At 44.9% G+C, this 52480-nt stretch overlaps 1 protein-coding gene across 1 annotated transcript; it reads left to right on the top strand.

The window, feature by feature from the left end:
• The first annotated feature begins 568 nt into the window (after positions 1-568).
• On the top strand, positions 569-50250 carry LOC103530805 (lethal(3)malignant brain tumor-like protein 3). The gene is given in 21 exon segments (XM_030464509.1): positions 569-640; positions 16642-16750; positions 17228-17253; positions 17256-17390; positions 18834-18891; positions 19942-20030; positions 21287-21391; positions 21983-22118; positions 22603-22694; positions 24503-24654; positions 26214-26290; positions 27736-27821; positions 31871-31981; positions 33126-33240; positions 33340-33439; positions 34222-34401; positions 35756-35887; positions 36294-36355; positions 38664-38830; positions 43165-43227; positions 46467-50250. Coding segments are annotated over 20 exon segments (2061 nt in total). The 5' UTR covers positions 569-640; positions 16642-16704; the 3' UTR covers positions 46596-50250.
• Positions 50251-52480: the final 2230 nt, after the last annotated feature.

Genomic DNA, 52480 nt, shown 5'->3' with positions numbered 1-52480 from the left:
CATCCCTGTCCCGCTCCACACCTGTCCCAGTGCCATCCCTGTCCCCATTCCCGTCCCTGTCCCGTTCCATCCCTGTCCCGCTCCATCCCCGTCCCTGTCCCCATCCCCATCCCGCTGCATCCCTGTCCCTGTCCCCGTCCCTGTCCCGTTCCATCCCTGTCCCGCTCCATCCCCGTCCCTGTCCCCATCCCCATCCCGCTCCATCCCTGTCCCAGTGCCATCCCTGTCCCCATCCCCATCCCGCTCCATCCCTGTCCCAGTGCCATGCCTGTCCCCATCCCCATCCCTGTCCCGCTCCATCCCCGTCCCTGTCCCCATCCCCATCCCGTTCCATCCCTGTCCCTGTCCCCGTCCCTGTCCCGCTGCATCCCTGTCCCTGTCCCGCTCCATCCCCGTCCCTGTCCCCATCCCCATCCCGCTCCATCCCTGTCCCCGTCCCTGTCCCCATCCCCTCCGCAGCTCCGCTCCCGCCCTGCCCCCAGCACCGCCTCAAGCCCGGTCCGGGGCCGGGACCGGCGGGGAGCGGGATCGCCGCGCATGCGCTCCGCCGTCCCGCGGGACACCGGGACACAAATTGTTACCGGAGTTAAAGAGAAAAAGACCCCGGGAGGCGGGAGAGGCCCCGGGCGGCCGGGCCGGGGTGAGTGGGGGCTGCGGGGGGAACAGCGGGAGCGCGGGAAGCCGCCGGCCGCCATCTTGTGGCGGGGGGCGGCGGGGCCGGGCCGGGCCGGGCTGCTCGGCTGTGGCGGAGCCGGAACCGGCCCGGTCGGGCCCGGGGTCTGTGAGGGGAAATGGCGCCTTTGGGGTGAGGGGAAGCTCCAGGTCCCCTCACAGCCCGACCCTGAGCCAGGACGGGCCGGGCTCCGGGGGTCTCCTCCCCGCTGGGGGCTGAGGAGAAGCCCTCGGGCTTTCCTTCGGTTTAAAGCTCCCTGTTGGGTGGGGAAAGTGTTTTAAGGCACTGTAAAGGGGAAAGTCCGCTTTAAAGCTCAGCTTAGGACTCGTGCAGAAGAAACTGGAAGTTGTTCACAGGCTACGAAGCGAAATTATTAAGTATTTAGGGGTTTTGGGGTGGGTTTTTTTGCCCTTTTCTAATGGATCCAGGAGTTGAGAAAATCAGTGTTATCGAGCACAGGTCCCACCTCCAGATGAGGCTTCCTGGGGGTGTGAAAACTCCAGAATGTGTAAAAATATATAAATACAGACCACTAAATATTGGAGATTTAGCCGTGACCAGAAAGATTTAAGTTTTGAAAATAGAAACTTTTACATAAGGGAAATAAACGTCATCAAAGTTTCTGACAGCAAGTTCAAAGCTTAGAAGTGATGCTAACATGACTGTGAGCAGAGGGAAGAGCAGTGCCAGATAAATAGAGTGATAAACACAATACTTTATAAGTATTGATCAGTGCTTTGAGTAAGGATGGGCATGGGACAATATTAATAATGTTTGGTGCTCAGAAGAAAGGATTATGGCAACTTTATTGATGCTTGGTACCACAAGGAGTTGGATTAGATTTTTAATATGAAAACACTCATTTTGATTTTTTCAAATACTGCCCAGATAAGCTTATAAAAGAAATAAAATCATACACATGTTGGTCTGTTGTTGGGATTAAGGGATAAAGACCTCTGATCTTGTATGCCAAATTGCATAAGACCTCTCTAGTTTGTGCCTTATTAGATAATAAAACAGAAGCAAAAGAAGAGGGAATGGGCTGCAAACTCTTCTGACCTCACAGCAGTTAACAACAGTCTGACATTTGTGTCAGTGTTTTGCTTCCCCACTCTTCCTTGTCCCATATATTTCGATTACTTATATATTTTTGAGGCTGGAAATGGTCTTTCTCTCAGTATTTATACTTGGCGGTGCAAGATATGTAATAATAAGCAGTAAGAGTCCCCAGGGTAATTTGCTGGATTGTAGTCTTATAAAGTAATTACAGATACAATTAAAACAGAAGACATTTTTGGCCTCTGTGCTCTAGTTTTGGTCTGAAATTGATTGTACCTTGCATTACAAATAATCCTATTAAGGCTGAATGCCCGTGAAACAAATTGTAATTCATCCTGAGCACAGGGGTGGAAATGGAGCCTGAATTTGAGCTGCTGACTACAAGTGGGTACAGCTACTGGGCAGATTGTGCAGGGCCAGTTCCATTTTTCTTGGCCAGAGTTAATTTATCTTGCCATTGTGGTTTTTATTGCCATAATAAGTAAGTTGCAGTAGGGTGAGTGGTTACAAGCAGATGTGCTCTGCAGAGGACTCCTGACCGACTGACTTCTCGGGGCCCAAGGTTGTGTTTTCTTTTCCTCAGCCATTCTGTCTATTCATTTTACCACCAGTTCTTTATTTACAGGAATTTTAAGTCAGTAGCAGGAGCTCGGGTCTGCACTGGTCATTAAAAGTAGCATCTCAGATTCATTTAAAACAGCATCTGCAATTTTACTTCATGTTGGTTGGCTTAAAAGTTTTATCAGCAGGAAGTCTGGCTGCCTTGTCTCACTTGTCTTGCTTCTGTCTGCGTACAAAACTTCTAGTCCAAACACCTGTAGGTCTGGTGATGTATGCCATTGGCAGGGGAGATGTGAATTTGAGGGTAAAGCCTCAGTATAACCTCCTTGTCCTTTTCTGTGTCAAGGCTGCAGGTTTTTTAGAGGTGAGAAGAGCAGCAGTGGAGGAGATCAGATCCTCCCAGGGTGGAGGTGGTGATGGATGGAGGTGTGGATGTCATCTGTTCAGCCCTCTTGTGCCAGCCCCTGCCTCACCTCTGTTCAGGAAAGGGTTTTGGAGGCTTAAGTCCCATTATCAGAATTTCACGATTTGAATATTGGGGAAATGCTGTTAAACTGGGTCGGAACCAGACTGAACCACAGCAGTGGTTACTCTGGACTTGGCCCTCTTTCTAAGGAATAACAAGGTGGTTCCTGAGTTGTAGTGTCAGTTCTTCTTTCCCAGACACCATTCCCTCTCTCCCATAGTTTATAATTCTGAATCTAATCCAGCCTTTTTTCCAAACCCTCTAGCTGTTGCCTTGAGGTGCAGAGGAGGGAGGCAGGTAGCACAGTGGGGACAAAATTGAGATCAGAGAGTGGGGGTGAAGTGACCAAATATTTGGTTGTTCATGAGGGCTGACAGCTCTGACACTTGGAATTAATTAGCAGTGGAGGCAAACATTCATCCCACCAAACCCTGTCCTTCCTAATTAGCAGCCCTGGCTGGGCTCTGCAGGGGGGGTTGGGTGCATTTGGGCTTTTCTAAATTTGGCAGTTCACTTTCCAGAGAGATGGTTCAACTTAACTGCAAAATACTCCATCTCCAAGCAATGGGTGGTTTATTACTAGGTTTAGCATCTTTTGGCTCATCTCTTGTTTGTTGGGATGATTTTTTGTTTGTTTGTTTTTTTGGTTTGGTTTGGCTTTGGTTTTTCTAATTTCTGACTGAATCCATCTAACTGATGGGATAAAAGCATGGCAGCTCTAAGCAAACAGAGGTAGATGCTCTATTCATGAACCACAGGGGATTTGTTTTGGTAAGCCTATTTATGCTGTAGCTTTTAAACCAAACAAAACCTGATTTAAGCAAGAAACCTGAAGGTCAGCAGCAGCAGCAGAGTTCACTCTTGGCTGCTGGGGGGCAGATCAGAGCTTCCTCCTGTGCTGCTGGTGGCATTGCAGGGCAGGGCTGGGGTTCCCTTGGCACATCAGATGATCCCAGGCATGGGAATAGTCACAGCCCTGGGAAGTCGTGTGGCTCATCTGTCTTTTTGGTGTGGGGTTGGTGGAGAGAGAAGTTTTGGAAGGCTTGCTGGGGTGTGCTGTGTTTTCCAACCTGCATCAGAATGGGTTTTCAGATGTTACAGGGCAGCTCTTGTAGCATTCCTGCTGCTCCCTCTCTTTGTGCTCTTTGTCTTTCTGTACTTGCTAAAACTTCTGATGGGAAAGGGGGGATTGAAGCTGGGCTTTTTTTCATACTGCCTGAAAAAATACTTTTCTGGGTTTTGTTTAATTAGTTCCTTGACTAAACCTTTCACTTTTCAGATGATTTTCAAGATAATTTTTGACCTAACCCTTTGTGCAGCAGTATTTTTGCAGTTTCTCATTGTATTTAACATCAAGAAGGCACGTGATGCTTAACTGAAAGAAGTTTGGATGTTTTTACATGGCCATCTGTGCCAGATTTTACTTTAATTCCTTCATTCTGTAGTAATGCTAAATCTGCAAATAACAATCTGCCAAGCTCTTTAGACAACAAATGCCAGAAGAAAAATCTGGTTTGCAGTTTTTGTGGCATGATTATGTACCCAGAGTATGGGCACTCGAGCTGGTTCTGCCTCTTGACTTCAACATCAGCTTCATCTCAAAGACAAGCCTCCACTTACTTGTATGCTTGAAGTTTGCTTCATCAATTCTGTGCTCTTTTTTACTTTCAAAATACTTGCCTTGCATTATTCAAGGTGAAACTCTTGCTGTTGGTGTCAGCATGACACATGAGAAACTTGGGAAGTACACACAGGTAGTTCTGGAGTTTAAAATCAGTCCTGTTAACACCAGCCATTTGGAGTTTAAGTAACCAGTCCTAATTATTCCCCAGGAAAGCAGGAGTATTCAGGAAAGAACAGTGTAGTAAAGTGGCTTCAGAACAGAAGTGAATAAAATAACTAGTGCAGAGATTTGACATCCCTTTAAAATGCCTTTCAGGGAGCCCACACCCAGCATGCAGCTGCTGTAGAAGTCAGAAATGTGGGAGGACAGCAAAACCTGGTGGGTAATGGCATGCTCCTCTCAATTGCTTTTGCTGACTACTTCCACTTTAAGAGAATGTTTGATTGCAGAATTAATTCATTGTGTCTTAGTTAAACATGTGACTGCTGTGACTGAACTTTTAGTTCTCTATTAGAAGAATATTTTTCCCCCCCAGCATTGTGTTTTTAATGTCACAAAATAGACTTTATCTTGAATGACAAATCTTACAGCTTCCTTACAGGCCATTAAGTTTTGAGTGAAAATAGTTCTGATTATGACTGATGGGAAGTATTTATATCTTGGATCTGTTGTTGTAGAAGATGGATCAGATGTAGAATGGCAGAAGTTCCAGTGTCTGGCCAGGGTCCCTCCTGCAGAGCTGCTTCTGAATGTGGCAGATCTTGTGATGTATGATTTCTGTGTGGCACCAGGTGAAGTTCACCAGTGTGTGCAAGTGCTGGAGTAGCTCCCAGTGGTTCCCAGAGCCTGGGATCAGCAGTGTCACCATTTTGGGCCTTGAAGGAGATATCCTGAGCCTGTGGAGTGCCAGGTTTGCAAAGGGCTTTGTCAGGTGCCTTCCCCAGAGCCACTGTTCTTCATGAGCAGGTGAGGAGCTGGGGACAAGCAGCTCAACACCAAATGCTCTTAATGCAAGCTCTGAAGATGGAGGTCAGATGTATTTCTGTTCCTCACTTTCAGTAAATCATCAGAAAGCACTGGACTCTGGACATGGAAGTGGGTTTTGCACTTCCTCTTGTGTTCCTCCCTGTCTGTTGGGTGTAGGTCAAGATGCTCTCCAGCTCAGCCCTGCATGCTTTGTTCAGCTCCTGCAGCAGAAAGGACAGGAGAAAAGCTGCTTCCTTGCTGGCTTCAGGATGTCACACAAGGGTAACCTTGGAAGGGCTGTGTTGGACAAATGAATATGGGAAACTCCAGAAAACCAAAGCAGTTTGATTTTTACAGTCCTGTGACAGAGCTAAGGTAAAAAGTGTTTGTTTCTCCTCCATTCCAGCCCATGCTGCAAGCCCAAGGCATCCCTCTTAATTTCGTCAACCATTTTCCTCTTTCAACCAATATTTTCTTTATTTTGTAGTTAAAGTTTTCCCTGTCTTTTCTTTTTTTCTTTTTTTTTTTCCCCATCACTGACATAGTGAAAGCACTTAAGTCTTCTTCACTGTTAAACACTTGCCAGTGGCTACTAACACCTCTCTTGAGGCATTGGTATGGTTCCATTGCAGGCTCTGAAAGTTCATTTCATCCCTGACTGATGAGGTTCCTGGAGGTGAGGCTGTTTTCTTTTTCTAATGGCATTAGTTCAACCCTGCAAAATATTACTTGCCCGAGGTGGGTAATCACTTTTGATGGGTTAGAAAAGTAGCATCAGTCATCATCATAGCAAAGGACAGGCAAATGATTTTTGTGTCTGAACTGGTAAGTGTTCAGAGCAGTTCCTGAGATCAGATTGGTTGTGCCCTGCTAGAAGTCATGGATTATTTTTTTTTGGTTCTGTATAGATTGCAGTTCAGTTCTCTGCTAACACTGTAAGAGTAACTGGCAGATCTAACACCTTGGGTGTCAGACACTGCTGCCAAATCTCACCAGAAACTGGGGATGCTCAGAGCTCTGCATGCCAGCTCTCTGACTGAACTCACCAGCTTTGCTAGGTTTCCCATTCTGTTTTGGGGAAGAAAGGTGATTTGTAAGTCAGTTATTCCCAGAACAGCACAATATCAGATGGTTTTCTTCATGGCAGCTGCTTCTCAAATGTAATTTTGCCTCCTGGTACATGGAGCCTTAGCCAGAAGGGCTGTGAACTTCACTGTTGTTCCTTGATTTACAAGCTTTGGGTTTATTGCACCATTGCCTTTCTCACATTCACCCTTGTATAAAGAAACTGAAATCCTCATGCTGTTGGATGTCAGCCTCCCAGCATCTGAAGTGGGGTTTCTGTTTTAATGCTTCTCTTCCCATTAGGTCTGATGGTGTATAAGGTAACACAGTGAATCCCCATCCACCCATTTAGCCTTCCCACTTTTATTTGTTTCTAAGAACTTGCACCTTTTTTTTCTTTCATTTAATTATTTGTTTTTTGCCAACTGAGGCAAGGTGGATGTTAAAAACCAAAGCCTAGTTTTCTGCACTACTGAGGAAGCAGTTTCCCAAGGCTGCACTGTGGTTCAGTGGCAAAAGTGAGGTAAAACCTGAGTATTTCTGACCTCCTCTGTCTGTGGATTCCCTGTGTAAAGATAAAGCACAGAGGTCTGGGTTGTAGCTTATTAATTATGAAGCAGAACCTCTGCCAGCCTGGTAGTCATTTATCATTTCATAAATCTGAATCTGCAACTTGGGACTGAGCTGAGTTTTGCTACATCTTCTTTTGCATGGATGTTTCTGGGTCTTAAAATGTTAAAGCTGAGAAGCCATCACAAATATGGACAAATGGGGAACATTCCTGCCTGACTATGGCTCTTCAGAATGTTTCAAGTTAGTTTCTGCTGTCTTTTTAATGGGGCAGTTTGCTTGCTTTTATTGGGCTATCGTGGTTTTATTATAGATTTTACTGATAGGGAGCATTATAAGAAACGTAATTTCTTTATTATATTTTTCTAGGGGTTTTACTAGATTTATAAAATGGAGAGATGAAAAAGGCTCATTATTGTAACAGGTCTTCTCTGGGTACTACCAGATTATTTTCTCCATTGTGATTTTTGACAGTTTTCCTGACCCAGTTTTAAATAAATTCTACAACTTAATCACTTTTGTCTCAGTACCTTCAAACCCCCTTGTCCCAGAGGGAGCTCTGTAAATAGTCCTACTGTTCCAGCTTCTTTATTTTTAAAGCCTGAATGCAAGAACAACATCTAAAAAGTGATGGGTTTGCCCTTGCTGAAACTGGTATCAGCGTGTTGCCTAAACCCACGTTTTTATGGATATAAAGGGGACATCAAATATTAATGTATGCTGAACCATCAGCTAGGGTCAGTATCACTGCACATGAGACTTCTTTAGTGGGATTCAGAGGATGGTGGAAGCCCTGGTTCTGTGGTTCCATGCAGTGCTGGTGCTGTTCTGTGTCCGTCACCAGGGACACCAGCTCCAGATGTTTGGGTCTGTTAAAACCAGGGGAAGCTGTGGAGGCTTCTGCAGCTCCACTTGGCTCCCCTTTTCACCCTCCTGACTTGCTCTGCCTGGCCTGTATGCCTCTGATCTTCACAATTTATACAGGATTGTGAGTAGCTGGAATTTTAACTTTTTTGGGGGGAAAAAAACCCAAAAGAGCTCCTCCTGCCAGGGTTGGGTCGCGATACCTAAAGATGTTTGGTATTGCAAGGTGCAAACATCTGTCCCACTTTTGACCCAGTGAGGGTAATTGTAAAGAGCTGTGATGCTGGGATGAGAGCTTTAGGGCTTCTCAGACATCATATATTATCCTGTATCAGACCTGTGGGTTTGCCTTGGGCTGAATTAAACTGAACACTCCAGCTCTAGGTAGGTCTGGCATGGGGAAGGCGTAGACTTGTTGAGTTGTGCCCTAAGTGCTCAGCAGTTCATAACCTGCCCTGGATCTTAAGGCACTTTTCAGTGCTGAAAGAGAGAAACAGATCAAGCACATAGTCCTGAGGTGGTACTCTCTTACTCTGGAGTTTAGAGCTAGAGGTGACCTTGTTGAACTCCAGCATTCAGGTGTCCCTGGGCAGCCCCCCACAGTCTTCACCCCCAGGAATGCCGTTAGACCTGTCCGTTGGGCTGTGCTTCTTCCAACTTATTACCAGTGGGTTTGTTCAGCTGGGAGAAAATTAGTAGAGCTAACAGTTCAAGGGAAGGTTGTGAAGCTTTTAATTTTTTTTTTTTCCTTTTTTTTTTTTTTTTTTTTTTCTCCTTAAGTGAGCAGTTCTGTTCCCAGATTGAAAATATTCAGGTTACCTTTGAAGGACAGGAACATGCAATTAATTTATGGCCAGTGTTTGATTAATTTCCTTCCCAAAAAGTGTTGAATATGAGGAGCACATATAGCAGTGTGGCTTTTAGTCGAGCCTTCTAATGGAGCCCATTAGTTTATTTGCTGGGATGTGAAATGCTTAAACTTGTTAAGATCTTTATGGCATTGCTAGCTTGTAGCCTTGATGTGCCAGCAGTGGAAAGGGACCTGGCAACAGCCATTAGATGCTGCTGCTCCCCCCCAAGGCTCTGCAGACATGTCACTTGTAGATAGTACATGAGTTTGTGTATATATATATATATATAATAGGTATATACATAGATACTTGTGGTTCTGTAATTTTAAATCTTGGTATTCCTAACACCTGGACCAAAGCTCCAACTGAATTCAGAGTCCCAAAGGCCTTGCCAGGGAATTATAATTAGCAAAAAAGATCAAATCAATGTTAAAACTTACTTGGTTTATCTTTTTGCTCTCAAACTGCACCTATGCTTGATGCTCTTAACTTTCCATTCATGGTTACATAAGTATCATGGGCAAAAAGCAAGTCTGGTGTTGTTTCCTGTCTTTTAAAAACAGTTTACTGTTCAGAAAAGCCTTTGTGAAGTGTGAGCAACAGGCCTGATTCTTCTGTGCCTCTTCTTTTTTTTTTTTGTTTTGTTTTGTTTTGTTTTGTTCTGTTTTCGTACCATAGTTTTCTTTATTAACATTAAATAAAGAGCCCAAAGACTAAGCAGAAAGATGGAACAGGATGTCTTGGAGACAGATGGCATCAGCATCCCGACAGCAGACAGCGAGATAGTGAATGCCTTAGACTGGAAAGCCGGCATTGGTACCTTGCCTGGTAGCAACATCCAAGTAAGAACCCAAGGAACACAATCCCTGAGCAGCCCCCAGGTGTTTGGCACTGCAGAGTATTTGCAATCTATTCTGGAGTTGGCAAATTAAAAGAGAAAGCACTTGCTTTTAAACAACTGGGTTGGCATCACCAAGGAAGTGGTGAAGTTTTAGTCGTGTTTCTGAACGCCTGGGTGACTCCCCTTCCCTCTCCCCTTCTCATTTCTTGCTCAATTGATTTCTAAAGGCAGGAAGTATTTTAAGTAATTGTTTTCTGCTAATAGAAGTTATGGGCCTGATCTTCCTAATTCTCATCGTGGCCATACAGCATACTGAGGCAAGAAATCCCATTAATTTTAGCCCAGCACGAGAAACAAAATCTGCCTTTCACAGAAAATGTCTCAGTTTGTGGGGTTGAGTCTTTAGGTTCTTTGCACATCAGTGATTCTTTTTTGCAGCTTTTTACAGCAGTGTTTGTCTCATGTATTTACAGTAGTGACAAATACAGCTCTTGTGGAAATCAGAAGGAAGATGTGCTGGTCACAGGCGTGGTGTTACTATGTCAGAGGAGGGAGGACAGTGAGTGTCTGTTTCCAAAATTACCTTCAGCTGCTGTTTCAGTTCGATTGCAGTTCTGATGGCTGAAAAGGAATACACAAAATTGCCCTCAAGCCTGCAAGTTCTGAATTGCTGTGAGGGGGAAAAAAATCAATTCCAAGTGAAATAAATTGGAGCAGAAGGGACTTGAGAGCTTTGAAAAATCAGATTGTTGGGATCACATCAGAGATTCAGAATCAGGACCCCCACTTTGTGAGTGTTGAGTCTTCCCCTTCCTCCCCTCCTCTTCCCTTTGTGCAGAAATGACTCTGACCCCACGCAGGCTCCCAGGAAGATGCTTCTGCCACAAATGGTGGATGAACTTGAATGCTTGGAATGTTTTGAGATCAGTGGTTTACACCCCTGTAAAACTGCCATGGAAATGGGTCCACTGGCTTTCTAGGAGATCCTTTGGATGATTGTTTTGCAGTGGCCTAACTTTTACCTTGTATTTAACCAAAGGCATTGTACTTCTGTTTAGAAGAGCTCAGCAATGTGTTGCCACAGGTTTTCTCCTAACCACCAGGAAAGTCCCTTTGCAGGAACAGCTTCACTTGTGTTGATTCCTCATAATTGTAGAGAATGGAGAAAGCACCATGTTATTTATTAGACTGAAAGGCAACAAATAATTTTGTATTTTGTATTAGATGGTCAAGTGTAGGGGCACTGAGTAGCAGGGTTAGTGAGTGTGGCAGAAATGTCTGGCTGGGACATGACAACTTTCTCCACAGGAAGCCACTTCATTCTTAAGATGCCAGACACTTTTTTTTTTCCAACAGAAATGCCAAACACTTCTCTTGTTTTGCTTTTGCTGTTTATTCTTTCCCCCTCTCTTTGCATGCAAGATGTTTCCTTAGCTTCCTTAAAAATTTCTCAGGAAGGATGGTGGAGGGTTTGTGTTGGCAGACACGCAGCATGGAGCCCCTTTGTGTAAAGGAAGCTGCAGTCCTGGTAGCAGCCCAGTTAGGCATTTCCAGAATTCAGGAGTCAGGGATATTGCCTTGAAGAGTTTCAGGTTGAAACTGGAGGTGTCCTCCATGGATCAGCCAGCATCAGATCAGACTGGTGTTAAAGGTGCTCATTGTTTTTCTAACACAAACTGAGTTTTTACAGGGCCTGAGCAGAGCTTCCCCAGTTCAGTGGCTGCAGGTGCACCATGAGATGGTGAAAGGAGGGCAGAGCTCTGTGCTGGCTGCACTGGGTTGGATTGAATAGGGACTGAATTAGTATGCAGGAGTGGCTCAACCCCAGAGACTATCTGCTCATACAAATGACTTTATCACCTTTCCCCACCTCCAGCTGCAAGTCTGCTTTGCACTCACTGTGGCACTGAGAGCTCTGGAGATGCTCCTTCCACTGACCTGCTGCTGCTGCTGCTGAGCTGTCCTTAGGGACCCTTGGGATCTGCACCACTGTGCTGCTTCTCTTCTGGCACTTGAGGAAAGGGAAGGGCTTCTGCTCTGAACTAGATGGTCTGCAGAAACTTGGACCACTTAGAATTATCATTTCTTTGAAATGGTTTTGTTTCCTTTCGTGATGAAATAAAAATGATGCTTTGTCTCTTCAGGGCTACAGAGGAAGCAGTGAGCTTTTTAGAAGCAAGTCCAGCATCTTTGAAGCTTTAAGAAATACAGGCTTCAGATAAAAGGAAGGGAAAAGAGGGCAGAACAGTTGGAACAAGGCTTTGATAGGGTGCTGGAGGCAGGATCCTGAGCCCAGGAAGCATGCAGTGGAGGAGGAACAGTGCTTCTCAATGCAGTGAGCAGCCCTGCTTCAGAGGTGAAGCAAATGCTTTAAGAGTGGGTGTAGCAGGTTTGAGTGAAAAGCAGATGGCTGAGAAAAGGTCTCGAACTAATGAAGTGCTGTGAATAAAAGCTTTGGAGCAGAGCTTGCAAATGCACCTCACCTTTGACTTGTCTCTTTCTTTCTGGAGCTCAGTAGCTCTGGATTGCAGACAGTAACCAAGATAAAGGAGTGAGGAATCTTCAGAGCTATTTGCTCATCGAAAGGGGAGTTTAAATTTATGTATTATTAATTAATTTATTTTACTCAGTTGCCTTTGCAGATTGGGACTAATACAAGGTGCACATTGCCACTATTTGGCACATTTTAATAACTTTCTCTGGCCCAATGAAAGGTACCTTCATAGCCTAAGAAACTTTTTTTAAGCTTCAAGGATGAGAGTCTCTGAAATCTGCCACATAGCATTCCTTTTCCATAGCTCCACCATGGTGTGAGCACTTTGCTGTGTGTCTTTTCTTGTTCTGCAAGAGCTGAATTTGCTCCTGGCCTGCAGCAGGACAGGCAGTGTGTGTCTGTGTGTGTGTGTGTCTGTCTGTGTCTCTGTGTGTCTGTGTCTGTCTGTGTCTGTGTGTGTGTGCAGGGAGCAGGGGATGGGGGAGAGTCACCTACCCCAGCAGCTGATGTCTTGAAGGTCAAAACTCAGGCAAGGTGGGACTGGGAGCTATGACATGGTGTCTCCTGGCTGTACTGGTCCCTGTCACCTCCCTTCTTGCTCTGCCTGTTGCTTGGTGGGTGTATTTCCAGGTTTTTCAGAAGCAGTTGGTTTGGACTTGAGGCTCTCCCCTCTTGCCTTGGATCAGGGCCCCACCGAGGCTTTCACAGCTGAGTGGTCCTGTGCAAGGAGGAGCTTGTCAAAGGAAGGAAAGGTTTGGTATTTCTCAGTTCCTGCTCTTCCTCAGCAGCATTGCCTTTGCCTATCCCCACATTCCTCTGCTCCTTTGGGAAGTTCTTTTCCCACCAGCCCATCAGGTGTCATTGCAGAAGGGTTGAGAACCTCTGGGCTCTTGCAGCTCCAGATGCTCCCTGTGTTCATGCAGCCCTGGGGGTCTCAGGGCTCTGAGGTCTTTCAAGCCCCTCCAGCACCAGCTGGAGAACATTTGGGACAAATTCTCCTGTGGAACGTGACCTTTCTGTCAACAGCTGGGTGATTCCTGCTTGCACTCAGATTTTAGGGAAGTTGTTGTGTGTGGTAACTGCAGTAAATGGGATGGTGCTTTGTTGGATGAATTTTAATCATCAGAGCAGAGTTTGGGTTAAACTGCTTTTCTGAGGGTATTTTTTCTGATGTGTTTGTCTGAGGTCCATGTTTTGTAAGAGGAGCCCATCCAGAGCAGGTAGAATTAATGTTGCTTTCCTTCCTTGTCAGCAAAATGTATCATTGGGGTTTTTGGGGGGTCTGTTGGTGGCATTTTGAGAAAGAATTATGTTGAGTATTTCTCACATTTACTGTTACTTATTTCTAGTGCTTTTTAAAGTACCTTCTGCCATTTCTTTTTCATCCCTTACCTAGTTGCTCCTCAGGGAATCCTATTGCTGCCTGTCCCCTTTCCTGGCCCTTTTACTCCTGGTTATTCTCTTGCTTTCTTCTCTTACCTGCAGTTCTGTTTAAATGAGTTTGGACTGCTAGAAATCATTACTGAAGCAGAAGCAGAAGCCATAAAAACTCTTTCAGCCTCTGCAGTAAATGCCAGCCCAGCCAGTTTTGCTCCTGCTGCTATCAACTCTTCTGCAGCCTCTAGCACTGGTTTGGAAGGTGAGCTTATTGCTGGGAAGGGAATAGACAGTTTTTTGAAAAAAATCCTCTAGAAACAGGTCTAACAGAAGTGTGTGTTTGAGTGCTGCCTGGCACAGTGTGTGCTGTGAGTCACTGTCTCATTTCAGATATTTTCAGGGAGTATTTAGAATGAATGTAGTTCCTGCATAGCCAGAACAGTACCTGGCACAGGCATTGTGCTCACCTCTGTGGAAGGTAAGTGGGGTTACAGAAACCATCTGGGCTGATTTATGGATGTGGTCAAACATCCCTCTCATGCTGAGTTACAACTTTTGTCCTGGGAACGTTTTAAGTGGTGATTCTGGGAAGTTGGAGCCTTTTCTTTCTTGGGCAGTGGATCAGCAATAACATCAGTGTTTCTCCCCAGCACTGTCACGACAGCAATTAAGTCTGCATCTCTATTAACCAAAACTGCCTGTTCTGGAGCTCTGGGACCACAATGGTCTGGTTGTTTGGACTTTATTAAACACTCTCAGCTTCCAAACCAGAGTGGTTACACCCACTGGGAAGTGTCAAGAGCTCTGTGCTAACTCCTGAAGGATTCTTGGGAACTGCTTGTGATGCTGTAGCCCAGGAGTGCCCTGGGGCTGTACTGAAGGTGCATGAGGCTGAGCTGCAGGACTCTTTGGTTTACTGGCACAGCTGGGCCTTAGCTGATCACTTCTGGGAGCAATGGGAGCCCCCAGAGTGATTCCTTTCTCTGGTTGGGTGTGTGGAGGCAAACAGGATGGCACAGTGCTGTGCTAACCTGGTGTTCCTGGCTCAGGATGAATCCCCAGTAGTGTAAATTATCTTGACAACACCTTTAAGAGTCTCCTCTAACCAGGCTAACAAGAGTTATACTATTGGCCATCAGGGTTATGGGGGCTCCAAGGCAAAACATAAAGGAAAAACAGTTTTGACAGGATAATACAAGGATGTTACTGACATGCATATCAGTGTAATGGGCATGAAATAGGAGTTCTTTGCAGACCTGCTTGCTCTGCTTATCCAGAAATCAATTGCTCAAACCAGGACATTTATATGATAACCTCTGAGCTCTTTTAACTCCACTGGGTTGGTTCAGCTTCTCTATGATAAATCTCTAGTTTCCTTTGGTGAAATTAATCCCTGATTCAGTAGATCTCCCTCAGAAATGTGCATGAGTGTGTTCACACGGTACTGATGGAGACCAGTGCTGGGGAGTGAGTGCAGTGAAGAGCTCTGATCCCAAGAGTACCATGAAGCACCACCTGAGGTCACACCATAAAGATGCTCTTTAACTGTGACGGCACAGGGATCCCTTGCTAGGGTTGCCTGGTGCCTTGTGCTAAGCCAGATCTTCCAAGGTGGTGGCAGGAGACTTGAGAATTAGTTTGGGACACACAAGATACCACGGGAGGGCAGCTGGAGAGTGTTCAGGGGCTTCAACATCACCAGTGTGTCCTGGTGCAGTAACTGGAGGGAACTTGGGTAAGGTTTCCTGCAGCAGTACAGGAAGGGCTACACTGCTGCCTTCATACATCCCTGTGGAGAGAACTTTGAATTCCTCTCCTCATGTTGCCAGCCTGGACAAGTGTCTGCCAGTTGGCTTTCCCCAGAGTTTTGATGGAACTATTTCTGTTTTCGGGTAGGAAGGCTTTGTACCTGTCTTCCCTGCTGCCTTTTTTCATCTCAGATTTCATTGTAAGCCCTTACAGACATTCTCTTGCACTCCTGCTGGTTTTGGGTTCTTCTCCTTGGCTGTGTGAGCTGAGGAGCTGGTAATCCATCAGGTGAAGAGCACCAAGCACTAAGAATCTTTCACCCCCCCTGTGAGCCCTGTGTGTTCTGTAGATCAGTGTGACTTCTAATCCAGCAGAGCTCTTCAGGCACTCTGGGTTTTTGCAGATTTTCCCTGTTTTGTCTTTTCTCTGGTCCCTGATGGCACAAGGAGAGACTTCTGGTTGTGATAGAAGGAGGTGTGAGTGCCCTCTGTGTGTAGGCAGCCCTTCTGCTTTCATCCAGGACCATCTGACATCCATGTCAGGGACTACAGGGAATAAGCAAATAAAAAGGGAAAATATCAGTGTCTTCAGATGGGTACAAGAAGACAAGGGAAATGGCTTTAAACAAAAAGCAAAGTGATTCATCTCAGTGCTTTGGATTGGTGTTGTGTGGTGTGGTTTGGGTTTTTTTTTTTTTCTTTTAAAGTGTTTAGTGGTGCATTCACAAATGGATTGATCAGAGCAGTGCACGCAAACAGTGCCACTAAATGCAGAACCCCCCCTGCACCACTGGCGTGTCAGGTTACTTGAGCAAAGGATGCATGGGGATCAGTGTAGATGCCTGGTCATGAAGACCCCTGCAGTTGTGCTTTGTTGAAATATTAAGCATAAATTAATTTGCACCAGGAAGAGCTCTATCATAGGAGAAAGTAAACATTAATGATATATTGGAGTTATTCCTAACATTTTCACGCTTCCATTCAGATGAAAGATTGATATATATCCCTTGCTAGATATAGAAATAATTGTTTCTATTCTCCCATCAATAATGTGCTATTTTTAGAGGCAACCTATGAAGGTTTTTCATACATACAAAGTATGTATCAAGCTGGGAAATTTTAAACTCAACCAAATGTATTAAAAGTATCCAAACAAGATGGACTTGTTTGGCATTGGTCTTTCAAGTTTGAGGGTTACTAGGAATACAGAAATATAAAAAGTTTTGTGATTATGTGCTTGAAATTATATCCTCCTTTATCACTTTTACAAGGCTTCTCCAAAGTTATAATATTGCCAATAAAGAGTTTTTTTCTTTAATAAGGTGGAACATTCTCTCCATTTGCCAGCACACAGATAATAATTACTTCCCTCAGAGTGGGCTACTGAGGATCACTTAATGGAAGTTTGTAAAAGACTTTGACAGAACTAATTGCATGAAAGGTGCTTTAATATTTTAATTGAAGAGTTGTCTTTTTCTGCAGTGCTCAGAGAAGACGAGCCCCGTGCTGATTTCCAAACCTGTGAACAAATGGATTGCTTTGAGAATGGAAAGTTCAGTTCTCAAACGGGCTCCCAGCAGCACAGGGACAGGTAAAGAAACTCCACATTCCTCCTATTCTGTTACAGATGTTTAAAGAGCACACTGTGTTAGAGAAGATCCTCAGTGCAGGTGTTCCCATGGCCTGGCTGAGGCTCCCATCCCTGGCAGAGGAAAGCTCCTCTCAGGAGCTGTCTCCTCATTTCTCTGCCCAGCAGGGAAATGCTGGTTGTGTGCTTGATGCCTCAGTTTCCCATCTTGCTACAAATAAGGATGATATCTTAAATTTCGGTGGAGTTGTAAAAAGGGAAGTTTACCAAGTAGCTGCTTCAGTGGTGAGAGCTGTGCCAGTCCTCTGGAGTGCTGTGGAAAGAGGTGGATCTGGCAAATCCTGCAAAGAGGATTCACTTCTTCAGGTGCTCAGCTCCGGGCATCCTAAAGAGGTGCAGAGACATATGGGAATACTGCAGGAGTATTGTTGCAATTTTAATTTGATTTTGTTCTCAATTTTGGATGTTTGGTGATACCAGAGACATTCCAGATGATTGCAGAAACAGGGGGAGTAGTAGAAATCTTAATACCAGCAGTGGCTGTCAGATGAACGAGGCTGGCAGACCTGTCAAACGTGTCCGAAAGAAGAGAAGACTGCTGCTGGAGTCTGAGGATGAGGAGGAAAATGCAGATGAGGATGAGGTAAATGAGGCTGCATGTATTTTCTTTAAAGAGAGCTGTGAAGAGCAGGGACCATTCTGTGTCTCACATTTCACTGAGTGATGCAAACTGAGCTGAGGGAGGTGAGACTGGTCTGGGTCTGATCCTGATTTACATCAGAAATGAGAATATCTGTTCCCAAGTAATGAGAATATCTGTTCCCAAATCAGATGGATAAGGAGCTCATGTCAAGTCCAAGTCAGGATTTCAGACTGGAACTTTATAGGTGTAGTTACAGCCTTGTGCACTGTATTTCACAGTAATAAAACCACATACCTCCAAAAATCCTTTATCTGACTACAGTCAAGTACTGTTACGTGATACTGAAGATGAGTGTCAGACCTCAGAGTCTGATTGCTTTTTATTATGTACTTGCATGTGCACTCATTGCAGGGCTGAAAACCCTGTATTAATGGTGGATGAAGAGAACCTCAGGCCTGACCTCATCTTTTCTTAATGATTATTAAGCATCTTACTGCCTTCAGGGGGCTCACGTTGTGCCAGTCCACACGCTGCTGCTGTGTGTGTATAGCATCTCAGGCCTCAACCATTTTATTTATATTCATGTGTCACACGTGTTTGTGTAGTGCAGAGACTGTGGGTTTGTAATGCAAGCTAAAACTTCTGATGTCATGATCAGTATAACTCCTCTCATGGCTCAGCATTTCCCTGGGGTGTGTATGTTTTCACAGCACTTATGTTTTCAGAAGCACTTGTGTTCTGTCTTTTCCCCCTTCCCCTCCTCCTCATTTGCAACTGCCCCTCTGTCTCTTCTGGGACGTGTTTGGCAAGGAACTTTGCATCTCAGATTTGGCCCTTTTTTGCCTTTTTTGGTGTGCTGGGGGGAATGGCAGCCCTGGGTGCACTAAACATGAGTTTGAAAATGCCACTGAAGAAATGTGACTGGCTTGGAACATGACACGGGGAGGCAACGTTTTTCTGGGATGTTCAGCTATGACTTCAGTTCCTTGAAGCTTCTGCTCTCTTCAGGGCTTCATGAATGATTCTTTTTCTGTGTCAGTTCCCTGGCACAGGGGGACATTAAAAGCCTCTGAAAGGAAAAGGCAAGAGGAGTGTTACAGCAAGGTTCCTCATGTGAGCAGTGAATCCTGCATTGCAGGAAGCAAATCCTGTGTGTTGTAATGGAGATTTTGGGCCCACGCTGCTCTTCAGTAGCCATATTTAAATGAACATCAGTAGCATATATTAAATAATTTGTAAAGCACTTTGGAATGCTGCAGGATCAGAGTTATCTATGTACCATACCCTCCTAATGTTCTTGCGGGGTTATTCAAAAGAAAATAATCCCAGCTAATAGTCCTGTTAGTTACATGTTACACCCTGACTGTACCTGCATTATGAGATGATCAAAGAGAGAGGAAAAAACAATATTGCTAAACTTCTTTTTAACATATCTGTGTCTAGGAGAAGAATAAATCAAATAATATGAAAAGCCGCAGAAACACTAAACCAATAAAACAAGGTGAGCTAAGCTCATAGTCTCTTTTCTTTAATGTTTATAGATAATTCTTTTTTTACTAGATATTATAAAGTGAATAATAGTAAACAGAAGAGGAAAGGACAGTAGAGCTCATTTCACATTCAGAATAGCTTATTAGGTACATAACCCTCTTAGCACATTCAGGCTGCTGCAGCATATTAGCAGGAATAAACTCAATTTCCCTGCATGATGGGCACAGTGTGGAGCATCCAGGGCACAGCCTGGTCCAAAGCTCACTGGAGACAATAAGAATCTTTTTTTTCCATTGACTTTGGAGAGCTGCATAGCCACAGACTAGAAATAGAAAATAAGTTGTAAACAACGTGATTGATGATAGACTTTGGCTTAAATGTATGAGTTAGCATACCTAAAGTGGGGGCAGGTTTTAATATGCATTTAAACCAAGATTTTCCATGTGTATGACCATGGTCCTCCTAGAATGAATCCAAGCACCTGCCCAAGTTGTTTTCCTCATCTGTGTGCTGGTAGCTGCTTCTCTAGTAGATGCATTGTGTATTAGAAGGTTATAGATATATATGCATGTGTATATATATATATATATATACTGAACAAATACTCATTTGGGTTTTCATTTGTTTTGTTTTAGGTTAATTTCAGCTGCAGTTACATGCCTCTGTGTTGTCTTTTAGTTTATATCTAACCACTGAATTCCTCTGTGAAATATCAGGAGGAGGAATTATTTTCCACAATTTAAAGTTATTATATCTTGTCCAAACATTACAGTGGCAGCTTCCCTTGGGCAGCTTGTCAGCAATTTTAAGTGCCACAATTCATTCGACCTGTGACATAATACTTTGTGTGACATATTTTCTTTTAATGAGAAATGAGCATGGTTTTTCCCTACTGCTGGAATTCAATACCTTTCCTCAAAAGTTGGGTCACACTGCCTCCCTTGGGGTACAGCAGCAAAACAGCCTTGACATGTACGTGGGAGAAAGAGGAGAGAGGGCAGAGCAGGAAGCACTGGAGAGAAACGTTCATTTTTCTCTTTTTTTTTTTCTGATTGCTTAGCTGTTCCTGGAAAGAAGAAGGTATGGAACTGGGTTTCCTACTTAGAAGAGGAACGGATGCCAGCTGCTCCCCTAAAGCTGTTCAGAGAGGTTGGCAGTTTTTTCAGCTCTCTTGCTATGTTTTTCTCAGGCAACTTCACAGAATTCACAGGGAGGTGGGTTTGGAGGCTGCCCTCAGCTCAGCAGTTGGATGGATGAGTTGTTTGGGTTCAGGCAGGCAGTAAAACCCCCACGTTTGTTTTCAGCCCTGAAGCACTGTGGAAACAAGCATCTGCACTGTGAGTCCTGCCCAAAACTGGGGTGTAAAAAATGCTGGTTGAATCTCACTCAGAAATAAATGACAGTTATGGGCTGTTTGGGGTAGTTCTGAATAAATGGGCTGTTGGCAATCTGCAAGTGATGTTGGAGAGGGACTGCTTAATGCCTTTCTTATGTCCTGTGCTTCATCCAGCACCCCTTCCAGCCTTCCTCTGAAGAACACTGCAAGCCAGTTAGCTCTGTGAATGCTGCAGGTTGTCTCAGTGGGACTCTGGATGTCTCTGGTGACTGTTAGGAGGGTGGGTGGAATTTGTGATCAGTCGTCTGATGCTTTGAAGGTGGGAGAGGATGATTTTAGCCTTGGTGAAGCTGCTTCTGCTCTCCAGTGCATCAGCCCACCTGAAAAGTTCAGCTCCCAGTCAGCTCTTCAAAGCCAAGGGCTGTTGGCACCTTCCAGAGTGAGATGAGAAGGGAAGCCAGGTGCCTGCACTGGATGCAATAAACCATTTGCAGTTCCACTTCAGATTTCTTTTAAGCCTTCTCTACAAATGTTTAATTTGGATTAAGATTGCAAATAAATGAAAACCACAAATGCTTTCTGGAGTGGCTGTGTAAATGGGCTCCAGACCAAATATGCCTTGTTCCTTTTACCTTTTGAAGATGAAAAGTTACCTTTTGGGAGAGTGTGGGCTCCTGACCTCCTGCTGACACAGGCAGAATGATTTTAGAGCTTTCCTGGCTCTTTGTTTTTGTCTCCATTGGGCTGTGAAGGGGATTCTTTTGTGTTTGAATAGAGCTGGTTTCTGCATCTGCTGAAAGATTTGTTCATAGCTCATTGCAGCAGCCTCGTGGTTCAGTGTTTTTGAGAGATTAATTAGAATAACAAGTAAATCTGAAATGTGGTGATCGTGCCATTATTGATTTCTGGAGCTGTGCCTGCCTGTTAAAGCAGCAATCATTTAGTGATGGAGTGTTTTTCTCTGAGTTGAAAACTTGAAGCCTTAAGTGTATCTAATGACTGCTCTGCAATAGATTTTTGCCTTTAAGAATTAAAAACAAATGTTTCCTTCTTCCCTCCTGCCTCACAGTATCAATCATTCCCACAAGGCCGAAATGGATTTAAAGCTGGAATGAAATTAGAAGGGCTGGATCCTGAGCACCCCTCTCAATTTTGTGTTCTCACAGTGGCTGAGGTAGTTGCTCTTCCTATCTTTGGTTCCCAAAGTCCCTTGGACATTTGGATTTTCCTCAATTAGAAGTATTGAGATAAGATAATAATAATAGAACTTTAAACTCCTCCTAACCATTAATTAATTAAAGTGGCAAGGAAGGAGCAGTGTTAGGTGGTTAAGCACCTGACATCTGAAATCCCACTTCATCTGAAATCCCAATGTCAGCTTTTTGCAATTGTCTCACAGTAGTGACCCTGGTAATTGCATGCAGTGAATAAATATGAAAAAACCAGTGCAGTCAGGCCCTAAGACTTAGTAAATATAAGCAAGCTGAAATGCATTTATGCTGCTTCAGTTCTGTGAAATCTGTGTTGATCTGGGATGGGCATAAATGTTCTCCTGATTCATTTCTGCTCCAGATTTTGCCAGACAGGAATATGTGCATGAGTGTTGAATAGGGGGCCAGTGAAGTTACACTGACCAGCTGTATTTTCAGCATGGAAACCATGAGATATAAACGAGGAAAAAGAAATATCCAAATACAGAATGAGTGTTTGATTGGTGTTTTTTCTTTATAACCCTTTATGGTAATCAGAGCTCCCCTCATTCTAGGTACAAGGGTACAGAATGAGATTGCACTTTGATGGTTACCCAGAGTGCTATGACTTCTGGGTTAATGCTGACTCCTCAGACATCCATCCTGTTGGCTGGTGTGAAAAAACAAGTCATAAACTGCTCCCTCCTAAAGGTATGAAAAAAATAGAATGGTGTGCAAGAATCCATAAATTCAGCTAAGAACTGGGTGTCCTGGCTCTGCTGGTTTCATTTTTAGTGTGATTTCATTTGAGTGGGTTAAAGGGAAGAGGTGTAACCAAGACAGTGAATCACAGAAGAACAAACCAGCTTCCTTTTGCTATTCCCAGAGGTTGATGTTAGTCAAATTAGAAACTCCTTATTGGATGTGCAGCTAAAGCAAGGAGGCTCAGGTAGATGAGAGCTTGCTTTGTTCCTGCATTCCATTTCCTAGAAACATTTGAAGGTTGAGATTAATGATTGGACATTATACTGAAAAAGGAAGAGATGTTTTAGCTGAATTGCAGAGCCCCTGAAGAGTATAGAAGGGCAGTTACCATGCAAAGTTCATGTTCTTCCCAGGTAATATCCATTTCTGAAAAAGACTGATCTGAATGCAATAGGGCTGTGTTAAACTTTCCTTTTATCTCTCTTTCTAGGTTTCAAGGAGGGAGAATTTAATTGGACTTCCTATTTGAAGAATTGCAAAGCTCAAGCAGCTCCAAAAAGCCTTTTTAAGACCCTCAGCACTGTAAGTGGTGATCTTGAGTACAAGATGTTTCAAATAGGACCAATGCTGAGTGAATTTTGGCCAGGTTATTTAGGTGTTTTTAATATGCTTATGTCAGAGGTACAACCATGGTACAGTCAGATGGAAGCTATTTCCTGCTGTGATTTATTTTTAAGATGGGGAACTAGTACAATTCTTCTTCCTTTCCCCAGTCACTGGCTATCCAGAGAGAGAGAATTTGTATTTCCCTTCCTCCCTAATACTGGAGGAAAAGATTTACTCCACCATTTATGAAATATATTACAGCAGTCTGTTTTGCTGTGTCCCTGCAGTCAAGGTATTTGTGTCACTTTCCTCTAATTTAATAATTTCCAAAATAATTTCTGGTTTCCAGCAACATACTCATGTGCACCATGGGATTCATTATGAGGCAATGGATCTTGAGTATTTTCCATCCTTCACCCACTGCTGTTTGCTTTGGTTGTTAGCCTCCCTCCCTGTACCACTCACTGCCATGATGTGTCACTCAGCTGACACAAAGTCCCCACTGGTGGATTTGAGGCTGTGCATGGACTGACCAGTAGGATCAGGGCTGAACTGTGGAGCTCTGCTCAGCTTCCCAGAGTCACCTCTTTTCCTTGAAGGACTTTCTAACTCTTCCATGAATAAGCATGAGCATTGCAGGTCCAGTCTTACCCTCTGACTGAGCCTCTGTGTCTCTGTTGTTGTGTACCTGGAGACTCAAGCTCCAGCAGCTCTTTTCTAAGAAATAGTAACAATCCTTGCCAGAACACAGGGAAATTTTTCTTCCTTTTTCTTCGCCATGAGAGGAGTAGGATCATGGAAAAGGTTGTGTTTGGGAGGTTGTTGATGCCCCATCCCTGAAAGCATTGAAGGCCAGGTTGGATGGAGCCTGGTGCAACCTGATCTAGTGGGAGGTGTCCCTGCCCATGCAGGGAGGTTGGAACTGGATGAGCTTTAAGGTCCCTTCCAACCCAAACCATTCTGTGATTCTGTGAAATCTTGTCTGTAGTCCTTTTGCTGGTAAACTATGGTTTGGTTTGAGCTTTTGGGGTTAGAACCAGCATCAAATGGGTCCATAAGGAGAATTTAAATCATGGAATCCTAGAATGGGCTGGGTTGGAAGGGACCTCAGAGATCCTCAGGTCCAACCCTTGATCCACTCCTGCTGCAGTTCCCAGCCCATGGCACTCAGTGCCACATCCAGGCTCTTTGGAAAGATCTCCAGACATGGAGAATCCACTACTTCCCTGGGCAGCCCATTCCAATGCCTGATCACCCTCTCCAGAAAGAAATTCTTTCTCATCTCCAACCTAAACCTCCCCTGGCACAACTTGAGACCCTGCCCTCTTGTCTTGCTGAGAGTTGCCTGGGAAAAGAGCCCAATCCCCCCCTGGCTCCAACCTCCTTTCAGGGAGTTGGAGAGAGTGATGAGGTCTCCCCTGAGCCTCCTCTTCTCCAGCCTCAACACCCCCATCTCCCTCAGCCCTTCCTCACAGGAATTCTGCTGGATCCCTTCACAGCCTCCTTGCTCTTCTCTGGACCTGCTCCAGCACCTCAATCTCCTTCCTGAGCTGAGGGGCCCAGAACTGGACACAGGACTCAAGCTGTGGCCTCACCAGGGCTGAGTACAGGGGCAGAATCCCTTCCCTGGACCTGCTGGCCACGCTGTTCCTGAGCCAGCCAGGATGCCATTGGCCTTCTTGGCTACCTGGGCACACTGCTGGCTCCTGTTCAGCTTCCTGGCAATCCAAATAGCCTGACCTAGAATGTGGCTGATTCCCTTTTCCTGATGTTCTGTTCCTCAGCCTCTCACACCCTCTGGCTTTCGACTGGGGATGAAACTAGAGGCAGTGGACAAGAAGAATCCCTCACTGATGTGTGTTGCAACCATCACAGACATGGTGGACAACCGCCTGCTGATCCATTTTGATAACTGGGATGAGAGTTATGACTACTGGTAAGGAGATTCTCTTCCTACTATACATCTGCAAGTACACTGTGGTTTCTTTTGCTCTTCCACTAAGGGTGATTAGTGAGTATTTTAAATGTCATCACTGACTTTGGGATCTCAACTCAGTTTTCAAGTATGTGAGTAAAGACTTTGGGTTTCTACAACATGCTGATTGTCCAGGAGTTTCTCCTGTTGTTAATTTCTCCTCAGTGGCTCAGTGTGAAAAAGTTGAGGGTGGCTTGAACAGCCTGTGGGACATCTGAGGTCAGAAGGGATTGAGGTAATGCAGCTGACTGAGCTGGGTCAGCTCAGGAAATGCTCAGGTTATCTGTTCCTCTGCAGAGCTAAAGAGTTACTCCACCTGGAGTAAGTAATATCCTCTCCTCCAGGGTTACTAGTGGCTGTTGGCATCTCTCTGAAACCTTACTTTTGGAAGCAGGCAGGACTGAAAGCAGTACAAATCTTTTCCATTTGCAGGGTTTGGCTAGAGCCCTTTAAGAATAAAAATTGTTGCCAACATTTCAGCTCTAAAGTCCTGACCTGCACTGCAGTTGTTCTGCATCCTGAGAATCTTCAGCCCCTGCCCTCATGCTGGGGTCAGGTGGAGTAATAGTCAGGGAAACGTTTTCCCTCTTGTGTTTTCCAACCTACACGATGGAGTAACTTTCTTTGAATTTGTCTGTGGAAGCAACACAAGGCACAGGCTCAACACTGATTTTGTGTGTTCTCTCCCCCCAGCTCCTTTTGTTTGTGTTTGGGTTTTTTTTCAGAATAGACACTGTTTGATGGCAGGTTGGTCTTTTCTTTTTCTTTGCCATAAATACCTCGTGCACCAGTGTTTCCATTTGCAAGACCTTAGATCTTGTTCCTTTACCATTTTAGCCTGGGATGCTTTGTTTTCCTGCCACGTTTTGTTTGGAATTTGAAATGTTTCATGGGCAACACAAGCAGATGAAGCTTCAAAGTAGAGCTGCAAACACAAAGGGTTTTTCCTAGATCTAAAAGACTGCTTTGGTCCCTTCCTCAGAGCAGATGTGACAAAAGGGACTGTCTCAAATTGGCTCATTGCCTTCTGCAGGGACTCAGGAGATGTAAATGTGCAATAAAAGTGGGAACCAGGCAAACACCCCCTAGGTTTCAGCTGGAATTAATGGAGAATGTGCAGTTCTTGGCAAAGACCTTAAAAGTAATGTTCCCTTCCTCCACAGCAGTGGTGTTTCAGTTGGGCATGAGGGGTTGTTTTTTATTTCTTTGCTTCCTTTGCATTTTAGCTTGAATGCTCTGTGTCCAGGCTGAACTGTGGTTGGTGTGGACCACGTGGAAGGGTGTTTTTTGTCATTTTATTGAAGCACCAGACATTCTCCTTTATATTTCCCTATATTTGTGGGCAGCTTGAATGCCTCAAAAACTTGAGGTTAGAAATCCCAACGCTTGTCTTTTACACCATGATCACACCCACTGAAAGCATCTGCTAACCCAGCACAGGCCTGTGAGGCAGCATTTGAAATCCTGCTTTTCTTTTTGCTTTCAAACTGACTGGAGCCAATTTTCCCTCTTTGATTCAGGTGTGAAGCAAGCAGCCCATATATTCGTCCTGTTGGCTACTGCCAAGAAACTGGAACCCCACTGACAACACCACCTGGTATGTCAAAAGTGAGACATTTCCTGACTCAGTCAAAAAAACTGTGAGCTCTCTTTTCCTCAGAACAACATATTTGCAAGTTCCAGGTTCCATTCAGTACTCTTTTCTCTACTGACTGACCAACATCCAGACTTTCTGCAGTTATGTTTTGTTTCATGGTCCTTTTAAAAAAAGGGGATGGGGTTTGGTAATTTGTAATTAAATTGGTTTTCAGAGGGAAACAACTTCGAAGTATTTGCAGCATTTCCTTTAAGTTTAGCTAGAAGAAAGAGGAATTAAGTAGTGCTGGGTTAATGGTTAGACTTGATTTTTAAGGTCTTTTCCAACCAGAATGATTCTGTGAATCAGTGTCATGATTTCATAGATGATGAAGTGGGATTTCTGGAAATGAAGGAATAACTGAGGCCACATCTCTTCCTGCTGCACTGGAATTCAGTAAATGAAGAGAATGTTGGCAGATGAAAAAGGACAGAACTCACAGGAAGATCGATGTTGTTTTCAGGCCCTGGAAGGCCTCATTCACCTTAAAAACAACAAAAAATAAAAAAATCATGTCTGCTCTTTGCTGGATCGACAGCCCTGGAGCAAGAATTTCTGTAATTACTGTGTGTCAAGCTCAGTGGAGTGGGTGACACTACCAGATCCCTCTGCATGGAGGAATGAGCCTCTGTGCCTCTGCTGCAGATGCAAAAGGGGTTGTAAATTCTGTGCAGCAACACCACATCTGTTCCTGCTTCTGGACTGTGCAGCTCCCCTCCTCACACCATCCCTGCTTGTGCCCCCAGCAGAATCTCCAGACAGTTCTGATTTCTCTGCTGGGAGATTTATGTGCAGCAATTTGCAGACTTGCCCCCTGCCCAAAGGAAACAATGCTGAGGCTAAAATGTACTGTAATAGGAAAGGGGAAAAAGGTGGAGTAGTTTCTTAAATGTAGCAGTTTCTTAAACAGGAGAGACATCTGGTTGTTGATAGAGCAGCACAGCCAGGTGGGCAATGAAGCCTTTATCTCCAGCCTGAGAGATTTCACAGCTAGGAGTAGCAGGAGACAAGAAGTTTTTACAACCTTGCAGGCACTCACACATAGAATAGTTAATAAAACAGAAAATTAATATAGCAGTGCCATTGCACATCACAGAATCCTCTTATTAGCTCTTAATTGGCAGGTTTTTTTCTGGAGAAGCAGTGTTGATTAAGCTGTACAGAAATGAACTCTTTGGGGGTTTCAGGTCAGGGTTAAAGCCCTGTGTGGAAGCTTAGGGAAACATTTTGTGCTGCTGCCTTTGCTCTGAGTGCTGTGTATGAATTAACAGACCACTTCCCAGCACCAGCACTTGTGAAGTGCTAAATTAACATAATAGCCATGTGTTACAAAGCTATTTTTCTGTTGTTTGTAGCAATAAATGTGGGTTTTTCTTTCTTTAATCTTAATTGTGTGTTTTTTTCAGGATACAAGGATTCCAAAGCCTTCTCATGGGGGAAATACTTGGAAGAAACTAATTCCCAGGCAGCACCAGCAAGAGCTTTCAAACTGGTTGGTGAATCCCTTTGATTGTCCTAAATCAGGAGGGTAGGGGACACTGCTGACATTTGCCTGGTGCTTTTTTTAATGGTGGTTCACCATGTCAGTGCCAGGAGGGTAAAACTGGTTTTTGGTTGTTATTTTTTTTTGCTTTAAGACAATCTCTCGTTGCTGCTAAAGCCAAACACACAGCAAACTACAAGATTTATTGGGTTTTTTACTGCCATGAAAAACTATCTTAGGCAAGGATTTTTAACTAGACACCTTCAGCTGCTCCATTAGCAATTTAAGGGAAGAGCCTTCAGGCCACACAGATAATTGGAGCTGTCAGAGGAATGTGTGAAGGGCCTCAAGAAAGGGCATGTTGAGGAGAAAGAGCTGATTTGCTCCTCAAGATGTGTGGGCATGTGTTTGGGGGGATAAGAAGTGTACAGTTCCTCCCTCAGGTGTCTCCTCTGCATGAAGTTTTAAAAACTCTGAAATATTTTTACCTTGCAGTTGTGCAAATCCTTCATCCCCTGGTTGGTGAGGCTGGAACTGAAGTGGAATGAGAAGTTCCTGTCAATGTTCTAATATAGATCCTGGGGCTTCTAGGGAGGAGCCAGCTGTGCCCTCCACAGAAACAAGTGTACTGAGAGATGATGGAGCATCTCTGCCAGACTCCTAGATGGAGTAAGATCATCCTGCAGACTAAATCTGCAGATGGTTCCCTCAACCTTGGGAGCACAAGCTTTTGATTCTTACATTGGAGTTCAGAACATTTATCTGGAAGCTGACTGAGCAGAAACAAGCCAAAAGCCTTTAAAACAGCTACATAAAAACTGCCTCACACTTGAAAGTTGATTTTTTTTCCTCCATTTTCCTCCTTCTTCTGCACTGCTGCCTCACCTTGCTAAACTTTGCAGTGTGTTCAAAATCTTTTCTACACCACTGTGACTGTTGTCTTGGTTCCTTTTGATGAAGTTAGCCTTGCAGGCAAATACCTGCTGCCCTCCTGTATAATTTGTTGGTAAGCTCTTTGGGAAAAGCAATCAGGGAGGCCTCAGATAAGGGAGGTAGAAATCCAACCAGACACATTGGATAACTGCTGGATTTCAGCAGGGATCCATCCAAGTGTTGTAGGTCACAAGGTGGATGACAGGGAATGGGAAGAGGCTGATTTGGCCTCTTCAGAGAACTGGAAGGTCACAACCAGAATTATAGAATCAGAATCATAGAATTGGCTGGGTTGGAAAGGACCTCAGAGATCATCAAGTCCAACCCTTGATCCACTCCTGCTGCAGTTCCCAGCCCATGGCACTCAGTGCCACATCCAGGCTCTTTGGAAAGATCTCCAGACACGGAGAATCCACTACTTCCCTGGGCAGCCCATTCCAATGCCTGATCACCCTCTCCAGAAAGAAATTCTTTCTCATCTCCAACCTAAACCTCCCCTGGCACAACTTGAGACCCTGCCCTCTTGTCTTGCTGAGAGTTGCCTGGGAAAAGAGCCCAACCCCCTCCTGGCTCCAACCTCCTTTCAGGGAGTTGTAGAGAGTGATGAGGTCTCCCCTGAGCCTCCTCTTCTCCAGCCTCAACACCCCCAGCTCCCTCAGCCCTTCCTCACAGGATCTCTGCTGGATCCCTTCACCAGCCCAGTTGCCTCCTTTGGACCTGCTCCAGCACCTCAATCTCCTTCTGAGCTGAGGGGCCCAGAACTGGACACAGGACTCAAGCTGTGGCCTTACCAGCACTGAGCACAGTTGAATGCCAAAACATCCCTTGGACTGAGGTTTCCCAGAGCTGGGCAGGCAGCACCTTTGATCATGGGAACATCTGAAGCTCCTCAGAGTCAAGGTGCAGGACAGCAAATGAGACTTCTCAGCTGGACACGTTTGTCCCCAGTGTGGGCTCAGCTCATTTCTGACCTCATCAAATCCCAACAGTGCTGGAAAATGGAAACCTTCAGAAACAAGAGGGAAAGAATGCAGCAGTTGGTCTTCTGCACAGCAGAGGAACAATAGAAGTAGCTTTATGGGGACAAATACTTTGGATCAATAAACAACTCTTCATTTACAAAAAGAAGTAATGAGGCATGACTTCAAACTCCCAGTCTGAGGTCCTCAGTAATCTGTCACTGCAGCATTCTTTCCACAGAGTTTTAGAGTATAAAATGTGTTGAGAAATGTCACACAAAGAGAGCAGAGCCTTGCTCAGAACAGGGAGCCTTCTCAGCACTCAGATCTCCCTGTTCTGGACTCTTCCAAAATGAAGTGTCATTCCAAGGGGGAATGCAACTGGCTTGTCTGCCTCTTCTCCTGGCTTACATACATCTCTGCAGCCATTGTTTTGCTCCTTCAGGCATCTGGCTTTCAGAGAATAGAAGAGCCAATTCTGGCTCTCATGAAACTCCAGAATACAAATCAGCATCCAAGACTGTTTCAAAAATGAGACAGAAAAAAAAAAAAAGGCATTTGATATATCAAGAGTTAATAGAACTCTTTCAAGATCAAACCTCCTTATTTTTCTGGCTTGGTTGATCTGAAGTGCAAATACATGGCACAGGTATTGATTTTTTTTTTTTATTAGTATTATTAGTATTATTCCAGCTAGCAATTACAGGAAATCAGTACATAAATATATGGGTTGAGAGCCAAAAGAGACATTTCTCACTGAATTAGTTTTTAACAGTTTTATCTTGCATAGCCTGGAGACATTGATCATCAGCACAAATAGCTCATCTTATGTCTGCTTTTCTGCCTTCTTCTCCACCCCAAAATGCAGAAGATAGCCTGCTTGTCAGCATTGCTATTTCAGCCCATTGTCTTAGCCTGTCAATTCAAAAACATTCATAAGCTATTGCCAAAAATGCAGCAACCCTTCAGCAAGACATAAACAGATAGCCCTACACATCTTCTGGACAGGATTTAGTGCTCTAGCACTCAGGATCCTTCCTCAAGGAAGAAGGACAAGGTTGGTTGGTTCAATAAGATGCTCTAAAACTAAAAGCAGTTTATATTTATCTTCCTCCTGGTGTGTCATGTGGCTGAAAGCCTGTGGATAAATGTGAGTCCAGGTGAAGAGGCCAAAGAGAAACTTGAAGCTTGGAGTCTGTAATCCCCTTAGCTCAGGAGTGGACTCACCCCCAGCTACTGGAGGGAAGGGTGATTATAATCATCTTTTCATTATCCTGATCTTCTTCAAAGACATGACTCATCATCTCTTGCTAAAATCCTGACCTTTGTGTGCAGAAGAAGGATGTGTTTTGAATGAGTATCCAGTGCTCCATAACCCCCAGCTGAGGAGGTCAGAGAAGGAATTTGCCATGGGTTATTTAAAGATAAATGGAGAAAATTAGGAAACACTGCTTTACTTTGAGGTTTACATCTGTGGCTGCTTGCTAAGGGCACACGTAGGGGCAGAGGACAGACTGGAGTTTTCACAAGGTTGTTTGACTGCTGGGTTTAGAGGGGATGGGAAGCTCAGCAACTACAGGTGGGAAACTCCAGTGCCTGAAGATGCTCCAAGGTCCCAGCCCTGCACTTCTCAGCAGCCACTGATAACAAGCAGATGAAGTTGATGTCATTAGCAGTAGGTGGGAACCTGCTTAATGAAGGTGTCTGCAGTATCCAGATGCCAAGAAGAATGTCCTGGATAGTGTAGGGAAGAGAGGCATCAGGAGGTGATGTCTGTCAGGTGTAAGACAGTGGTGGGATTGCCACTGTCCTTGTCAGACATGAGATCATCTCTGCTGTGTTGGGGAGTTCTGTCAGGCTGCAGACTCTGGGTGTTGTGCTGGTATTTTATGGTAGGGAAGTGCTTCTTGCCCTGCTGTGAAATACTCCCCTGCATGGGGAAAGCTCAGGCTTCCTTTCCAGGAGTTTTGGGCTGCTGATAGACAGCTTCATCCTCAAGGAGATTCTGATTTGAAGCAGTCTGCCATGTGCCACCAGGGGCCAGAGCTCCAAAGGCATTTGAATGGCAGATGAAAACTTGAGGACATTTTATTCAGAGCAGGTGGTGGCCAGCTCTGCACACCCGGAGCTGTTAGCATTCTGCTGACAACCAACCCTCTCTTACAGCGTCCTGCTCACGGATTCCAAGTTAATATGAAGTTAGAGGCTGTGGACAGAAGAAATCCCATCTTGATAAGAGTGGCAACAATTGTTGACAAAGACGACCATCGCATTAAGGTATGACCTTGCTTCAAAGTGCAGAGCCCTTGTAGTGAGGAGAAAAGTTGATTGGCAGCAGAGAAAAAGCATCCATTTGGTATGAGGAGCAGCAAACAAACAGGGTGCAGATGATCAAGCCTGCAGAGCTGCACAACTGGGAAGTGTTTCTGTTTTGTCCTGTTGAAATCCCATACAATTGGCTGGTATTGTTAGCTCCTGTTTTAATGTAACTGTTTTGAAATACCGTTTGACAGCATCATTTCCCATCTCCTAGCAGCTGCTGTGTGAGGGGTTTGAGTGCAGGCAGCACTAAATGTTCTGCTGCTGGGAAGCTACCTGAAAATAGTGTTTTCCTGGCATACTTAAAGGAAAACCCAAAGCAAACTCTGGCACGTGTAGGGAGCAGCTTCATTCTCCAGTACAGATTTGCTACATCAGTGCATTTTAACTCACTCTTTTCAATTGTCAGAACAAATCTGGTGTGCTTTGGCTTCTGAGAGATGAAGTAGCAGCCAGGTAAAGCAGAGGCTGCAGTGGTGGAGGCTCCTCAGGCACAGGTCTCCTTCCCAAAGGGTGGTTTTGTGGGCAGGGGGAAACTTCACTTTCCATCAGCCATTTGATTCTCAGCCTCATCACTGTGATTGCAAACAAAGTCAATATACAGTTCATACATTTACTTGCAACTTTGCAGCACAGACAACCCAGTAGTCTTTAAGCTGCAGTGACCCTTCCTCTCTGTTTACCTGACCTGGATCTCAGCTAGCTATTACTTGTCTCCTCATCCAGCAATTCTAGCCCTTTCACTCCAAAACTCAGCAAAATTGTTGGTGTTTGAGATCTTCAGAAAGCCAAATAATTAAATAAGCAATTGTGTTGTCACAGATTTAATCTGTGAGTGTAGAGTGTGCTGGAGCACCCCATGTCCTTTCTTGCAGACCCTGTGATTTGAACATGTCACTAAAATCTGGTTGTTTTGTAAAGCAGAGGTGCAGGGTTCAGGGAGACAAACATTTACTCTGAGCTCAGAGGACAATTGCACTTGAATCAAAGATGGAATGAATCAGCTCCAAGCTGAGCAAGGTGAAACAAAGGGTCAAATTAAAATAAAAGCTGAGTCATGTCCTGAACTGCATCTCTCACTGAGACTCTTTGCTTCTTTTAGATCCATTTTGATGGCTGGGACCAGAATTATGATTTCTGGGTGGATGCAGACAGCCCTGATGTGCATCCTGTGGGCTGGTGTGCCAAAACTGGACATGCTCTCCAAGTCCCTCTAGGTACAGTACCTGACATTGGAATCTTGAATAATTTGGCTAAGTGCAGCCTGCTCTGCTGAAACAAATCTATTTAACTTTTAAAAATTATTATTTTACCAGGTGCAGGTGATGGAGTGGGAGCAGTGGGCCAAGCCTGTCCTACTCCTGGCTGCCATGGGATTGGTCACGTCAGGGGCCCACGCTATGGAACACATCACACGTATGTATCTGTGTCCTTCTGATAAGGGTTCTGCCTGGAGGAGTCAGAGTGCTGTCCATAACCTCCCAGTCCTTAATCACCAGGCAGCAAGAAGCTCCTGCCCTGCACTGAAATGTCCTGGGCTGTTTATTCCGGAGTTATAACTGCAACTGCAGCTCCCTCTTGTGTCTGAATGAGCCATCTCACCATAAATCCTGTTGAGAGCAGTGAAATCCAACGTAGATCAATTCACTCCAAGTTCTACAATCCAGCATTAATGAAGGATTTTTAAAAAATAAAATAATATACCCCAGTAAAGCATTCAAGGAGGCAGTTAAAGAGGGAGAGAGTGCGAGCAGTTTAGTTAAGCATGAGTGAGAAAAGCTTGCTCAGGTTTTGTGCTCTGCCTTTTGATTTCTTATGTGTTCTTGATCAAACTATTTTAAACAGCAAGAAAACAAGCCCAGGTGGGAGGTCTGAGGATCTAGTAGTATACAGTGTGGTAAGGGTTTGGAGTTTTTCAGAGTGAAAGCTGCAGGACTCCCCTGTTTCATTAAACATTGTTCAGACAGGTGAGTTTCAGAGGAAGAGCTGTCTTGTTCTCTGAGCTGACTACAAACATCATTTTGGTTTCTAATCCTGCCCTGTAGTCCTCTGCTTTCCTGCACCTCAAGTGGGGAATGACATCTCCCTGTGTGTCTTCTGCCTCACTTTTTCTGGGGTTGTGATGGACATGTCTGCCTGAGGCATGACTTAACAACATGCATCACCATCTCTCTTTTTTCTTTTTCTCTTTGACACAGGTTGGTTGGCTGCCCATATTCTGATGTGAACCTTAACAGAGAAAACTTGTTACAGGATCGTCTGAGTGGGGAGAGACCTTCCCCTGGCAATAACATCCAGAAAGCCAAGAGGCTGGAGGCTCCTGCCCCATTTCTCTTGGGAGCAGGAGAGTCTTCTCAGGAGGACTCTCCACAATCCAGGTGAGCTGAACCTTTTTCTTGAGCAAGTACTGAGCCAAACCATTTTACAAGGCTGAAAAACAGAGGAATTAGCAGAGAAGTAGCAGAGCACTGAGTTTCTCTGTCTGTAATATTGACCCATGCCCCAGACACTCTTAACACAGAACAGTGCACTTTTATACCCTCATGTACTTTAATAGGTTTCTTGATTCCTTAATCCTGCTGCACTGGTCACATTCCAACAAAGGAAATTGCATTCTGTCTCCATAAATTTTTTTCCCTGCTGTTTCAATTTAGTATGTATTCATCTCCTTGGTTTCCTGTCCTAAAACTGTCAAGCAAGGTTATTTTGCACTATTAAACTGTAACTGCAACCCACCCCAGACCTGGCTGCATTACACTGGTAATGACTCTGTGTGTACCACTTGGTAAACAAGTTGAGTTCCTCCAGGTATTTTATTTTCTTACATGAAAACCTTGGAATTGAGGATCATTGAAGCAAAGTGTGTATTAGTTCTTGGACTGCAGGAGGTGGTTAAAATATGTCATGGGTCAGACCTGGACATGAAGGCTTTTACTGTTGTCACCTTTACAAATCCAGTCTCACAGGGGCAAACTCCAGCAATAATTTGGTCTTTGGTGTATGTGAAGGCTTATATACATTTTAAATTTAATTTATTTCCTTAGGTTTATAACTCATTCAAAATATATTTGGCTGGGGAAAAAAGGAATACTTCTCTCTCCTCCCTGGCATATAGAGACAAAGTTTTTCCTCCTCCCATCCCAGAAATGCACAGTGTCTCCATTTCCTAGATTTAACAATCAGAATTGATGGCATGTCAATGGCACTGTTACCATGAGGCTCTCTCAGGAGTTTGGGGATTTTCCCAGAATAAATGACATTCCCAAATTGTCATATTTTCTGTTCTTCTAAGCATTTAATTTCCTGATAGGAGGAGGTTTGAGTTCAGTGTGCAAATCCAGTCCCTGGGTGACCATGTAGCTCAGTTTATGCATCAAACCCATTGATGGAGACTCTTTAAATGTTACCCAGAGGTATCCAGAGAAAAGATCTGAAATCTCTTGATTTCACCATAACACATGCTTCAGTGGCTTCCTGGTAGCTGCTGGGATCAGAGCCTCAGTCCACAGGACTGATTTATTTCTCATAATCTCCCTCAATCTGTGCAGAGGAGGAAAAAAAAAAAAAAACATTTTGTACTGTGCCAGTAATGATGGTGAGGGAGAGGAAAGCTGCTACCACTAGGTGGTAGTTGCTGCTCTCACTTGTAAGGAGCAGCCAGTTTTGCTCTCCTGCAGGAATAGGGAACAGGAGATGTTAGTTTAGCTAACTATCATTTCTCTGTCTTTCCAGAAAATCTGCACAGGACAGTGAAAAGTCCTGTCAGAGCAGTGTTCACAGTCTGTCAGAACAGTCTGAAAACAACCAGGAGAGAGAATGGGTAGAAGAGGATTCCTCTGCAGACATCAAAGCCAAAAGGAAGAAGTAAATAAGATTTCTCTGCTCTGGTTCCATGAATTAACAGTTGTGTTTCTTGATGCTGCTGCTACATCTGAAAAAAAAAAACAAACAAAAAAACCCAGATGTAAATCCTAACTTAGAACAGCCCCATTTGATGGGAGAGTTGCAGCACAGGGTTTTAGGATGACATGGTCAATCTCCTCCCTTCCTCCTGCTATTTTGGGCCCTCTTTCCTGCAGTAAACTCACATCTGAGTTCTAGCCATGAATTTAATAGCACAGCTCTTAGCTTGGAGGGAGGGAGCAGTGCTGGTGCTTATTTTAAGAGGAAGAAGTTTTTTGGTTCCTAAAAGTCCCATTAATCTCTGTCCAGAGAAGGAATGATACCAGTTTGTGTATCTTCTGAGCAGATTTGTAATTGATGCTTTCAGGCTTGGGTGCTCTCGTGCCTACATCAAGTTCCAGATGGTGAAGCAAGAAAGCAATGGGAAAGGTTGGTTGAACTTGATTTCTTTTTCTGTGTCTGTGCATAGATGTGCAATGTAGCAAAGTCACAAGGAGCATTTAAAACTTCTGGTTTTGCATTTTTCCACAAGAGAAAGCACATGCTGGATGGGATAGTAGTAGTCATCTTTCTTCCTTTAAAGTGAGGAGGAAAGGTAAAATTACTTAGAAGTGAAGGATTTAATACTTTGTAGAGTGAAGCCTGGTGTTTATTAACTGAGAAGACAAGCTTGCACCATCTCTTGTACCACTGCCTTCTCCTCTGAAGTGGCAAGGGGTGTTTGTTCCCCAGTCAATGACTTTTCTCCTGACAGAGCCAGCTCAAAACCTGGCAGATAGTTTAATTTCCATCAGCTTCTTTCTCTAGACCTCACAGGGTATTCAGAAACATAATGTGAATCATTTTGGGTGGTGACTTTTAGGTTCTCCTAAGAATGAAAAAGAAAACAAAAAAAAACCCCAAACAAACAAAAAAGGAGAAGCAGAAAAGCAATGCCTTTTTTTTTTTTTTTTTTTTCTGGTACATGACAGGTTAAGTTTTAAGAGAAGCTTTCTGATATCACTTTAGCAAACCATATGCTTAACTTCCAGATTTACTATAAAAAGCTGTTTCAGAGAACTGAGCTGACCAGGCTTTTAGGAGGATTTAACATGGTAATAAGTCTCCAATCAAAAATAGCTAAGCAGGCACAAACTGGGACAGGTGCCTAGCTTTATTTTTTAATTTTTACCTAGTGCTGACTTCTGCAGTCAGAGCTGGAGGAGTCTGCCAGCTCTGAGCTGCAGTTGCAGCTGGCAGGGGAAGCTGCCTGCTCTGCTTTTGCATTCACCTTAAAGAGAATGATGGAAATCCATGGATTATTCTGCAATAATCCATTGACCTGGAATTTCACTGTTATCCAGAGCTTCCATCCCATCTGTATTTCAACTGTTAGAACCTGCTTCCTTCTCAAAGGGAAACCAACTTGTTTAGCTTGTGGTTTGGACACATAGCCCTGAGGATTTGGGCTTAGTGAAGAAAAGGAAACTGTCACAGAGCCCACCCAGCAAGGATGTGGCAGTACATAAATCCTGGAGCATGAGTAGGATCTCCTGTGGCAGGGAGGTGGGGAGGAGGGGAGGCAGGTGAGGAGGAGGTGACAGCCCCCCCAGGAGCTGTGTCCTCTGCCCTGCTGTCACCAGGAGCATCAGCTCCTGAGCTGAGCAGTTCTTACTCAGGCTTCATTTTTTTAAGTCCTCCCTTTTTGGTCTCATTGTATGAAATAGACACCTCTTTTAGGAAGGTGGAGAGGAGGTGAGGTGACACAGCTGGGGACAGGGGAATGACCTTTCACTAGATCAGGCTTTACCTCCAGTGCTGCTTTTCACTTTGATCATGAAAATTTGCTTTTTCTTTGTAGTACTGTTTCCCTTTCTGCTTTACATGGAACCACTGGCACACCCCACAGATCCTTACATACCATCCTGCTACCAGCCCTGACACTGAGCAGACCCAGCAGAGGCCAGCAGCATTCCCAGCCTTCCCAAAGGCAGGAATAAGCCAGGAATTTTGTATGTGTGTCACAGGATGGCACCCTGCACACCCTGCACAGAGCCTGGCAGGGTTGGGGGTGAGGGGACAGCACAGGTTAACTGCTGTCAACCAGAGAAATGTTTCCCATCTTGTTTCCATCCTCTGCTTTGCTTCCTGTTGTGTAACAGGCACATCCCTCTAGGACCATGACTCTGCACTGCTCGAGTGATCTCATTAGGGAGGGGTGATTTCTTCCTTCTGTTTTTTTATGTTGAGGTTTTTTCTTTTTTTTTTTTTTTTTTTTTTTTTTTTTTTTTTTTTTTTCTTTTTGCCTTGATTTTGAAAGCTTCTGTCACTTGACACATGAGGAGGGAGTTGATGTCTGGAGGTAACCTGCAGGGCTCCTGGCCTGGGAGTCACCTGTGCTGGCAGGCTTGGTGCTCTTTACTCCAGCTGTCTGCTGGAACCATGCCATCACTTTCCAGCTGAAGATGCTGTTACCAGAACTCCTCCACCTTGTCAATAAAACGCTGCAAACATCTCCTCTGTTAGCAGCATGACATCATTTTCCAAGGAGGAAGCTACTGATAAAGCCTCCAGCCTGGCAATCTTCTCTTTTCTTTCTCCTCCTTGGGAGGGTGGAATGAACACCCTGAGAGCTCAGGATGCCACACGGGGCTCTCTGCTCACCCTGCTTTGCTTTTCCTGCCAGAGTGTGACCCTTCCTCCTGCTCTCTTGTAAATGCTCCTGCTTGAAGCTGACTTGTCTCGTTTCCTTTTGCAGACTCTGAGTTGGATCTCCAGCAAGCTCTCCACCAGTCCATCTTCATGCCTTCCCTGGCCTCCAACCCGAGCCACCGCCTCCACCTCTGCTGGGAGCAGCACTGTAAGCTCCTGCCCGAGGTCTCAGGCCTGACAGCCAAACATGTGGCCAAATGGAGTGTGGAAGAGGTGAGTTCCCTCTTCTGCTCTCTTAGGGGGCAGGAATGCCAGAGCCCTCCTCTCCTGGACTGCAAATTGGAGACATCTTTCTTTTCTTCCCTTTCCTAGGCAAGGCTTTTCTCTTTGCTCTGCATATGCCACAGCTGACTCAGCTAGAAGTTATACCCTAGAATATAACCAAGGGGAAGGATCCCTGTTAACCCTCTGATAGCCAAGGCTCCTTTCCCTGAACAGGATTCTCTCCCTTTTTCTTTATTTACCCCTTGATCTTGTAGTCCTCAGGCCTGAAACAGCAATCTGACAGCAGATTCCTTTTCTCTCTGATCTCCCTCCCCCTCTCCTGTGACTTCGCTGCTGATTCACTTTTACATTGCAGATAATTCCAGTCTGCACTCTGCATGCCCACTCCTCCTGCATCTCCCTGCCTGATTCCCCTGGAACAAAACTGCCCACAGCCTGACCTGATTTCTGACAGAGGGAGCTGTGCAGCTGGGGATGTGTCTCTGTACTCCTGGCTCTTGAGATGTCTTCTGCAATTAGGTGGCATGTGAAAAAGCTGCTCTCTTTTGGTGTGCTGACTAGTTAGTTTTTGCCTCAGTGCCTTGGGCATAAATAATATTTGTATCTCCACTTGGGAAGTGGTGACAGTTTGGATCCTGGCACTTAATGGCATGCCATTTAATTCAAGAGAAATGTGCTGTAATGTTGTGCTTCCAAGGACATAGGTAATCTGCAAAGCAGGAAGAAGGTGCCCTTCTTCATGATGCATTGAGGATTTTTAGAGACTTTTAGAAATTGCATTTTCCCTGAGTGCCTCTTTGGTTAGATAAATCCAGTCTTGACTTTCCTCTTCATGCTGGAGAGAGACTGCTGGGATTGCAGTATCACAGGAACCACAGCAGTTGTGAAGGGAATAGAGCAACTAGTGTGGCTGGTTTAAAACTTGGTCCTTTTTCTTGGGGGTGTTTTGGGTTTGTGGGTTTGGTTTTGTGTTTTTTGGTAATGAAAATGTGTTTGAATTAGTTTCATAGCAAGGAGGAAAAAATATCTCTGACAGATTTGCTGTTCATATCTTTCTTTTGAGAGGCCTTCCAATGATTTTTCCAACAGATCTTTTAGAAAATCAATAAAAGCAGAAGCAGATAATCCTCTGACATGAAAATCAAAATCTCTTTCTTTTGGATAAAACGTGGAGGCGTGTTCATAGAAAAACAGAGTCAGGATGCAAGCCAAATAAAATTTGTCCTTTGCAGTTGACCTTTAAAGCAACTGCTAGGTAAATTTAACTGGGGTATTAGCCTGATAAGGGATAAATGTAAGCAGGAACCACAGGACAGGAATGCAGGACTCTCTGGGTATATTCAAAACCTGGAATACTCTCAACTCCTCTGTGCTGCAGCCTGAAACAACTGATGAAGTTCCAGCTGCCAGCAGGAGCATGAATGGCACATTAGAAAGATCAGTTGCAGCCCCACAACAGGCTGGCTACAGTCATTACAGGTTTTGTCTTGAATTTCAGTAAAGTGGATCTGGTTTTGCAAATTATGTTCATCAGCAGTTCCCACAGGAATCAGTTTGGCCTCTGCATGAGCTCTTGCAGGGTCAGCATGTGCAGGGAAATGTAGCTGCAGGTCTGGAAGATGAAAGCAGCAGAAGTTTCTGTGTTTTGGTGAGTCCAAGGTAGATTTAATCTGTTGGCATTGGGGCTCCTCATGTCTTCCTACAGGGCAAACATTTGCCTTTTGAGTTGTGCTTTGAACTCTGCAGCACAAAGGAGGCCATTCTGCTGTTGTGACACAAGAGCAATGGGGCTGTAAATTCTCCTTTGGTTTCAGACCAGAGAACTGGTTTTAATTTATAAAACCCACATTAAGGAAAAAAAAATGTTGCTTTAATTCTGGGTTGAGAGCAGCTGAACTGGCAGAGCAGCAGCAGTGTTTAGGGAAGCAAAAAACTCTTGCTAGCACTGAGCAGTCAACAAGAGTAGTTACTTGGATGCAGCTTTGTTAATTTATTGGAAGCATCTTGCCATGTTTTCAGAGCACAGCTAGTGGAGGATTTTGAATCAGAGAAGAACATCAATATGTGCTCAAGTTGGATCGTTCATTAGTTAATCCTCCATCAGATGCTAATACCTTGTGGGGGGGCTGTCCTGGTGCTAATTGCTTGTGGGTTACTAAATCCTGGGTGAAGCCAGCTCCTCCCTGCAGACTCTCACCAGGGTTTGTCTGTTCTGCTGTGGCTCTTTCCAACTCTGCCAGCAAGGTGTTCCAGAACTGTGCTGACTTCAGGGTATCACACACAGCTGGGGTGGCATCAGCACCTTCCACACGGGCTGTGTGGAGTTTCTGAGGAGTTCTCAGAACTACATAAAGTTCTTTTTTCAACCTCCTTCCTTTTGTTGGTATGCAGTCATAGCATAAGACACTTGCAGCAGATCTGTGAGCACTGAGGTGGTGACTTGCTGGTCACCAGGAAGAGCCCAGGTCTGTCTGATCCCACTGTGCTCCTCACCTCTCCAGCAGCTTTTCCAACCTTACCTTGCACCCTCTGGTCTCCCCCTTTCCCTTGATTCAGGGCTTCACTGCCACTGTTTGAGGCTGTCTTGGCTTCTTCTGTCCCATGGTGTTACTGGTTTTTTGGCTTTGTGCACCAAAGCCTCTTTGTCCCTCAACTGCCACACCTTGGTTTGGGGACTTCTCCTGGGGACCTTCTCTGCTGTATTCTCCCCATGTATCCTCCTTCCCTCCCTTCTCTCCATTCCTGGTAAACCCCAGGGCTCCTGTTGGGATAAAAGGCCACTCCTGTGGTTCAGTGTCCCTACAGATGACTTCTGGGGCAGATCAAGGGTCTGTCACTCAGTGTCTGTGACAATAACCAGCAGGAGTTGTGCACAGGAGCAAGACAAGCTCAGATCATTCCCTGAAGATTTCTGCCAGCCTCTCAGTACCATGGACACTACAGGGCACTTAGGTTTTGTCCCCAGGGCTCCAACTGTCTCTTGAATTCTGGATAGTACCAGACCTTGCAGAAGGATTTTCATTAGTGCTTTTAATTGTGAGGAGGGGGGATTAAAAGGGGAAGTATTTTGGTACTTGTTTTGTAAGAGGAGTTTGCACTTGGGCAGAAGAAAATCTGGGATCACTGCCTGATGGAGATGTGGATTTTAGGGGTTCCCCTTTAAAATGGAGCTGTCCCTGCTGGCAGAAGATGAGGGTGAAAGAGGAGGGGGGTGCTCTACTTTCAGATTGCATAACAGAAACAAGAGGAATCAGGGCTGTTCACCCAAAATGGGCTTCTGACAGCTCCCTGCCTGCCTGGTCAGAGGAACTGGGGGAAGGGAATAAATCCTTGTCAAGTGGTGGGATCAGCTGGAGAGGCAGTGACACCATCTGGGGGAGAATCTGACAACCCTGAGTTAAAGGAGAGCTCGTGTTTGACGTGACCCCTCCTAACTGTCTGTGTATGGAAGAAATGTCACATCTGTAATGACTCCAGTGCATGCACCTCATGAAACTGAGCTGGTCCTGCAAGGGAGCAGCCAATTAGCATCAGATGTTCAATCTGATTATGCCCTGATATACAAATCTTCTGTGAAGCAGTGAAGCTACAGCTGGAGAAGACAATACACATTAAGTCATCCTCTGCTGCCTTCAGGACTGCTCCTCCTGCTATTTGCTATTATATAATGGCATCCAAGGGCTGCTTGCATGTCTCTGGGAAGATTATTCCAAATGGTAACAGATTTCCTGCTTGGAAAGGTTTTCCCTAATTGTTAGATTAACTTCTGCTCGTTTAATCCTGCTGGTTCCATGGATCCTGTGCACCCACCTCACATTCAGTAAAACCCAAACTCCTTTCCATCCCAGCTCTTCTGCCCTCTGTTTGTTGGTAAACCAGCAGTACTCACTTGGATGGTTTATTTTGGATGTCATCCTGGCAAACTCCAGATCCTTTTTTTCTTTCTGGTTTTACTTTCCAGCAGTACCGTGGAGAAAGTGAAGTTGTGGGTGGATTTAAAATAGTCTAGCCATGTAGGGCTGTTCATCTCTAAAAGTATTGTTGATATTTTATAAAGAGACTTTTAAGCAATGGAGGAAGTGGACTTGCACAGGAAGGCAAATGGTCAAAAGGCAATACAGAAAGTAGCCAGCACACACCTTGTAGGGGTGTTGCACCAACAGTCCTGTAATGGTTTTCATAAATACCCTTCATTCTCAGGAGAGCTCTAAGTATTAAAGAGTTATAAATTCTTGCATATAGAACTCTCATACAGAAATGAGACTGTTTGGCTTGGTGAAATCCCACTTTAATTGTCTGTCTTTCTCTTTTTCTCCTTCCAGGTGGTGAGCTTTATCCAGCGTTTACCTGGTTGCAAAGAACAAGCTTCTGTTTTCAGGGATGAGGTAAGTTGAGTCTACCCAAATCCTGTGCTGTGCCAGCAAAGGGTTTTTTTAGCCCCTTACTCTGGAGTTACAGTGCAGAGATCCCAGTCTGTGCTCAGCCTTTGTCAGCACACAGCCTGTGGCATTTAGGAGGCAGCTCCAGCATGGAGCTGAATTCCTGCATGGCTAATTGCATTCTGCTTTAGATTTCCCCTGCAGTTCCAATCACTGAGCTTATGCTTAACATCCTGTCTTGGACTGTTGTGCAGTGGGTTTGGCATCCTTAGGAAGATGTCCTGTTGGAATGGTGCAGTGAGGATCTCATCTGCTCCCTCTAACAAGCACAGATGCCTGCTGCTCATGGGGAGGCTACAAGTTGTAGGGTTTCCCAGGAATTGCTGCTTTCCCCTCTGGCTGTGGGGAGAGCAGGAATGGAACCTATTCCTGGAACAAGCAGTGGTTGAGGAGATCAGAGCATCTCCTCCTGCCCTGTGTCCTGACAGTGCTGCCTGAGCTGGGCTGGACTCAGCTCCCTGGTTCTGAGAACCCAGAGAACCCAGAGGCAGCATGGGGCATGGCCCCCCTGGTTCTGAGCACATGGATCCCAGACCCCTGGGTTCTGTCCAGTGCTTCAGCTCCCAGTTTCATTGCAGGTTGGACTTGGAGATTCCTGAGGAGCCCCTGAGAAATATACCCAGAGATTCCTCCCCTTCTGTCATCACATTTACTGCTGGGGGGTGAGATGGTGAGGGAAGGGGCTGCATCTTGTCTGAGCAAGGAGAAACCTTCCATGTTGTAGCAGCTGTAAAGGACAGGTTTTTAATAGATGACAGCTCCCCAGAGCTGCTTTCCTCTCAGGATGGAGCAGGCTGCAGTGCATTTGGTGGGATTTGTGGCTGTGTTTTGTAGCCCCTTGTTTTAAAAGTCATGAACACATGCAAAATAAAAAAGCAAAGAAATGGAGGTCCTGTTCACAATGCAGCAAGCTAGTGGAATACTGTTTAACTGAGTATGGTGGGAATAATAGAAATATCAATAATAATAAAATAGTAAAATAATAAAATATAATAATAACAATAATAGTCTCATTAATTTCAGTATAGCTAAGTGCAAAAGGTTCATCCCAAATTCTAGTGCAGATGTAGTCAGTGGTGGTGAGAGTTTGTTAGGTGAGCTGTTACAAAGAAATCTTCTCATGAATCCAACCATTCACAATGTGGTTTATTTTTCCTGTGCATAATTGAAACAAGTCCTGAACACAGTGACTGCTTCCTGGGCCAGAGAGCAGATAGCCAGGTTTCTATTTTAATACCTTACCATCTGCAGCCTCAAAAAATATGATTCCTGTGCCAGAGGAGAGGGGCTTGGGTGGGTTTTCAGCCTTGTGCTGAAATCAGTTTGAAATTAAAACCCTTTCAGCAAGTTTGGCTTTGGCCAGAATTCAGGTGTGAGTGAGGGGATTGCTGAGCTCCCCTCACCCTGTCCCTAAGCTGGAATCAGTCCTGGGAGTGCTCACCCTTTAGGATAAATAAATCCCTTGCAGACTTCTCTTGGCTGGGGGTGGGGGGGGAGAGGGAGAAGTTGCTGCTTACATTAGGAACAAAGAGAACAAATTGTGCAGGGAATTCTAAAAACCATCTGAATAAGATTGAACAAAGGAAATCATAATAAAGCACTGATACTGGGCTTGATTCTGGGTCCAGTTCAGGGAAGGTCTGTTTAAAATAAGCATCTTGGAGGCAATGCAGTGGAAATGGAGCATGGTAATGATACTGGACTCAAAAGCATTTTGAAACACAGGACTGTTTTCTAGCAGTTCTCTGCTACTCTTGACTCTGTATTATTTAATTTAATCAGCACTCCATTTGTTTCAAGCTATTTTTACCATGTTCATTGCAGTAGTGTAGACTCTAGGCAGCTTGCAAATAAGATTTGGGGACATTGTGTGGCCATCTGGGGACTGGGAGCACTGCTGTCTTTTCCAGTGTGCTCACTGGGAGGTTAAATAACTTCCTCACAGTCTCTTCTGTGGTTAGAGAAGGGGAAACCAGATCTCCTGTCTCCCAGTTCTTTGCTTTAATTGTGTGCTTGCCCAAGTTTATTCACTGTGTCCTCTTCCACCAGTCATTGCCATCCACAAAAAGTTGTAGTTAGGCAGACTACAGAAACAGAAGAATTTGTTGTTTTGGATGAGTTGAGTGTCCTGTGCTGTCTGCTGCACTGGTGAGCATCAAGTGAGAGGAGGAGATGCTGTCAGTCCCTGTAAATGGACTTCAAGGGGATAACTGAGGGAGACAGATACTGTTTGTCTGTGTCCATTAATCTTTGGCTTCCTTCCTGCAGCTTTTGGGATTTCTTTTAATTATATCTTTATATATATAAATATATATCATCTTTATATATATAAAATTTAATTCTATTTTAGTTATATATACTTACAAGAACACTGTGGGTGTTCTTGTAAACCCAGCTAAACTTTTAACCTCTTAAAATAATCTTACAGTTTCACTCACTGCTACCTAAAGCATCCTGTACTTTCACCAGGTAGTGTGGTTTTCACTTGCTTACTTTGAATCCAATCAAATATCTCCTTGCTGATGGATTAGGGGAGAGTGGCTCTAAGTCCAGGCAGATTACATGTCTTTACTCTGCCTTGCTTTATGTAGCACATGAGCTTTTTTACCATGTGCTAAGCAAACCCATTCAGGGGCACTGAAAATGATTTCCCAACAGCTTTAAACTGAGTTTGGGTCTGTGGGTGTTGCACATACTTGTGGGAGCAGACAGATCTTCCACCTCCCAGGAAGTTTTCTCATCTGTAGGGTTTAGAGCAGAGCAGTCCAGACAAAAATAAAATTTAAAAAAGGGGTAGAAGGGTATTTGGCTTTAAATTTTACCCTGCTTAACAGGAGTCAGAGTCTGTGCAGTGGCAGACTGGAATGAATGCACTAGGAAATGGTGATTTTGTATTTCTAATTGTGTCAGATCAGTGTAATATATTAATTCTTGGATAGCTGCCTCCTGAAGACTCACAGTTACTGGATTTCCTGCTCTCATTCTTGACCACGGGTTGTGAATAAGCCATAGCATTTTTTACTATTTTTGGCTTTTCAGAACAATTGAAGTTTGAGTTTTCAGAGCTTTGGTTGCACTTTCATTCCTCAGGCTTCAATCTTTTATTTCATTGAATGACCAGGAGTAAGAAACCTGCCTCTCTACTGATGCTAATCTTTATTTTATGTTGTTTTTCCAACTTCCAGCAGATAGATGGTGAGGCCTTCCTGCTCCTGAACCAGAGTGACATTGTTAAAATCCTCAGTATCAAGCTGGGTCCTGCCCTGAAGATCTACAATGCCATTCTCATGTTGAAGTCTGCAGAAGACAACTAAGAGGAGCCTTCAGCAGAGCCCCTGAGGACCTGATGGGGAATGGATCTTCACTTGTGAGCATTACCAACATGCCACACTGTTAGGTTGGGACTCAGATGTATTTTAAGTAGGACTGGGTAAAAATATTTTGTGGACATAAAAATCCTGCCACAGTCTGGAATATGGGGCAGCTTCACTTCCAAGAAGAGGATATTATTATATTTTGTAATTGAATTTGGTTTTGATATATCAATCTCTTTTTGAGATAGAGAAGAAACCTCCAGTTATAAGGGGAATCCAGGGTCACATTGGTGGAGCTGCAAGAACAAGAAGAAAGCAATGAGTAAAATGCCTGTGTCCAGGGATGGTGCCTGAGAGAGACTGAATTAACACCAGCATGTTTAATAAGTTCAGTATGTAGAAAAACTGAGCAACTTGCCTCTATCCTTCAGTGCTGTGACTCAAGAGCTGAACTTTTCAGGAGTGCTTCTTAAAATCCAGTGTCTTTTCCTGATCCTACTTGTTCTAATACCCTTGGTCAGCAGGATGCTCACACCACAGCAGAAAGGTGCATGGGCAAAGGGTTTCCAGCAGTGATGACTTGCATGGTTTCTGCTAAAGACCAAAATGTTCTTGGTGTCACCAGAGAGCAAGCAGCAAGCCCTGTGTAGAGAGGCTCTGGGTAGGCAGAGATCCCCTCATAAAGATATCTCCCACAGGAAACAAATATTCCAGCTGGAATTCTCCTGTCAGTGCTTTTGTGCAACTGCTCCTCTGCCCCAGGACCAACTTAGAGCATGATGACACAGTTAAGAGCACTTGGGAGTTGGGTGGATTCCTTCTTGTCCTCTCCACTGTCAGCTGCGTGCTCAGTGCAGGAGCTGGGACCCCAGCAGTGCCCAGTAAGTGTGTCCAGGTGTAACCAGATTGCCAAGAAACAATTTGGTTTTACTTTGGAGCAGCTGAAACTCCCAAGTGCTCAGTGCTTAAGCCTCTCCAGCCTCCAGGTGGGTTTTGGTCAGTGCTGACAGGCAGAGAGGACACAGCTTTATGGACATGGCCATGGGACTGTGCTCCCATGGAAACCTTGGGAGAAGTGGTGAGCCCTGTGTGGCTCTGCCCAGTGTTCCCCTTTGTGCCTGCTATCCTGCCAGCTCCTGAGCCATCCTCTGGCCACCCTCCCTGTCAGGTGTTTGGTTGTTCTGGAGCTGAGCTCTGCCCATCTCAGCTGGGGAGATGTTTTCATCCCAACTTTCCAGGCTGAGTCCTCTGTGCACAAACCCCTCTGAGCACTGTGAGTGTGAGACCATGATGTTGCTGAGGGCAGGATGGGCATCAGCCTCAGCCCAGGGCTGCATGAATTTCTCAGGGCATTGCATGATGAGGTGTGACCCATCTGGAGACACCTCCTGTGCTTGGTGTCCTTGTCACCAGTGTTGTTTCCACACTCCCCAGCCCTGCAGCATCTCCAAGAGCCATCAGGAACTGAGACTGAACATGCTCTCCTTGACTGTGACACAAGAACACACTTGGGTCTCTTCCTTCCCTAATCACTCCATGTCCTTTGTCCCACCTTTCAGCTGCTGAGAAAGTCTTTGCCACTTGCCTGAAGTAGTGAGTTTCTTAAAACTGTAAATAGCAGAATCCACACTGCTGAAGGCATTCAGTCCTGGATTAATATTTAGAGCAATTTCTATCCATACTTTCTATTTTTGTATAAGATGTTAAGGAGCTGAAGCCTTCCACAGAGAAGACATGGTGGTGGTGGGATATTTCCTAGCTGAAACATGAAATATCAGTCAGGAATTCAATGCAGTGTTAAGGATGAGACAGGTTAGGGATTTAATTTATAAAAATCCATTCTTGGTATGATTACTGGGATATTCACCAAAGAGTCACATTCCTTTATCTCCCCCTCTGTGCATCTGACATCAGTGTGAAGACTTGAATTGTAAGTGGCATGTCCTGAACTCTGACACAACTTGCCTTCCAGGCAAAGCAAAATTGTTTCCTGACAACTGGAGCAGAGGATCTGTAGCTGGACTGTATTTTCTTTCTGCCTCTCCACTGCTAAATCACCCTGAGCCCTTCTTTGCTCCAGTTTCCCCCTCTGTGACACCCAGCCAGGTGGGGGGAGTGCAGTTTCACCTTCCTCTTGTTTCTAGCAAGCAGTTCCTGCCAGGTTTTCTGTTTTATCTCCTTCCTCTGGGAAACTGAGTTTGGGGACAGCAGATTGCCTCCAGCAATAAAACAAAATATAACATTATTTCATCTCTTTTACTATATATAGAGAGAGGATGAAGAGAATTGGTGAAACAAGCAATGAGATTCTAGTCACTGAAATTATTCAAACAGAAGAGAAATCTTTAATCCTAGGGGCTTCCAAGCCAGCTGGATCAAAGAAGAAAATGTGTTCTTGGAGTTGATTCAGTGACAGTAAGAGCAGTGCTAACAGCAAGGAGGAAGGAGGAGCCCTTTTAGGGGTAGAAAAGGGAGGAATGTGCTTCTTGTGCCTTTTTTTGTAACCCAATAATTGTCTTTGCAGAGCAAGCAAGAACGTGCACACATCTCTTAGTGACTCCTTTGCCAAAGAGAGCTGGGTTCTAAAAAAAACCAAGCAACACCACAGTAACACAAGGGCCAAAAGATTTCCAGTGCTCTTCACTGGACACAGTCAAAATATTTACAAGACAGAAAACCAACTAAACCAGCTCATCTCTTAGCCCCATAACTTAGGGATTCATTCACTGCTGATGCCATTTTGCTCCAGGACTTATTTCTGCTGCCAGACTCTGCTTGTGCAAACTCAGCTCTGCCTTGTCCCACTCCAGACCAAGGCTTGTAGCAAGGTGAGGGGTCTGCAGATGCCTTTGATTGTCTGATGCCTTGTTGTCTAATTTGAAACATGCACTTTGAAGCAGAAAGCCAAAACTTGGAGCTCTGTGGTGAACAAAGCTGAAAGTGGTTAATGCCACCTAGTCTGGGGAGGCTTTTGTTGGCTGCTCACTGTCAGCAGAAACCAGCTGGTGGCCCAACTAAACCCTGAAGTCATTTAGAAATATAAATATATCACTTAGAAGCTCCATGACAGCTTCCCACGGGCTGGCAGTGCAATTGGGAAGTTTCACTTCTCAAGTAAAATGGATTTTACTCCTGGTTGTAGCATCCCTGTTTCTGACATCCAAAGCAATCGGATTTTTTTTTTCTCCTTGGTCGAGAGTCCTGTTAGAATTTTTCTCTGCTGTCACCAACAATCATCCCTGTAATCCAGCAGCAGGAAATTTCTGCTCTGGGTAACAAATTACATGGAAGTTGGAGAGAAGCAGTGGGCAGCCCTGATAGTGAAACTCCACAACCAAAGCAAAAAGCAAAAAGCAAAAAAAACCCAACAACATTCACCCCCGGGGATAAGCTAGTTCAGCTGTAGAAGATTTCCTGCCTGCTACTTTCATGCCCTGCTTGGGGATTTATAGCACAGAAAGCTTTAGAGTTTCTGACATCCTCTCCATGATGGGATGAGCCAGCTTAGTTTGGAAATTCCTCCGACTGGAACTGGGAACACGTGCAGGGGAAGGGAGCGTGTGCCCGGTGTCGGTTCAGCCTCTGAAACGTTTGCCTCTTTTAAACCAAATACTTGAGCTTTTTGACACTAGCCATGACGTTGCACTCCACTGATGCTTTCTTCTGGAAATGTGAATAAAATTAATATAAGTTCAAACCTGTCTTATTCTTTCTGGGTTTGGGGATGAGCCCGATGAGTGCTCGCTGGGATGCTGGGCTGGCTCCCTGCCCTCGAGGGCTGTCACCAGGGTGGGTTGGTCATGGCAGAGGTTTGTCACCTTGTTTTCCCCCTCCTAAACCTGGCGATCAAAATGGAGGCAGCATTTTCATTTTTCATCTCCATTGTCAGGCTGAGCAAAGCTGGGTATTTGAGCTCTTTGTGCTGTGCACGTAAGGACAGGATCAGCCTTGGCTGCTGGGGCTCTCCCTGGTTCCCCCAGTTCCCTCCTGTCCTAAGACTCTGCCCTCTCCTAAAGCACCTTCCAGGTTTGAGTGTTTAGTGAAAACAAGAATTTGTTATTAGTGTAAATCAACGCTAAAACTCAGCATTTTGGGGGCTTTGTGTCAGTTTTTCCTCCCTCAATGCCTCATGGTATTATGTCCCCATAACGATGTAAATCAACTCACCTGGGTGTTTGTTACTTCTCTAATTGCAATTAGCTGATCAATTGCAAATCCCTGGGCAAATTGCCCTCAGCTGGTTCTTCCCCACAATCAGCTGGTGGAACTTTTCCTCCTGCTCTTCCCAGAGGTGTTTCAGAAGGAGCTCAGAGGCTGAAGCCAAAACCTCAGCGAGCCAAGGGCAGGAGGGGATGGATTCACTTCAGCAGCTGAGATTACCAGGACCTTTGGAAACTAAAAATATTGAAGGCTTGGAGCCCAGCCAGAATTTCTAAACTATCCCATCATCAGGGTAAACATTTGCTCCCATTGGTTTTCTTCCCTTTGGTTTTTTTCCCTTTCAAGGGTTGGTTTTTTGGTTTTTGGTGGTTTTTTTTTGCTTCTATTTAAACCCCTGGCTTGTGTGCTTTTGTTACTGGGATCTGATTCCCAGTCCTGGTCAGCTGGGATGCTGCTTGCATGCTCAGTAACATCACATTTTGCTTTTACTTGCTCTGTTGATTCCCTCAGGGCTGTGCTGGGACATGTGCTTGTCTGTGGCATTGCACTTGTGACATCTGAATTTCTCTGTGGAAGGGGTTGGGGTTTTTTTGCTTTTTTTTTTGTCTGATGGAGCAACCCTCCCAGAGCAGGGTGCATTAATCACCCAAATGGCTGATTAGATTTGCAGATTATTCTGCTCAGGCAGACACAGAATTTTTTGTCCCAAGTCATATTTCTCCTTGACAGGCAAAACCTGTAGTTTATTTCTTGCCTGCTTGAATGCTCAACTTGCTCTGTTGTCAGCCCTCACTCTGCTCCTTGGGATGCTCCCCCCCTCTCCCACTCAGGACCTTGCACGTGGGCTTCCCACACCCACTCGTGGGTTGACTTAAGGTGAAGACAGAGCAGAGTGGAAGAAGGACTCTGCCTCCCTCCTTGCTCCTTTGCATCACCCTTCAGCCAAACCTCCCAGCCACCAGGAGCCCTTTGGAGCTGCTCAGCCCATGGGACCCAAACTCCTGCAACTCCACAAGGTCCCAAAGCTCATCCAACCCTTGGAGCTGCACAGAGCTTTTGGCAGCCTGGCATTTACACACAAACCATCAGAGCAGGTGCCTGCAGCTCCAGAAGAGACCTTCTGCTGCTCCTCCTCCTCCTCTCCAGCTGCTCTGCCCAGGGAGGACACGGATTCCCTGATTCCCAGCTCTGGGTTGAGGTATGTGCACCAACCTTTCCTTCTTCCTGCTCTTTGCTGGGAGGGAGCTGGTTTTCCCAGCAGGGAGAGGGGACTTCTGGTGCTTGGGGAGGGTGGGGAGATTGTGTGGGTTTTTCTGGTTTGCACAGAGCTTTGAGCTCCCCTTTGAGCAGTTCCTGTGTTCTTGTTAGCCCGGGTGTGGAAACTGGCTGAAGGGAGGAATGTGGCTGGTGGGGAAAAGTGATGGGGAAAAGGAGCCTCCTGCCACCTCCTGCATGAGGAAACAAGTGACCCCCCACCCTCTGCTCCCTCATCCTCACTGGAAGGGTTGAGCAGAGCCACAGTGCTGTATCCATTCCCCCAGCATGAGATCCTTGGCCTTGACAACTGGGGATGCTGCAGTGTTAGGGGGGATGGGAGTTGTTGGCCTTGGCTGCTTGGTTCTGGAGTTTAACAACTGGAGCTTGCTGGGCTGAGATGGGGTGGGACAGGGCCATGAGGAGAGGTGGTGGCAGCTGGGCAGGGGGTGGTGTGAGTTGGTTGCTTT

The sequence above is a fragment of the Calypte anna genome, chromosome 23 (assembly GCF_003957555.1).
Source record: "Calypte anna isolate BGI_N300 chromosome 23, bCalAnn1_v1.p, whole genome shotgun sequence".
Classification (NCBI taxonomy): Eukaryota; Metazoa; Chordata; class Aves; order Apodiformes; family Trochilidae; genus Calypte; species Calypte anna.
This window is presented reverse-complemented; position numbering and strand designations above follow the sequence as displayed.